Genomic DNA, 72,089 nt, shown 5'->3' on the forward strand with positions numbered 1-72,089 from the left:
ATTAGTGCATGTAATATCAATTTATATATTGCAAGCATGTTTTCAAATTTAATTTGTTTACGATGATTATTAATATTTTTTAGAATTTTATATAATACAAAATGAGTGTACTGGATATGACGGCCATTCGATACATATTAAAGAGGTCCTGATATCGCCAAAAAATATTTAGATTGTCTACTCATTTTTTTTTCATTCGTCAGTTTATATGAATAATAAATATTAAATTACTGCAACAAGTGCAAAACATTTAAATATATAAATTTTATGGCGATAGGATTTCCTATATTGACTAAGTCAAGAACATAGTTTTTTAAAACAGCTAGGTTGCATGTAATAAATTCGTGTACCTGTAATATACCAGGATGAAAAATTCCATTGACAAGAAAAAATAAATCTTGTTCCGTTCCGTTCCATAGAATATCATTATTCTATGGGATATTTATACTTTGCGGAACGAAACGGAACAACTGTTTGCAGTCCCGAAGATTTTAATATCCATTTAGAAGTGGGTTTTCAGATGGTTCAGTTCGAAAAAGCCCTTGATCGACTGTTCGCTAGGCAGTTTCAATATATCATTATTATTATTTAATATATTTACATATTAGTAAAAAAAAATGCTGTGCCCCGTGTGGTGCCTCAATGTTTGTTCCGTTCCGTTTCGTTCCGTTCCGCAAAGTATAAATAGCACCGAATTTCGGCTACTTCTCAATTGCGGAAAATGGCATATTTTCCCAATTTCCAGATTTTTTTTCACAAAAAGGAAGTTCTTACATGACTGCTTTACAATAAAAGATATCAATTTTTCGAGTTTTCATTTGTTCACGTTTTAGGATAATATAAGAGGCGTTCCACTTAGTTGTTCTGCCATTTCCGGCAGTTCTGTTCGAATGGCCCCCGAGCGGCATTCATTTATATTCGGCTTCGCACAGCCTAGTATCCAGACTGAAAAAAACCTCTTAAGTTTGTAAAACAATTCAGCAGTAGAGTGACTGATAAAGCTCTTGATTCTGATGAAATTTATATTGTTTCCCAGGATGCAAGAAAAAAAAAACAATGATTAAGATTGAACTCAAGTACCCATGGATGTATCACAGTGCCCAAAGAGGGGGCATAGTATGCACACATTGTGAAACATTTGGATTTGGTATGTCCACAGAAACAGCATTTGTGAAAACTGGAGCTGCTTTGGGTACCCATCCTTCAAGGCGGCTGAGAATACATGAGGAGAGTATCAGACACCAGGAAGCTACAAAGCGCTCAGTAGCCCTTAAAGAAAATAGCATTTGAGATCCAAGGAAAGTTAAATGATTAGTGGGCACAAATGTAGAAACGGAAAAGAACAGAAAACGGAAAAAAACTGATGAAAATGACACTTTTTCTTGTTAAGTAAAAGTGGGGCTACACGCAAAATTTGTCAGAACTGGCTAAATTAGTTGCTGAACTTGATGAGGACCTTAACATACAGTTACAAAATAAAACAACATACGGTATGCATCCTCTACATCAGCAACAGAATTTGTGCAATTTATCAGCACTTTCATTGAAAATAAAACATTGAATTCCCTCAGGGAAAAGAAACTAACTTTATTCTTGGATGAAAGTACTGATAATTCTAATCGAAGTCAGGCTTCACTGATGGCTAGATGGGTTGATGAAAGATGTGTTTTTGTTGAGTACATTGGCCTTATTGAACTGAAAGAGACCAAGGCGGTCGATTTCGAGGAAGCTGTCAGTATCTTTTTCAATGAAAAGGGCTGGAGATGACCAATATCCGCTTCATAGCTTTAGATGGCTGCAATACAATGAGTGGAGAGAAGTCAGGGGGGGGGGGTAAATATCTCCAAATAATCTACATTAAAAAAACACAAGCTTATGGTACTTTAACAAACAATAAAGTATTTTTATGATCTTATTCAATTTCACAAGACGAAGTCTGTTACCAATAAAATAGAGTACTTTTTGTTGTATAATAGCATAAATGGATACTCTATAAAATACTCTATAATACTCTATATCTTAATCTATTTGCTTTTCATGTCTTCAAAAGAGAATTCGTCATGTCAACCCACTTTCTCTGTATGTCGGTTGCAGAAACCACAAACTAGCCCTATGCTTTACACACCTTGTAAAAAACAACGAAACAATGGCAGCAGTTGAGGATCTCCTGATAAGCATATGGAAACTCTTTGCATTTTCTGCAAAATGGTCAGCTGTGTATAATAGCACACAACAACTGTATGACCAGGCACCTATGACGTTCATTAGAGCTGCTGTCACAAGGTAAATTATTAGGTCAATGGTGTTTGCCTGCTGAATTAAGTTAATGATTGAATCAATTCACAGACTGAGATATTAGATAGTATTTTATAAGTATTTCATATCTAGGATTTGTACTCAATTTATATTAATTTTTATAAGCATTAAATCCATTTTAATTTATGCGTCATTATGCTATTGCTTTCATCAGATGGGTGTCCCACTTCAAGGCGTGCAATAGGTTCATCTCCCGGTATGAAAGTATTCTCGACACGTTAGATGCCTTAGATAAGGAGCGTACTGACGCAGAAGAGAAGAAGAGGGATTCGTCATAGGGCAACATGTCAAAAGTTGGTTTACACCATTTTTCTGCTAAACAACCTGCTCAAACATGTAGAAGTTCTGAACTTGTATCTGCAATTAGATAAGGATTTTTTTACAAACTTGAACGAAAGGGTGTAGGCATGTACAGAGTCCTTGGGTATGCTCATCACATCATACAGGAGTGGAATGTATGATGGATTAGAATTCAGGTACTGAACCATCCAATTAAAATATAATTAGCTTTATTCAGTGTAATAGATATTTAAATAAGTTAAAAGCAGGAGTGAATAAAAAATATTAGACTGTAATAACTTTTTTGAAAACATGTATGTTATCAAACAATAGTTTTATGAACAAGTTTGCTATATTATATTCTCAAAAAAATCTTCAGCAAAGTTGAGGAGCTGACCAATACACTGAATGACAGAGCAGTCCTTGCAAGGAGACTTTGTGGGGAAGATGCATATGTTAGTCCAGAAGCTACTTACTTATTTGCAATCAAGTGTATTTTGCAAGTACACCATACAAATATTTAATTTAAAGTAGGGTTTATTAACAACATTACAAATAACATTAGCCTCATAAGCTTTTTCTGACAAACTTATTTGTCTTTTCCGACTGAACTTGAATACTTAATTTATATAGATTGGCAATGTTTTGGCAGATGACAGTCTAAATTATTTATAACAATGTATAAAATGTTTAATTAAAGCTTTAATCTACAGATTATCTTCGACTGATTGGGAATCAGACCACCAACATTTCGTTGGTGGTCACACCACCAACGTTTGATGGGTGGTCACACTACCAACATTTCCTGGGGAATCAAACCATCAACATTTCATTGGTGGTCAAACCACCAACGTTTAATGGGAGATCACACTACCATCATTTCCTGGGGAATCAAATCATCAACATTTCCTGAGGGAACGCCAACATTTCATTGGGGAAACTCTCCAAAAACTTCCTGAGTGATCACATTTACCAAGACATCTTGCTGGGGGAAGGCCCCAACATTTCCGTGGGGAGCATCCTAACATTTCCTGGGGGATCACACCATCAACATTTCCTGGGGATCACACCCCAAACATTCCCTGGGGGATCACACCACCATTTCCTGGAGGGGTCTCACCATCAATATTTCGTAGGGGGGCATTCCTAATAGTTCGTGGGGGAGGTGCCCCCAACATTTTCTTATGGATCACACCACCACCATTCCTGGGGATCACACCACCAACGTTTAATGTGGATCACACTTCCAACATTTTCTTAGAGCCACAACACCAAACATTCCTACAAGTTTCAGGAGTGTAGGTGAAATTCTTTTGGAGATACATGGGACACATGATTTTAAACCATTCCATTTTTTTACTTAGTCATGGGCCTTGACTTTTGTTAGACCAAGTGAAATGTCAGGCCAACCAGCATTCTTATGAAATTTCAGGAGTGTAGATGCAATACCTTTTGTAGCTACATGCTTCACAAGATTTAGTGATGTAACATGATAATACATGACACGCGCAACTACTGCTTCTCTAATTGGGGGTACAATTAGCACAACAACAAACAGTGTTTATATAATGTACAACGATTTATTCTATGATTTTCTATATTGAAAATAAATTGTTTATTACAGTAATATGCAGATACATGATTTCAAAGAATATTTGAACCAAAGTTTGAAACAAAAACATAATGAAACATACAACTTAAAGTAGTTAAATATCGAAATGGTTTTAAAGATGATCACCTGTGTCATAAAAGTTTACTTCAAATGTATTGAATCAAGTTTTAGCTCCTGTTACAATGCTAATCAAAGCTAAACAGCAAATAGTTTAATAGAGTCTTTTTAATACAAATCAATGAAACAATATAAAAACATGAACAATAATTACAATATCAAAAAAGTAAAATGAATAAAATGGTAAATTGATCATAATTATTAGCTTGCAGTCATTAGAACTATTATATAATCATGCATTAAAAACTATGAAACATGTGAATGCAGGAACGCTATTTATGATGGCACATGGATTGAATATATTTAATAATAATTAAAGATTAAGGTACAAAATTTTGGGAAAATGAGACAATATTACTTCTCAATTATGTTTTTTTAACTACATGTTACACAAATGGCAAAGGAATTGGTTGTGGACAGAAGCCTGATAATCAACACTTTATTTCAATGTTGAGAGGATTTGTGTCATGTGATTTTAAATCATTTATAGAGAAGGTATATTTCATATACAATAAGCCATATATGGCCCATGATGAAAAAAATATTTACAAATATTTACAATGGTACATACACATATAAATAAAAACATGAAAAAAACATGAACAAATATAACAATGAATGAATAAAAAGAAAAATCAACAAAACTTAAAGCATTACCTGCAATCATAACTACTTCATTCATATACAACTAACTTAACTATAATCCATACAAACACAGCAACATAAACTAGGTCATTGATGGCAAATATATCAATAGTCATTAAAAAATAAATAATAATAGGCTATCATTGTAAATGATGTATGCTCCCCAACAGCTATGGTACAAATTCAAAAAAGAAAGCGCAAATTAAAAAATATTACATTTTGATTTCATTATTTTTTAATCACCAGTAATGGCAAAGGAGTTGATTTTGACAGAAGCACGATCATCAACACTTGAGTTCAATGCTGATAAAGTGAATTTGAAATCATTAATAATATTCACTCAAAAGCAAACACATGTTTGCAGTGGGCAAGACGTTGATTTATTTTGGAAAATGTTGGAGCAGAGTGGCATATATAAACACATACAAGCAACAAACATACACTCAACATAAATACTTAAACACTGTAAAGTTCAAACAAACTGCTCTTTTCTTTTCTCTCTTCTATCCATTAAGTCTGAATTCTGCCGGCCCATCCGGCACATGCCCTAATCAAACATGTACACTACTAGGCGTCAATAGTTACAAATAGTTAAAATTAATTCTGTGTCAAAATTGCGCCTCTTTATAATTACAATGGTGATACAGGTTTCATCATATATCCTTCATAGGAATGACAGCCGCCCACGAAAAACACCCAGTTGAGTGGATAAAACGTGTTAACGTAGCGATGCACCTAGGGCTTAACTAAAACAGATAACCCCTAATTCATTCCTCAGAATACAGGAAGTACGGAATCCATCTAGACATGTATGCATGCATGTGAGAAACAAATTTCAATCATGTCTATAAATCTATAAATATTTTTCGAATTTGAATAAAATCAATGGTCACTGTTAGAAGTTAGACCTGAAACTGATTTGCCAATATAACCAACCACCCTTACTCAAATACCACATGTCCTTTACACTCAAATGACCAGCACAATTTCGCTCATAACACGTAAAGACATTTGTTCTGACCTATACTTCGTCAGAGCTATTGATTCTATTCGTTTTACTCACAAGCAGAGAATTATATTGCTTCATTATCAAAATAAATTATCTATATTTAAGTTTGGTTGTAAACCTCTTTGCACTCAGGGATTTTAAGCTTACATTAATCCAACATCGAAACAAAAACTAAATATAATGCCATGGGTCATTAATGACACGTACCTGGCACATCTTAAAGGATTTAACAGGCTACTGAAAGAATATTCTGATTTGTTTAGACAGCTCCTAGTCAATGGCAAAGTTGGTCACTTTCTTTTGTAGGTACATATAAATCCCAGACAAAACATGAAATGGCAGTTTCGGAATTTTGCTTTCTATGTAATCCATGAATTCTATATCATTATGTATACATAGCCTACATAATGTTTTATTGAACTCGCCATGTTGGTTTCTTCGCTCTACCAAATGGCTCAAGGTGTTTTTGCAGAATCTAAATAAATCTGTCACTTTCTTACCAGAATACCTGGCGTTCTCCCCCATTTCAAAATCTTTGACCAGATGCTCATCAACATGAAGTTTCCAGTCTGTTGTACCAAATACTGATTTCTTTTGTAAATATTCAATGTCATTTCGAGGTGCCTTTTGTATATCTTGGGAGATAATCCTCATTATGCAATGCATACAGGAATGCTCCGTTTCCTTGAACAGGTGCAGGCTTCTGCCCTCATACAAAAATGTAAAGTTTGGGTTCTTAATGTATTCTTTAAGCAGGGGATGCAACTCTTTCATGTAAGCACTTGTAAGAATAAAATATTCTAGGAATGCATTGCATTTAGAGTAAATACCATTTGTTTTAAATTTCTGAAACACACCAAAATAAATATCATGGTCCTTACCGGTTACTGCCTTGCTTCCTTTAAAGTTTGTAATGATGTCCGAACAAAATATAACAAGTTGAATCAAGTCTGATTGACACCTTTCTAACATAGGTTTTGACAGATCCATGGGCATAGATGTAGCTTGCATGTTTGGGTTGAGAATCTTCAGTACTGAACATCCATCAATCTTACACAGGCATATATTCTCAACACTAAAATTATTGATCAAAATTCCTTTGACATGAACTTTCTTTAACAACTTTAGCAAACTAGCTATCAAAAAGACAACAATACCGAATGGAAGAAGCTTTAATTTCATGAACTGTTTGATAGAAAACACATCTGGCACATTTTGGGGCAGCCAATCCTTCGGCAGTTCTTGGTAACAAGAATCAAGTGTTTGTGAAGGCCAAAATATGTCTTCAATAGCTGCTGGTGCAGGTATTGATGGCCTACTAGTTTCGTTTGTAGGTGCCTTAGCTTCTGGTGAGGTGCAAGGCTCATGGTAGGCACAGAGATGGGAAATGTCTGCATCATCAACTGAAAAGGATGTTGTATATAAAAAAGTAAGCATACATACATAGATTAATATCATAAATGACATTGTTATCATCAACATAAATAAGAATTCTGACACGTTTAAGGACCATTGAACGTGAATATTTGATAATGTGCTTTAAAATGGTTGAAAAAACCTAGGGCTATTTAAATTTTTAAAAAATAGTGTTTTGTAACTGAAGTTGATGTTTTTTAAGCTTGGTTTTCAGTTAGCAGTTCATCTTTCTCGTTAAATTATTATAGAGCCAGTGTAACTATGACCTTTAGTTCTTGAAAAACCGTGCCCAAAACACCAGAGTTAGTAATGCAATTTGGCTGTTATTATTCAAATGAGTCAAGATAGTATGCCAATTACCTTTGTTGCCAAATCTGGTAAAGATTGGATACAAAAACAGTTCACTTTTTATAATTCAAGGGCTATAGCTTTTGAGAAAAGTGTGGGATCAGGCTGGATATCGATTAAACTTTTACCAAGTTTGGTAAAGATCGAATAACAGAAAAATAAGACAGAGAGCAGAATGAAAGTGTTACAACGCTGGACAACATGGTCCCTATAATTAAGTGCAAATATTATCTACTATAATTACCATCTTGTGTGTTCAATGGCTCATCAGAAGGAGTATGTGCTGGGGTTTTAGAGCCACTGTCTGCACCTAAACATTGTCCACGAGGCTCTATGACATTTGCTGCATCACTCGCTGTAGCTTCATTCAAAAACACGTCTTCTGTACGTTGAGAACAACTGGCACCCTAAAAACAAGTGCATAAATAAATATGCTTTCTTGTGGTATATATAGAGATACCTAGAATAAAGAATAATTTTCAAAAGTTTACAAAATATCTTCACTGATCCTGGATATTTGAATGTCCACTATACTAGGCCATTACAGGAGTCATAAGGGCCTAAAATTATAGCACATTTGATAAGGGGTGCAAATTTAAGCCATTCTACGGTTATTAAGTATATAACCAAGACTCTATCTGTCAATCGTCGAAAAAATGACTCAATTAAAGGTATTCATGTTACTTAAATTCACGTTGAGATGACAGAACTTGAATGATATACAAGAGTGTATTATTACTGTGAGAAAGTAAAGTTGGAAAATAATAACTTGAATGTTTTTTAAGTTACTAACAAAACCATAAAAATGTCATATACAGACTGAGCCATCAATGTGACAATATTTAAGAGAATATTATTACTGTTAACAAGTCAAGAAAGTATGAATTTGAATCTCGAACGGATTTTCAAGTTTTCAACAAAACCGTAAAATTGTATTAATTTCTAAGTATGCAAAGGGCCATAAATCTACCAATATTTAAGCATAAGTTACCAAACTTGTCACAAAAGAGAATTTGATATCTTGAACCACTTATAAGTTATAAACAAAAGAAACATAAAAAATGTGGGTGGACAGACAGATGGACAGGATGATTACTATAGAACCGACAAAACTTTTTGAAAGGCCCTAATTAAATCTTCAAGAAATATTGAGCACACAATGCCAGCACTATATAAATCCAAAAACACTTTCAAAACGTTTTCCACAAAAGGTTTAAAGGTAATCCTCACAGAATAATTTAAGTAAATCCAAGAATTAGGAAATGTTCTAGCATTTGGACTCATATATGAAGGTTTTGGATTTTACCCGAAGTCCAATAACCATATATACCAACAGAGAATGTTTTACAACTTTAAAAATCCTCAAGAACTTTGTCTAAAAGTTAAAGAAATCTTGTTATTTCTAAAACTTTTAAAACTACATGGAATGAATATGATATTCTAGTGTTTTTTTTTGTTTTATTTTCAATGCAATGATTTTCGGGGAATTTCTTCCATCATCTGTATGTTCCAAACTGGGAAAACTTTAAGACTTTGAGGAAATGCAAAATCATGCCACATAAATGATATCTTTTTATGCTATAATATCAAATATACATGATTTCACTCAATTTATATATATTGTGTTAGAGCTGGTCTTGTGTATAATAGACCCTAATTTAAACACATTTAATGTTTATAAATACCTGGGAGAGAACATCTTCTCTGAGCAATTCAACCTGCTTCAGTAAGTTATTGGACTCTGAAACAGAAAAAAAACTTAGACTGTCTTAGATACAGAGTTTCTGAAAAAGAAGAAAAAACAAAAAATAACTTGCCCATATAAATATATTACACATATTTTTTAATTAAATCATCATTCATGGACTTCTGGTTATTTGTAGTTCATTTTTTGCAAGTATTCTGTTACTATTTTGAAAGAAAAAGTCCTGTGATATGTGCTAATGATGAGTATCATATTGTTCATTCAAGTGACACTCTTATACAAAATGCGTATTAAAACAAACATTAATTTAAGTGATAAAAATTTAACTACTTATTAATTGATTCATTTATCAAAAATATTAACTGCTCATAACAAGATTGTTACATGTGGATTTAATAGCTGAAAGTGCAAAAATATAAAATGACTGGTGAATGCTTAAAAATTTACTGCAATCTACTATCTCTGCACCTTTCTTTGAAATTAAACTCAGTATCCTTCATAACCCATTTTTCCATCCTTTTTGGTATACTAAAAGAATTCTATCAATTGTGGTTTATCTTATTTAGGAGTAAGAGTGCATGTTTAATGTAAATTTTATACTAACATTAGAAAAACATACATAGATAAGAATTATTACATGCGAAAAAATGTGGAATCATTTGTAAAATTATTCACCTCTTAAAATATCAATGTATATAGAAAACAAGCGATGTAATGTGTATTTATGGCTGTCGATTTAAGAAAAAAGAATAAAAATTATACATAGAATTATTTATATTGAAGGTATACTTTCCGCACGCTTTATTTGATATGTAATATGTTTTGAATTATTAACTTATAAGTGTTAAATTTGGTACTTGTAAAACTTAATATTTGGAGGATCATTTATGTTTAACTGCTGATACACATGGCAATATTACCTAATGTATTTGAAATAAACTCTAAAAAACTATATAACCAGTTTCAAATTATGGCCAACATTAACTAGCATTCCATGTAAATCAAATGCTTCAAAATGCTTCATTTAGGTGAAACTCTTTCACCCTTTGTTTGAAGATTTCTACACTTGTCTCAGATTAACACTTTTTTTCTAATCCTAATGCTCCAATATCACAAAAATACTTAAGTCAAATCTCAACCTCCATTTCAACGCATTTTGCAAATAAAAGCATAGTTTGATTAACAATATTTAATGTTTTAACTCTTTTAAAACTGCATTATATAATAGATTATGTGGAAAAAATATGTTGTCAATATTAAATAGAAAAATAATCCTAGGGCAAAACTTGAACTTGAGTCAAATCATGTTTTTGACATATTACTCAAGTACATTTTGTGTTTGGAAACATGTGCAATATTCTTTAAATCATTGAGAAAGGATGTATATAAACATAATGCATAAGAGAATGCTGTTTTCATAGGAGTAAACTCAGGCTATGTTTAATGCGGAAAAATGAGTTGAGATTGAATTTGTGAAATGACTTGAGTATTGTCTTGATATTGGGGCCAGGGGCTGTACTCTGTATCCACCTTAAATTGTACATAATTTTAAGATTAGAGTTTTATCCAAGTGTTTTGATTGGACAATCAAAATAACTGACAAATGGAGTAAATGGAATCAATGTGGTATGTCTAGGATAAGATTTATCTTGAATATGGCCCCATGTGTAGCACAAAAAAGTAAAATTGATTTCCTAAATAATCATTACTTAAGAAAAATTACACACCACACTGAGGGTCATATGACATTTTAAGGACCGGACAGTCAGCCACCGATAGTGTTTATGGACTGAAGCGTAAGCCGAGGTCCATTCCCCTTTTGGGGCTGAGCTGCTGGTCCTTATAATGCCATATAGCCCCAAGTGGTGTGTAAATATTTCTTATATTATACCGAACATTTTAAATATGTTTTATTGAAGAAAGCTTATAATGTTAACTTGTGACAAATTTTCGCTGTAGTGAAAATATCATGGCGCACTTGCCAGTTGTATGACGTCAGCGGTCCATATTATATTTTTGGCGAGGTCCCGACCGGCCAAAAATATGATATGGAACGCTGACGTCATAAAACAGGATGTTTATCAAAATATAGTGATATACTGACTGATCGTCTTTATATATACAAAGAAGGGACACATTTATGTAAGGTATTACATATTTATTTATTTAATAATAACCAGTGTAAAACTTGAAATAATGAATGAATATCATTAATTGCATTAATATGTTTAATTTTGTATTATAATTAAAAAGAGCATTTCTTTCCTCCCTTTAAAGGGACTTGTTTATGTTTCATAGGGTCAGACATTGAAAAAATTATTTTCACATGAAATATATATGTTTACACAAAATTAATGATAACACATCTGCAAAAGTTTAAAGAAGAGCTCTGTCGGTACATTTTTTTTTAAATTATTTTGAAATCTAGCAAAGTTTTCCATACAGTTATATATAAACTAATTGGTGAAAACTAGCTCAGCCCCTGTCTGCCAATTCTCTACGTGGCTTGAAGGCATTTGATAAAGGGCCATATCAGGAACATTTTTGTGAAAATGTTTAGAAAATTGGCCAACGTTTATTTAGAGCATTTTCAAAGTCATTCAATAGTGATATAGTTAAGACTAGCTTTGCGTCCCTGTCAACCAAGTGTTTATGTACCAACATGGCTTGAAGGAATTTAATAAAGGGTCACTGTGGAACATTTCTGTGATTTTTTTTACAAAATTGAGCAGCGATTATTTAGAAAACAATTTCCAGACACGGCAAACCAGACGTATTGAGGGATGGTGATATTATGATATGCCCATCTTCGAGGGCAAAATAACAAATGCTTTTAGTTTACCTGGCTCTTCCCATCGCTCTTCCCAGTCATTAGGTACAGTATCAGATTCGCAATCACTTGTGTAAAAACTCTTTGGTTCTGAATAAGATTTTTTTTTCAAGTAATGCATTTAATATTGTATGTAAGTGTTTAATCAATAAAATAAATGTAATGATATTCTATGTAAATCTTGAGTTGATTTTTTATCTTTGAAAGTATTGTATTTTCTTAATCTTCAGTTAGTTGTAACAAAGAAGTAACTATATTGATATATCTCTGCACTAAAACTATTAGCCACAAATTCTTTGTTAACATGCATGCTGTTGCATATCCTACTAGAAATACATGAGGGAACTTACAACTATAAATAACATTAGCAAATTGCTGCCCATAAGATGAGATTAAGTGACATGATCTGCTTTTCAAAATCAATCATACTCCAGTGGAACAGGGGCTATATCTCCCTCAAACATTAGCAGTTTGTACAAAAAGTCAAACTAGATCTCTTTTTTGTGGTGTTGAACATGTGTACCAAACTTTTTTAACACCATTGTTTTTTTACAAATTTTAAGTTGAAAAGCGGCTAGAATTCCATAAAAAATAAAGCCATCATATCTCACGGCGGGTAATCATTGGAGCCATAACAATTTGTTATGTGTTGAAAATGCTCCAACGCGTCTTCCGTTATAGTGCCAATGAGTGGAATATGAATGTAAACAGTGAGTATGGTTTCTTATTTTTCATTTTTAGAGGTTTATACGAGTAAATTTAAAAAAATTGGATAATGTATTTCCACATAGGAATGGCAATGAGTTGTTCTAAATGTAAAAGTTTTGAATAAAATTTAATATCTCATTGTCTAGAACTTGCATAACTTGCTAGTCGTTAGTGTTGACAACGTAAAAATCTGGATTTTAGTGAGAATTGTTCTCGTAGCTTAGGTTTAAGCATTTTCTTTACATGTGTGTGGTTTTTTTATTGACTTCATAACATGAAAAATATCATGATCGATCTTTTTAAAGTATGACCTACTACCACACAGCTTCGCGGACTTTAAGGTTCATTTGGTGTCTAATAAATTAATACTTGATAGCAAATGGTCGTCGTAATTCTAATTCTGTATTTCCAGGTATTATAAGGCAAAAATTTAACGGTTGTGTTTACATATTTTCAGATGGGTGTCTTTAAAGGAAAAAGGAGGCGGGGCTATTCATGTCCAGAAAAAATCACTCCATAGCTCAAAATTTGCAAGAAAAAGTATTTTACAGTCATTCACCTAAATAAACCAGCACTCCTTTGCCGTCTCAGAAAAAAAGATTCCTTCGTTTGCATTGGATGATTTCACTTTTGTGGGTAAATAATTCAGCATGTATTATTGGCGAAAGAAACTGTGCTCGTTTAGTACCTATCTTTTTTCCAATGCTGCACGGGAGGAATCTTTTTTTAGATGATTTTGAAATTTGGCTGTTTATCAAACGCAGTCAAAAAAGTATGAAAATTAACATTGTAATTACTAGTGTTTGAAAATCGGACTCCATTTGCGATCGATAATCGAATCGAATCGGACCAAGTATTTCGATTTACTATCGGACAATAATCGAAAGTTCATAATATCAGTAAGAAATACATTAATTATACATAATATTACGAGCATTTAAATGGTTAAACCTGGATTCAGTACGTGTGATGCTATAGACATGCTTTTTGCAACAAAAAGTAAATTTCCATATCCCCTTTCTGTTTATCAGTCAAAATAAATACTTGCTATACATGTGGAATATTGATTTTGAATAAGAGTTTCACTTTAAAACTTTAGTGTGTTTTAAATAAACGCCAATGTAACATTCAATTTTGACCCCGTTATATATTGACCACATGAGTCATTTTCTTTCTGTTCAAAGAATGATATTTTTTAACGTCAAGAACTGACCATCCCCCACCCCTCCTCAAACCACTGCATAACAAATGACCCTCGTTGAAAATGTTCAAGAGTTATTAGTGTTTGAAAATCAGACTCCGTTTGCTATCGATTAGCTTATCGAATCGGACCAAGCATTTCGATTTACTATCGGACAATAATCGAAAGTTCATAATATCAGTAAGGAATACATTATTTATACGTAGTATTACGAGCATTTAAATGGTTAAACCTGGCATCAGTACGTGTGATGCTATAGACTTTTTTTGCAACAGAAAGTAAATTTCCATATCCCCTTTCTGTCCTAACAACTAAACGAGAAAAAAATATTACAACACAACACATACTTAATAATTGCACATTATACTGCAAAATGATGCACACTGGAACATTTAAGTTATCTTAATATTTTATCCATGTAAATGCATATTAAATTTTTGTGAACCTGTTAAATTTTACATTTCATTAGAACAACTTAATTTCATAAAACTTTCAACAGAAAAGTAATTTAGTTAATAACAAACCCAACCAAAAACGGTTTCAAAAACAGAATGCATCGAGCCGTGATCCCGGGTATTTACAGGAATGACCGGACCCACTACTTCATAGAGACAGATTATTGAAGAATGTTTTATGAAATATAAAAAAATTAAGATTAATTTGTAATTTTTGGAAAGGTTTTAAGTTTTTAAGCAACAGTTTTTACATTCACTGCATTTTGGTAAGAGAGTGACATCTCTTGTTTAAATGAACTCAACAAGAATTTACCTGAGAGAAAAATTTACATTAACTCGACTTTTACCACAAAAAAAAAATACGTAGTTACCTGAAGTAACATTAGCAACATCGATTTTGGACATCCACTATCGATTGTCGCCGACATAGCATTGTCAGCGACGATTTATCGATTGTACTCGATAATCGTTTCATCACTAGTAATTACATAAATCTGGTAAAGATTGGATAGGAAATGCAGTTTTGAGATCGGACAAAGTGAATCTAGTCATTTTTTATAATTCAAGGGCTATAACTCTATTGAGTAAATTGAGGGATCTGGGTTAACATTTTAACCAAGTTTGGTTAACTTATGACTGGATAACTAACAAATAACTTAGAAAGTAGAATGAATTTGTGTAGTCGCTGGACAGCATGATAACTATAATTATATCTGTAAAATTACGCAGGTGTAATAAAAATCATAAATAAATTGAAGCTACCATAAATATCATATTCTGTGGTCAATGGCTCATCAGAAGAAGATTGTGCTGGGGTATAAGAGCCACCTTGTGCACCTAAACATTGTCCATGAGTGTCTATAACATTTGGTGCATCACTCGCTACAACATCATTCAGCATCAGGTCAACTGTGGGTTGAAAATCACTGGCACCCTAAAAACAGGTAACAATTAGTCAATATAATTAGACTTACTTTTAATATATGCTTTCATGTGGTATAACCTGGGAAATAAACTTCAAACAGTAACTGGTTGTTGGGTTTGTCCAGTGGCTAGCGCACTCGCTACCCACCAAGGCGACCCGGGTTCGATTCCCGGCCTGGGCGCATGTGAGTTTGGTTAGTGGTCACCAAGCCGGACAAGTGGGTTTACTCCGGGTACTCCGGTTTCCCCCACAACACAACATCGTGCCAACGAGAGTGACTTAGTATACGCTATTATAGCTTCCTTTACAATCGTGGTAAAATATATTATGGTTTAAGTGAACTGAAATAGTAAATCTATCCTTTCGATATTTTCGCTTTGAAAGGTTAAGCACATTTTGTTGTCCAAGGCAAAGTCAGCTAGGAAAAAATAATCTGTTATGACCACCAAACGCAAAAAAAGAAAGAAATTTATTTACTATAAACTTTTTTGACAAAAGCATTTTCAAGTTAGTAATGTGATAATTAAATACCTAAAACAAGAGATGTTTGTCAAACATAATGCCCCCCTGAGCGCCATGTTTTCAGGATTATTTGGATGAAATATGCATGGAATGCTGAGTTACAAATAAGGTGCATATTTGCGTAAATACACATTTAAAATCATAGGAAACGCAATTGTTTTAAAAATCGATGAGTAACAAAAGCATAAGAAAAGGCAGAATACGCAATTAATTTAAAAGGGACTCGTAATGAAGAAAAACGAGAATTGAAAACTCATTCCGTCTAATTCAGTGAACTCGATTCGGTCAATTTATTAAACTCTTAAAAATGAATAATAGTTTCCGTAATTGGCCAATCATTTTCTGGAAGAATACTGGAAATAATCTAAAACCTTAAAGTTTAACTAAATACACTTTGCCTTTATAACAAGTAAATACAATGGTATACAATTATAGAAGGTACACTGCACTTACTATCATTGTGCTTTAACCTTGTACAAAGTTTGATTAAAGTCCATCCAAGAAAAAGTGACAAATAAAATACTGTTAGGGTTCTTATACACTGCAATTCCTCTTATTGTGCTCGGAAAAAATTAAATTTTAATAAAATTCCATCCAGTAGTTTTCAAGATATGCTCCAGACAAGAAAAAGTAACAAAGGGCAATTACTCTGTAAATAGCTGAAATAGAGTTATGGTTCTTGTACACTGCACTTGCTATTATTGTACTTAACCATCTTATGAAGTTTTAGTAAAATCCATCCAATTGCAATAGACCGACAAACAAGCCGACTGACTGACCACAGGCTAACTCCAATATTGTATCTTCAAAAATCCACCAGAGTTGAATATGACATTCTGAATCAAAACTTAGTACTATTTTCTGGTGTTGTTTGCTCTTTCAAAAAAAAACGTTGTTTTTGTTTTCCTTCACAGAAATGGTGTAAAACACATACCAGTAAGAAATCATTTGGGCAAAAAGGGACACTTTCTTGAATGGGAAAACAGCTTTCAAAGGCAGTACCGTAAATTGCATGGAAAACAAGAGCCGTCCTAAGACAGCCTGCTCAACTGCGCCGCTTTGACTTAGAAGTGAATACAATAACGATGTAATATAACAAAGTTTGGTCTCTTAAGTCAAACCTAACTAAAATTATTCGATACATAAGGTGACTTTGATGCTGCCCTCCCACCAGCCCGCCTGAACAATGACGCAAAACATTCAAAAAACTTGTTTTCCCTTTATGAAAATGTGGTTAAGAATATAAAAATGTGCCTTTCAAATGAAATTAAAAAAAAAAAAAATCAAGGGCCATAATTTGTATTTAGGCTTAAAATGGAGTTATGTTTCTTGTTGTAAGATGGTTATAAATAAATTTGAATTTTATTAAGTGCATTGAATGAAAGGTATATAAGTTTTTTTATTAAAATCCCAAATTGCCCTGAACTTTAACTTGCCTAGAACTTTAACCTAAGTCAATCAGGGGCCATAACTTATATTAAGGATAATATGAAGTTATGTAACCTCATTGGGTGATGGTCTTGAACAATTATGATAAGTATTTAGTCAATTGAATGAAGGGTACAGAAGTTATTAATAAATATCCCAACCTGCCCTAAAACTTTAACCTAAGTTCCATAAATAGTCAATCAGAGGCCATAATCTGTGTAAAGAATAATATGGAGTTATCTAACCTCATCATGTGATGGCCCTGAACAACTGTGTGAATTATTAAGTCAATTGAATGAAGGGCATTGGACTTTTAAGTGAAAATCCCAACTTTCCCAAAAACTTTAATCAGACGCCGACGCTGGGGCGAGTAGTATAAACCCTCCTTATTCTTCGAATAGTCTAGCTAAAAATCACTGCAATCCTTACTTAAACACATTTAATGTTTACAAATACCTTCGTAATTATTTTTTTTCTGAGCAATTCATTCTGCTCACATAACTTCTTGTTCTCTGAAACAGAAAAAAGCAACTTAATCTAAGATACAGAGTTTCTGAGAAAGAAAATCACACACAATTACAACAATTAACATTCATGGACTTCTGTTAATTTCAGATAAGCCAGTTTTCAACATGTATACAGAAAAAATGTCATTTGTGCAATGTACTTGAAGATGAGAATCATTTTGTTCTCGAATGTAGTCTTTATACTGATATTAGAAAAACTAGATTCACCGCAATGAGATGAAACCAGGTTTTAAATATCATGAGCAAATAAATTCTTTGTATTGAGTTAGCAAAAAGTAGCAGCTGAAAGTAATTTGGCGAAATCCATTTTTCTATTTTCAGTAACAGTGACCTTGATCTTGACCCCACCCCATTAAAAGCAATCTCAGGCTAGCTCTTTACATAAGTTACCTAAACACCAACTGTAATCAATATCCATCAATTCTTCTTCAGTTATTGGGCGGAAGCCATTTTCCTATATTAGTAATAGTGACCTTGACCTGGGCCCCCTACAATGGCAATCCAAAGCTAGCTCTCCACATAAGCTACCTACACTTCACCTTTCATTACTATCCATCAATTCTAATTAAAGTTATTGGGCGGAAGCCTTGACCCCCACCCCCACCAAAGCAAATCTTAGCTAGTGCTTCACACGAATTTGCATTACCATCAATCAATTATTAAATTAAGTTATTGGATGGGAACCATTGCTGTACTTTAAGACACAGTGGCCTTGACCTTGACCCCACCCTCCTCAAAAGCATTCTCAAGCTAGCTCTTCACATAAACTACATGTCATCACTATCCATCATTTTTTACTTCATTTGGCAGAAAACATTTTTCTATTTTTAGTAACAGCGACCATGACATTGACCCTGTCCACATCAAAAGCAACCTACACACCAACTTATCATTGTCCATTAATTCTTACTGAAGTTATTGGGCAGAAACCATTTCTATCTTCAGTAATATTGACCTTGACCTTGACTCCCACCCCCTCAAAAGCAATCCCAAACTAGTTTTTCACATAGGCCACCTACACACCATCTTTCATTACTATCCATCAATTCTAACTTAAGTTATTGGGCCGAAACCTTGTTCCATTTTTTTAGTAAATTGAGCATGACCCATCCACCTTAAAAGCAATTCCAAGCTAGCTCTTCACATAAGCTACCTACACACCAACTTTCATCACTCTCCATCAATTCTTACTTAATTCATTTGGCTGAAACCATTTTTCTATTTTTAGCAACAGTGAACCTGACCTGACTTTTACCCACCTCCCTCAAAAGCAATCTTAAGCCGCCTACACACCAACTTTCATCACTATTCATCAATTTTACATTCATTTATTGGGGGAAACCATTTTCCTTTATTTAGGCATATGCAATGACAAATAAAATGTCAACCTTTTCTTGTGAATCAGAAAATAAAATAAAAAAATTTAAAAAAAAGTAAAAATTGATCATAGGTTAAGTTTACTTCTTTCACTCTTGGCCAGCTCCTCATCCTTCTTGGCAATCTCCTCATCCTTCTTGGCAATCTCCTCATCCTTCTTGGCAAGCTCCTCATCCTTTTTGGTAATCTCCTCATCCTTCTTGGCAAGCTCCTCATCCTTTTTGGTAATCTCCTTTTCTCTCTTTTCAAGCTTTTTCCTGTATCAAGTGAAATTCTACATTGCAGTTACATTCCATAAGGCTAAAACACTGATATCATAAACACTGATATTATAATGGGTGAGAAGAGTTTCTTTTTTACTAAAAATGGGGACGAAATTTGGCCCTATTTTCAATTTAAAAAAGTATACTATTTCTTACAAAAATTGAACTCAAAATTCACAATCCAGCTTATAATAGTACCGGTAGTACTATTCAGCTTATATTAGTACTATTATGTTTAAAAATTGCAATCCAAATCTCTTAGAGTTCTTCAAATCCTGTATCTTAAAATGTCTTTCCTTTGTTTCCTTGTTTGAAATATAGTATCGTAAATTAACAATTTCAGGCATTTTGTCGCTACATGTATTTTCACAAATCTTAAGGACCTGGCCCGATGCACAAAAGGGTGCCAAAAAACACTGGCAAGATTCTATAATCCTCCTTTGTGGTTTATATCTCATATTCGATCCCCAAAATTATAAACATGTATGTATGATGTAATATCACATTTTAGACACAATTCTTTTCAATATATTAATAGAACATCCATTTGTCTCAATAGTTATCATAATCAGCATCAAACTCCTTTTATTATTGAAAATCCCGATCAAAAGTTAAAAAAATAAAAATCTTTTCATAAGACTTTTTTAGGGATGGCAACGAGTAGTAAAATTGGTACTCGAGTACTCGGACAATCTTCTGATCGAGTACTCGGATAACTTGAATTGGTTTTCGGGAAAGATAAGTTCATGTATACATGTATCGGTCATGTACATTGTGCGTTGGTCATAATATTGGCCATTTTATCTCTTAATTAAAGACTGTCATTATGTAACTTAACAGAGAAATCAATAAAAAGAAAACAAATATTGTTTCATGATTTTAAATAATATGTCGTTTTCATTTCATATTATACGTATATATGTGCTACCATATGAATGGAAAGTAAACCTCGAATCATATTCGAGCGTCGAGATGATCAAAACTACACTCAATAATGAACAACATTCAGAATTACATTAAACGAAAATTAATTGTAAATTGTTTAATTGTTTACTCTACGAAATACTATTTAAAATGACAGTTTTTCATACTAAAATATTGTTGTTTTCCTCATTAATATTCATTTTTCCATGTTTAAGATATCCACCAATCAATTGTGATAATCATTGCAAAAAAAAATGCGCATTCTGGAATCATTGCACGTAACGCTCGTCAACGTCCATTGTTTAGTGAAAACACACTAATTGGTAATCAAAACAGTTCTGTAGGAGCTGTACTGCTATCAAAACTTCCCTAATTGACACTAGTGCTATTTGCCAATAAGGGCCCTTTGTTGACAGTTTGTAACTATCACAACAACTGTCAAATAATTTATTAGGGTCAATTGAGTACACAGTGGGGATTAGAGGGGCCGTAAATTGTCGGCTTGGAAACATGAAAGATCTGATACTTATGTCTGTTAATTGTGAATTTGGTGACTTTTATAATGAAATAATATTTTTTTCGAGTACTCGAGTAGTGATTTGATACTCGGGTACTCGGATGATTGATCAAGTACTCAAGTACCTGGGTACTCGTTGCCATCCCTAGTTTTTTTTACCTGTAATGGTTCATTCAACATCCTAAAAATTGTGTGATGTAAAGCTTTAGGGATTATTGAATTCAGAGATCAGTATGCAATACTAACTTTCATGAGTCATTGCAATAGATTTGCATTCAGACATCACGAAAGTTCAGAAAATTAGTCTCGGTCATTCAGACCGACAGCCTCTGATATTTTGTTGGTCCGAAAGAAAATTTGCTGGTCCGACAATTTTTGTTTGAAAACTTGCTTTATCAAAGCCTTTGTTGCTAGTTTTACATTTACAAGAAATAAAAATGTATTAAGATAATATTAACCAGTTAATCTTGAACACAAATAACAGTTCACAGAGCTTTATTTGACAAAATATTATTAAACTAGCTTTATTTCAGGTTGCCATATTTTGACAGACACTCGCACTTAATCGTAACGAAAATTCCCATTGGGCGATTTTCTGGCAATTTGTATTCTTTGGACCGTACCGGTACCGTTTTCCTAATCAAATAGCGTGTTCCAAAGGATAAGATTATTGTTTGGAACATTTGGAACTATCATTTAAAACATTCCAATGTTTATGACAAAAGTTTATCATTTTAGCGTTTCAAAACATTGCGCGATATATACACAGTAGTAAACATTATTTGGTAATGTATTGCAAAGGGAGGCAAATGCTGCATGGTGTTTGATTTAATGTGGTATGCATTCCGACATTTACACTATCGGAAAACGACATCGGATTCAAAAACAAATAGTTATTTGATAATTTCATTGAAAAAAACACAATTTTCTGTTAAACAAAATAAATTATTCTTACTTTTAAGCGATGTTTGATTATTGATAAAGATTAAAGCTTCATTATTTTGTTTACACCTGGCCGTGAATACTGTCAGTCAGTCGGACCGACCCCATCACAAATTTAGTCAGACCGAGTCGAAATTTACCAGTCAGGACCGTCGGACCAACGGTTTTCGCGATGTCTGTGTATTTATACTCACACAGATTGATATTTCAGACAGTTCAGATATTTTGAGAGGGAAAAGAAACAAATATATATAAATAATTCCCTCATTGGCAGGAGACAGAATGCTTGTTCTTTAAACTGTAAAATTTCCTTTTTTTATGTAAAACAATTATTTTTTCTCAAAATGGCATATTTCACAACACCATGGACCTATAAACCATGGATTGGCAACTCTCGTCTGTGTTAATGCGAATAGCTCAAACTCACGCGTGCAGCGCAATTTCATTCCGAGATCTTACTGTGTGGTCATTTTCGAGACGTCCGACATCGGCCGAATATATACATGTAGGAAAACATGAATTGAAATTTACTCAAATGCGTAGTACATTTGAGTTCATAATTGTCCAATGGACTTAATCTGATTAAAATCAGTTATTAATTAAAACTAAATCTATTACGAACAAGGCATGACTGTGAGGTTGATTATAGGAATCTCCGTTTGAAGACAAACTGGTTTTAAAAGGATTACTATTTGATCTCTATATAATGATCGATACATCAATTATCCTAATTTAATATTAATTTAATCAGATACATATTAGGTCCTGATTAATACTTCTATAATAAGAGAAAATACAATAACGACAAACTTCAAACATATTACATGTGACATGTTGGTGTTACAAAATAATTATCAGCAGAGCTGGTGGAAATAACCGAAGATCGCGGTTAATCTCCGATCGGAGTTTCGGCGGAATTTTCCGATATTTGCCTAGCCCGCGCTAAGGATTGTGGGTAAATTATTATTTCTTATTGTTTCACCGATATCGGGCAATTGCCAATCCATGGTTTATAGGTCTGTGACAACACAAGTTTTCTCAAAATGTCTAGTCTTTAAAACTAACAGAAATTCACAATAATTTCTGTCTTAACGATAACAGTATGTGTGTCCTCAGTACCTTAGTAGGTGCCGAATCATCAGATGTAGATGCAAATGTATCCATAAATCAGAAGTTTGCACACATAAAATATATACTCAAAGTTTAGCAGGTTAAAGTTTCTAATATATTAAACTCTGGATTAGCAGCCTACTGTGAACCCATCCTATTGCTTTTTTGTTATTTCCTGAATAACCCATTTAAATCATCTACATGTATCTAAAGGCTTCCAAATCTAATGTTCTGGTATCAAATTACTCTGCTTATGCAAAATTTATAGGTTGGAGGGACACTCAGGTCAACATATTTCAAGTCAAATATCTGTAGAAATAAATGAAACTTGTACATAATAATTATGTTTCTTAAGTGTAGCAAAAAAAAAAACAGCTGTTCAAGTATCTATGAAGTAACTGAATATAATGAAAACATGAAACACACTTTATTAAACAATATTCTCAGCTAAAATAAAAATAAATAAAAATTAATGCCCTTTGGGTACTTTTATTTTATTTTTCTGGTCGAGTTATGGTTTCAGTGCACTGCACTTCTCCTCAATGAGATATCGGAATATATTGTTTGAAGTCAATATCTCAAAAATTCTTTAAGTCATACTCCAAACAAAAACAAGTATAAAAATTAACAAAGGGCAATAACTCAAAAAAGTAATTCACCTAGTGTTGTGGTTCTAAATGTGTACTGCACTTCTCCTAAATAAGATATTTCTGTATATGAAGTTTGAAGTCAATGCCTCAAAGACTTGTGCTCCAAACAAACAATAAATGAAAATTAATAAAGGGCAATAACTTAAACAATACTGCACCAATAGTTCCTGTGCCTCAATGAACTTCTCCTCAATGAGATATGTCTGTATATGAAGTTAGAAGTCAATACATTACAGAAGTTATGCTCTGGACAAAAAATAAGTATGAAAATAAACAAAGGGCAATAACTCAGCAAGAGGGCCAAGATGGCCCTATATCACTCACCTGAGTAAAACTTTGTGCTATAGACTAGTTGATAAATTAAAGGGCAATAACAGGGATTTTGCTTCACTGATATATAATGCCCATTCACAGTCTCACCAAATTCTGTGATGATTGGACAAATGGTTAAATTGTTATTGATAGGACAAGAGCAATTTTAGGTAATTTCTATAATTAAAGCACAAAAACTTTTGGGTTAAACTACAGCAAATTTGCTATATTTGAACTTGAGCTAGAAATCACTGAAACAACCTTTCCGCCAAATTTCCAGGATATTTGGGCTGAAAATGTTACCTCTAGAGTATTAACAAGGTTTTTCCATGTTTGGGCTCTGTGACCTAGTTTTTGACCCCAGATGACCCATATTCTAACTTGAGCTAGAAATCATCGAATTAATCTTTCCGACATATTTCCAGGATATTTGGACTGAAAAAGTTGCCTCCAGAGTGTTATCAAGATTTTTCTTTTTTTGGGTCAGTTTTCCACCCCAAATGACACATATTCAAACTCGTCCGAATAACTACTGGGACAAACATCCTGACCAAGTTTCGTGACAATTGAGGCATAAATGTGACCACTAGAGTGTGGACAGACGACAGACAACAGACAACAGACATTCCTCAATCCTAATAGATCACCCACAGCCTACGGCTAAGGTAAGCTAAAAAATACTGCACTCAAGGTCATGGTTTCAGTGCACAGCACTTTTTCTCAATGAGATATATCTGTATATTAAGATTAAAGTCAATTCCTCAAAGACTTTACAAGTTATACTCCGGAAAAGATCCAACACCACCCCCCTACCCTAGTCCAATTAATTTTTTACGGATTTTGACAGATTTTTTACGGTTTGTGATATGGCAAACCCTTCACGTACAAATTGTTTGTACCAAAAGTGGGTGGTTATTCCAATCGGGGATTTGGGGTTAAAGCATATTGCGTCTATAAAATATCATAAAAACAAGAAATATTACCGATAATTTTTTTTTAATCTACTGTTAAGAAGCAGTTTCTGACGGAAAGTAGTTTCTGACAAATCGCCTTTTTGCATACTTTCTTTAGATCTTCATAAAGAAGGTACTGCAGTTCAACTTTATGGTAACTAGGCAATCAAAAGTTCTTACGGAGACACGTAAATAACGTAATTATTATTATTTAATGTTTATTTTTCATTTTGTACAAAAACTTGCACATGGGGGATCAGCACGTGCAGCGTATTACGCATGCGTGTGAACCTTATTTCCATATCTATGAATAGCTACAAGGTTTTCCTAAATTGACTTATAAAACCACTGATCATTGTGTACATATTTGTGAACACTGGTGTCATGCTTGTTTCGCAACCACATTCACATGTATACAAACACAAGTTTCTATCAAAAATGAATCAAAATATCATTGGTATTCAGTGTCTGCCTGATTTCGAGTATGAATTGACTGTCGTAAATTTTAAGATTTAAATTTTTCGTAAATGCTCAAAAATTAAATAAAATTTCTCTTATTAAAGGGGCTGTCTCACTTATGATAAAATAGCGAAAAAAAAAGAAAATTGGAAAACTGACAAACTTGGCATCAATGTGTACAATGCATTGAAACTTACTGTTTACAATTTATTAAAGTTTAGCAGTTATTTCCTATTTTTCCATTAAACAAGAGGGCCATGATGGCCCTAAATCGCTCACCTGACTAAAAGAGTTTAACCTTTGTTATTAATATAGCTTGTTTCTCAAAGAATATTGAACAAGAGCTGTCAAAGTATGTGACAAATGCCCCCCAATGTGACATTGATCTATGAACAAGTACATAAAAAGTTGATCTTGCCTTTATGTGTCAAATACATACTGCAAGTTATATCAAATTGCCTCTGAGCATAGAAAAAACCCCAATCATACTAAATGAGAGCCAACACTCTTTATGTCCTCATATTCAGCATTCCATTGTGAATAAACACTTAGTGTATCTTTCACCTTAGAGGTAGGGACATGGGTCTTGCACACGACACGTTGTCTTGGTATGTCGAAAACATATGGCAAGTCATTTTAAAATCTGTCCATATAAGAGTAAGTCACAGCGCGGACACGACAGCCTATATTTTCCTTCAGGTTGCCATGGCAACCAGAGTTCTGCATGGAATTATTTTTTTTGAACAATTTTGAAAAAGCACCAACCAATGATCATTCCTATGAAGTTTCATCAAAATTGTCCAAGCGGTTTAGGAGAAGAAGATGATTGTAACCAATTGTTGACACTTTTCCTTTAGGTTGCCATGTCAACCAGAGTTCTACATGGAATTAATTTCTTTGAACAATTTTGAAAAAGCACCAACCAAGGATCATTCCTATGAAGTTTCATCAAAATTGTCAAAGCGGTTTAGGAGAAGAAGATGATTATAACCAATTGTTGACATTTTCCTTTAGGTTGCCATGGCAACTGGGCCAAACAAAATTATGTGAACAAATTTAAGAGAGGTCCATGCAAGGACACTTCAAACCAAATTTGCTGAAGATCTATCAAGGGGTTCATGCGAAGAAAATGTTAAGTTTTTTTTTACTAATTTTAGCTCTGGTGGCCCTTAAAAGGGGCCAAACAAAATTATTTGAAAAGACCTGACAGAGGCCCATGCTAGGATGCTTCAGACTTGAAGATCCATCAAGCAGTTAATAAGATCAAGTTGTTCAAAGGTTTTCTATTTTTTGCTCTGGTGACCCCTAAAAGGGGCCAAACAAAACCATTTGAACAAAGTTGAGAGAGGACCATGTAAGGATGCTACATATCAAGTATGGAGTCATTCTGACCTTTACTTTCAGAGGATAAGATGTTTAAGTGACAAGACAATGTAAAAACAAATGACCCCTGAGCAAGGCCAATTTGACCCCGGGACAATAATTTGAATACCTTTGGTGTCGGTCCTCTAGGTAACACTATATACCAAATATGAAAGCTCTAGGTCTTATATTTTGGAGAAGAGGATTTTTAAAGTTTTATTATATAAGACTATATAAAAATATTGAAAACCTAAGCCTATGAACACGGGCCGTGGCCAATTTTGACCCTAGGGCTAAAGTTTGAACAATCTTAATAGTGGTCCGATAAACAATGCTTCATACCAAATATCTAAGGCCTTCGCCTTTTGGTTTCGGAGAAGAAGATTTTATAAGTTTTCATCATATACATATATAAGGAAACCCATGACCGCCCGGGTGGGGTCATTTTTTGACCCCAGGGCCAAAGATTGAACAATATTGGTACAAGTCAACTAGATGATATATCATGCCAAATATCTAAGCTCTTGTCACTACTTGATTTTACGTTTGTATCTATATATGTATATTTGTTATTAATTGTTGTATGTGGCCCATATTGAAAATTGGTATGTGTACTAAATATGTTATCCAGTTTAAATTAAGACGTTACTTGTCTTTTTGAGTTCGGAGAAGATTTTTTAAGTTTTCACTATAACGCATATAGAGAAAACCCATCAGCCCCGGGGTGTGGCCAATTTTGACCCCAGGGCCATAATTTGAACAAACTTTGTAGAGGTCCACTAGACGATGAATCATGCCAAATATCTAAGCTCTAGTCCAGGTAAGTTCAGAGGAGAAGATTTTTGAAGTTTTAACTATAAACATATAGAGAATACCCTAACCCCCCTGGGCGAGGCCAATTTTGACCCCAAGGCCATAATTTGAACAATCTTTGTAGAGGTCCACTAGACGATGAATCAAGCCAAATATCTAAGCTCTAAGCAACGTAAGTTCAGAGGAGATTTTTTTAATATAAACATATAGAGAAAACCCATGACCACCCAGGGGCGGGGCCAATTTTGACCCCAAGGCCATAATTTGAACAATCTTTGTAGAGGTCCACTAGACGATGAATCATGCCAAATATCTAAGCTCTAGTCCAAGTAAGTTAAGAGGAGAAGATTTTTGAAGTTTTAACTATAAACATATCAAGTATACCCATGACCCCCCGGGGCGGGGCCAATTTTGACCCCAAGGCCATAATTTGAACAATCTTTATAGAGGTCCACTAGACGATGAATCATGCCAAATATCTAAGCTCTAGTCCAAGTAAGTTCAAAGGAGAAGATTTTTGAAGTTTTCACTACAAACATATAGAGAAAACCCATGACCCCCCGGGGCGGAGCCAATTTTGACCCCAAGGCCATAATTTGAACAATCTTTGTAAAGGTCCACTAGACGATGAATCATGCCAAATATCTAAGCTCTAGTCCAAGTAAGTTCAGAGAAGAAGATTTTTGAAGTTTTAACTACAAACATATAGAGCATACCCATGACCCCCCGGGGCGGGGCCAATTTTGACCCCAGGGCCATAATTTGAACAAACTTTGTAGGGGTCCACTAGACGATGAATCATGACAAATATCTAAGCTCTAGGCCAAGTAGGTTCAGAGGAGAAGATTTTTTAAGTTTTCACTATAAACATATAGAGAAAACCCATGACCCCCAGGGGCGGGGCCAATTTTGACCCAAGGGCCATAATTTGAACAATCTTGGTAGAGGACCATTTGGTGATCCTACCTACCATATATCAACAGCCTAAGCCTTGTGGTTTGGGAGAAGAAGATTTTTAAAGTTTTTCCTTTCCATTGCCATGGCAACCAGAGTTCTGCATGGAATTCAATTCTTTGAACAATTTTCAAAGGGGACCACCCAAGGAACATTCCTGTGAAGTTTGGATGAAATTGGCTAAGCGGTTTATGAGGAGATGTCGTTTAAAGTAAAAGTTTACGGACGGACGACGGACGCCAGACAAATTGTGATCACAAAAGCTCACCTTGTCACTATGTGACAGGTGAGCTAAAAAGATTACTGGATATGTCTACCAGGTAGAATTCAGTCTTTATGCATGATTTGCTAGTCGGTGGTATCACGTGATATTACCGAGGTAGGTGTATAGCTTAATTATGTCACCCGATTTGTGTTAGCCTTTGTAGCTCAGTTAGTAAGACGCTGGTCTTCAATTTTGGCGATGCGGGTTCGAACCCGGTCTCCGACACAATTTTATTTTTTAGATAATTGTCCTGAGATTCGTTACAGAAAAAAACTTTTTTGGTGCCAATCTGTGACACAGTCCCTTTAAAGTCTTATATTTAGTATATTAAATAAACAGATACCGTAAATGACTGGGTATCAGACCAGGGCTTTTTCACTAAAAATTGTGAAGAGGCCTAGCCTTTTCATTTTGTGAAATTTAAACGCATGAAATTCTGCAAATTAGGAAAATGAAATGCGTTAACATCTTAAAATGGGAAATTCTACATACAAGATTGAAGACACCTTTTAAACGCTGGTCAAGGTATCCATATGAAACATGGAACTCATATAACAAAAAACAGGCTCATATCTTACATGTGAGTCTACTTCTAGCTGATTTTTTTTCTCAATTATGACCTTTTTAATATGAAATGTGTACAAACACTCCACAGGGTCAAGCTTGAAAGGTCTAAAATGTATGGACTTCCAATTGATACCATGTAGATCTTATTGGGGGAGAAATCATGTCTTTGACTTCGCTTTTTTATCATGACGCAATGACAAGAGAGGGAGAGAGATCAGTTTTAATCTACATGGAATTGATTCTAAATCGAGGGAAAAAATTGATAACAATATATGGACTAATTTGTGCTCAAATAACATTTAAATTATACAGCATTTTTCTGGTGTTAACTTAAAAGATAAAAAGAATAATTTGCCCAATTAGAATAAATTTTTATTGTAAATTTGAAGTAAGATCTTCCTTTTTGGGAAAAAAATCTGGGAATTGTGAAAAAAATATCTGGAAATTGGGAATATATGCCATTTTTCCCAATTGTGAAGTAGCCTTATTTCGGCCCCTAGCAAAGAAGGTGAAAAAGCCCTGTAGACACATTTTTTTCCCCTCAGATTTCGATGTAAAAAAAATGCCTGCGTATAATACCCAGTAACAAGCTTTTGAACTTTTTTCTGAGGTTGATTTCAGGCTGAGAGTTTGTTTAGATTTATGTAGAAAGGGAAGTTACTCGCATCATATCGATTGAGTATATACGGGTTAAAACGGCAGTTGAAGATCAGGATATGGTATATTCCAAGATGTTTATAATTTAAAAAAAAATATTGTACGATTTAAATTATTAAAATTATTCAATATTAATTTAAATAAAACAATAATTAAACATGCATATAAAAAAGCAAAGTTGGGCACTGTCAAAATATTTTTGTCAGTTGTACAATAAGGTGTGAAAAATTCGCACTGCCTTTAGACCTGTTTAACATACCAATACTACAAACTGATGCAATAATGGTCATGATTTTTTGCACTTTTCCATGTTCTTTATTCTTTTCTGTAGGTGTTGACACTTTGAGAACAAGCCCGTACAATATAAAGTTTTTGCATAGTTACTGTAACTTCCCTATTCATTCTCGACAGGTTATCGTTTACTATATGACTTATTCCATTTAATAACATAAAAGTTCCGTCAAATTTTGAAAAGTGGGACTAGATCTAACTATGACAACAAGTGAATGTAAATGTTATTTATACAATTAAAGAATCATTAATAAAATTTATAGAAATTTAATTTCCATGAGATTATTTTACCTATAATCGAAAAAACGGATGTTTTAAAGAAGGCAAGAAGATATTTTTGACAGACACATGTACCCGTTTTCCCATATAGGTAAGTATAGATAGGCCTGAACCTAACTTACAACTACTTTTTTCCTTGAACATCGAGACTTTTAAAGTCTATGGATATATTGGCAAACTATAAAACATCTTGATTTCATATGTGCCGTCTAAAGGATTAAAAATAAAAGGATTTAAAAAATACTCTACGTGGATTGTGCGTCTGTCAAAAAAAAGACGTTCGCGAAAGTATGGTAAACATTTTAAATGTGTACAGCATAATGCTAAAAAGAGAGTAATTCAGTGGTTAATAACATTATTACCCTGTGAGAATGATCAGTTTTACGCTTAATTGGGTATTTAGTTGTTAAACTGTTTTAACAATGTTGCGAAAGTCTTTTCCGTCAATTTTAGAAATTGACGTTCGCATCCTTTGCTCCTTTTACGCGATTGCTTCCCCTTACACACTCTCTTAAAAGATACAACGGTCTGAACCAATTGTTTCCGAATGACACAATATGGCGGAAGCTGTGGCAGTTGATGTTTAGGTCAGGCTTTTTTTTGCGTTTTTTTCGTGTCTGTCAACAAAATATGATGATTGCAACTATTGGCGTTAGCAACCAAGGGCTAGATTTATAGCGTTTCAAATCGTATACAGGTTAATATCACTTATTAAAGGTCATTTGTCGACATTAAATCGACGACCTTGTTGTCCGCGATGTTGATGGTGGTAACATTTTCGAGTTTCGTTCTCCGGCTGTTTCGTATGTCATATATTGACGGAAAATGTTGTTGCTAACATTCAATATTGACGGATTCAATTGTTGCGAACGTCATTCTTTGACACCGATTATTGTTGCGATCGTCATTATTTGACAACTGCAGTGTTGCTAACGTAATGCATAGACAGAATTTCCTGATGCGTTCGTCATGTTTTGACAACTGTTGTGGTGCTATCGTCATGTATTGACAGAAGTCATGATGTCAACGCCATGCTACTTTAGACTCTCATTTATTGAATAAAGAAACTTGGTTAAAAGAATTTAAAAAATAAACAAAAAATGTATTTATTATTGTGCAGTGAAGAACCTGTTTACACAGCTTATTTAAATGTGCTGTAAGAATTATAATTAAATACTTTTAGCAAAATCGTGTTGACCATGTGTACATTTAATCAGGAGAAGAGTTATAATATATTTTATTATAACAGAACATTAATTAATTTTGTGTAAAGAATTTGAATTAAGATGTTGTTACTTGACTCCTTTGAAAAATGATTAGAGTAAATAGAGAATTCTAACATGACACGCGACTTTGTCACAATAAACAAAGAACAAATCTAGCATTGTTGATTGTGCAGATGAGAAATGTTCAAGTTAGAGAGCGGACAAAGCTAAAATGGACAATTTTGACAAATTCAGGGGGCCATAACTCTGGAGTGCCTAAAGCGATTTGGCTGGTTATTGAACTTGACCGAGATATTTCACCAACAAACACTTTCATGACGTTTGGTGGAAATTGGATGAGAAATGATCAAGTTAGAGAGCGGACAAAGCTAAAATGGCCAATTTTGACAAATTCAGGGGGCCATAACTCTGGAGTGCCTAAAGCGATTTGGCTGGTTATCGAACTTGACCTAGATATTTCACCAACAAACACTTTTATGAAGTTTGGTGGAAATTGGATGAGAAATGTTCAAGTTAGAGAGCGGACAACATTGTGAAGCCGCTCGCCCGCCCGCCCGCCATGGGTGTTCCCATAATACGGCCATTGTAAGATGGGCGTATAAAAACCGTTCAACATTTTCAAATGAAACTTGGTGTACACTATATTCCTAGGAGCAAAACACGTATATCTATACAAAGTCACATAACTCTGGCTTTAATAATTACTAAGTTATTCCCTTGTCGAACTTAAAAAACCCGACGAGCATTGGCACTACCTCTGAAATGCTTTTGTAAAGTTAATTGTGTGATTTCAAAGCTGTGACACCCTGAACTGACAGACAACTGGTGCAACAAGCTGTACGCTCGTGCAGTTTCCAAGCAAATTCACATATAGAGGATATTAAATGAATGTATGTTGAGGATTTAATTTATTGATCGAGTTGGATAAAATATATTTCTATCCATCGAGTCATTGTGATAGCCTTGGCGTTGTCGGCCAAAAAAACTTTAACCTTACCTCATAACTCAAATGGAACTTGATAGATATATTCCTAGGAAATGGAACACATATCTATACAAAGTCACATAACTCTGGCTTTATTATTACGGAGTTAAATGCCCCTTTTAAAAAAAGACGAGCGTTGGCACTCGCTCTGTGTTGCTCTTGTTATCACATAGTATTTGTTGTTTCCGGGTTAATTAAACCTTCAAGAATTTTCTTATCTTACACACATGTTTACAAGACAAGAAATGACGCCAATTAGCTTAATCATGCTATATTGTACCAAATGACGTCACAATACACGACGTTACTTTCAGCTTATTCTGCTAACAGTTAACTAGTTTAAGTATCATTCATACTCTTCAATATGTGATAAAAATAATCTTACACTCGTTGTCTTATAAGATAAGCTGTTCTTAAACGCGTCTAGACTAAAATGTTACTTAGCTCCCAAAGGCTTATCTCAAACGACAACTCGTGTAAGATCCAATTTGTATCACCGCAAGGCATTGTTATGGAAGAAATTTGTATTTCTGCTGTCCTTCTGCCCTATATGTATTTGGCGCTAAAATGTTTACATCATTTATGGTAACGTCATCAGGTTTTCATAAATCTCACAGAAATTATCAGTGCTTGTGTAGTTCAGTGGCTATAGAAACACTATTTTGCCATTGGGAATGGTGCCCTATACCAGGAGTAGATACACATGTATAAGATAAAACAGCCCATGGTTCCCAAGGGTTGACTAAAATTACCCAAGCTTTGTTCTTAATTTCAGATCCACCTGCTAGAAAATGAATAGATCAACGACTTTTCGAAATAAACTTAAGGAAGATGATCCTGACAGATACAAAGCGTATTTGGACAAGCAGAAATTGCGAATGAAGGAGAGGAGAGAAAAACAGAAGAAAGAATTGCAAAAGAAAAATCCATCTGAAGCTGCAAAGCTACAAAAACAGCATGAACTGCTACTTCAGCGTGAAAGACAACAAAAGTGGTTAGATAAAAAGAAAATGGAGGCCAATGGCTCTATCAAAACTCCGCCAAGGTCAGTAAAAAAATCAGTTGTTGCAACAAGACACAGTATTGAGTCAAAAAGGTCTTACAATCGAGAAATGAAAAGGAAAGAAAGACTCATGCAGTCGTACCAAAAGAAAATGTGGATAAGAAAAAGGGACAGAGAGAGGAAAGGTTTGAAGAGAGAGGCTTTGAAGAGAGAGAGAGCTTCTCACATACAGCCTGCAAGTTCAGTCACTAGCCCAGTCAACCCTTTTACTTCAAAGAGAACGGAATGGAATATAACAAGTAAAGTACGAAGAAAGTTGCCAAACTCACCTGGAAAATTTGCAAAAGTCATTTCAAACCTAAAACAAAGAGCAAGTCCAAGGAAAAAGAAGGCGTTAGATGACCTTAAAGAAGCCCTTTCTGTGAAAAAGAGAAAGGTAGATAAGAATCGGCGAAACAATAGCTCATGTAAGGCAGCAACACGGCTTGTTAAGAGAAGTTTGTTTTTGAAACGCAAAAGTAGAGTAGATGTTTTGGGGATCCGGAAGTTTTACATGAGAGAAGATATATCACGCATACTGCCGCATAAACGATATGCAACCAAAGATGGTAATGGGTACACTATGCAAGTGTCGCTAAAGGCAGCTCACTCGAAATACAATTTTGAAAATCCTACCAAAGCAGTGAGTCTGGGAAAGTTTGCTGCCCTGCGAAAAAGAAATGTCCGTCTTTTAAAGATTTCATTCCAGGAGTATTGCTGCTGTGTCTACTGTATTAATGTAAGATACAAGATGCTTTCCCTTACTAAGGCCATGGCAGATCCAGAAAAGATGAAGAGTACCAATGAAATGGATATTCCAAATATTGTCTTGTGTCCAAAACGTGATGGTCAACAATTTCATGATCCTGCATGTATCAATGGTATTTGCAAGGACTGCAATAGTCATATGAGCAAACTGTCTGAGTACTACAAAAGCGTCCCTGAGGAAAAAACATTAACATGGTGCAGATGGGTGTATGAGAAAAATGACATGGGAAAAAGTAAGCGTGTGGTTGTTACAAAAAAAGGAACAAAACAAGAATGTCTGAAGGAGTTTCTGGAACATGACATACTGAAGCCAGCTCAAGGTACAAACATCTTTCAACATCTGCACACAGCAATTTGGCAATCAAATCAATTTAATAAGATTAAACAGGAACTTCCAAACAGGGATATATTGCAAGTGATGGATTTTGCTAAAAACAGGGAGGTGAAGTACCAAGATGAGGTAAAGTCTGCCTTTTATACCGCCAGTCAATTAACATTACATCCCATAGTGACATATTACAAATCAGACATTGGTCTCGTCAGACATTCGAGTATAGTCATATCTGAGGACAACGGGCATGATTATCATGCGGTTAACCATTTCGCACAGGTTGTTGACCATGAACTAGAAAATACTCTAGGCTACAAGCCCAACAGAAAAGTGATATTCAGTGATGGGTGCAGTGCACAATACAAATCCAAAGGACCACTAGCTGACATTGCCCACTCAAATGATACAAAAATCAACAGAAACTTTTTTGGATCAGAACATGGTAAAGGTGATTGTGATGCAGAAATTGGCGTTTTAAATAAAGCTGTAGACAGGGCTATTGTAGAAAGACATGCACAAATAAATAACGCCAATGAACTTTACAAGTACTGTAAACAAAACTTAGAATTAGACGACATTCTTTCGAAAAGAACTTTTCATTTTGTTGGTTTGGGAGAAATCAACAGAGATAGACCAGATGTTACAAATGTTAAAACAGTTCCAAATACAAGAAAGCTACACCAAGTGCTGAATATTAGGTTGTCAAAGACAAACTGAAAGTTAGAAATCTATCATGTTTTTGTAACAATTGTGAGGTGGATGACCGGGGCTGCTTAAATGCTAAGTATGTGAATACTTTTGAAATAAAGACCCTTGTGCCTGAGAGACTGAAATGCCAGGAAAGCCAGCCCACTCCAGATACAGTGTCGTCTCGTCGAAATGGTCCAACAAGAAAAACCAAGCCAAAAACCAGGCAGTGCGATGTCCAGAAAAGACAATCCACTGAATCAGATACAGATTCAGATTCATCTCATCGCAATGGTCAAACAAGAAAAACCAAGCCAAAAACCAAGAAGTGCGATGTCAAGAAAAGACAATCCACTGAATCAGATACAGATTCAGATTCATCTCATCAAAATGGTCCAACAAGAAAAACCAAGCGAAAAACCAAGAAGTGCGTTGTCCAGAAAAGACAATCCACTGATCCAGATACAAAGTCATGTCATCGAAATGGTCCAACAAGAAAAACCAAGCCAAAAACGAGGCAGTGCGATGTCCAGAAAAGACAATCCACTGAATCAGATACAGATTCAGATTCATCTCATCGAAATGGTCCAACAAGAAAAACCAAGCCAAAAACCAAGAAGTGCGTTGTCCAGAAAAGACAATCCACAGATCCAGATACAGAGTCACCTCGAGGAAATGGTCAAACCGGAAAAAGCAGTTCCATCTGTTTCAAAACTGTGCTTGAGACATTGGAACAAGCAACCACATTTCAGGAGTTAAAGCAAATGGTGATGTACTTCAGACAAGAAAATGTTATGAAGGATATAGAATTACAAGGACAATCATACAATGTTGTTCAGCTACCACATGCTTACACAATACACACAACATCCGTCTACCATGCTGATATGTTACAAAGCACCATAGCATACAACAGAGGCTAGTTAATGGGTTAAGGGCACATACATAATGTTGTCAATTTATCCTATTCACAATAAAATATCAACATGATAAGGATTAGATGACTAGCTGATCCTGATCAAAACTGTCCATAAGTAACATTCGCAGAATGGACAACTGTCCATTTGTAACATTAGCAAAAAACATAATGTAGCGATATAGGTACTTTTTTGTTTAATAAAAAAATATCATCTATAGATATAACTAACAAGGAACTGCTATATTATATTTGTTTAATAAATGATCAGTACAAGTTATGTAGTATTGCTTCAAATGAATGTTTTTGATTTTGTGCTAATGTTACTACAAACGGGCAGTGTTTTTTTGCTAATGTTACATCATGCTAATGTTACTATTTTCCGTCCTCTCTTCAATGCAAAAACGAAATTTTCAATAACTTTATTTATTCTAGAACTAATCTTTATAAATCTAAATAGTAACGGTAATATGTTATAACATTTTGACAAATATTTTAATCTTTTTAAAGTTTTATTACATAAAAAAACAAAAATTGAATAATTTTGTATCTGAAATGTTTTCTGCTAATATAGTGTTTGATTTAGCACAAAGTTTTCATGTTTTATCAACCTGATGAAATGTTTATTACAATAATGTAAGAAACTCTTGAATATTTCAACAAATTTGAAGTTGCGAACATAAAAATGTCTGTCAAATATTCCGTCAAAAAATGATGTTAGCAATCTTGAATTTAAATATTTAATTAAAAGCAAACTAAATTAGCTATAACTTTTATTTTTACATGCTTTCTTTTACATTATCATTATCTTGCATAACAAGTTAAAAAATAAACAGGTTTTGAATTCAGATAAAATTTTTTATCTGGGAGCGATTTCCACACTGTTAAATGGAATAATGTCATATACTGTGAGAAAGAAATCTTTACAAATAGACATAAAAGGTACATTTCAGTGCCATCCAGAAACAAATTGTCACACTAAGTAATTTTCAGTACCTATCCTAACATGAAACGAATAAAAATGAAACATATTTTGCATTATCATTGTATGGTTTTAAAGAAAACCATCGCCATTTTCACGAAAAAAAATAATTTCGTCACTGTCAACAAACATGGTGGCCAAGATTTGCAGAAGATTTTGACATATTTTCTATGCGTCCTTTAACCCAAAACTTAGATTAAAAGTTTTTTCTCAGACTTTTCATAGATTTTTTTGCCTGCGTCTAATACCCCCTATCGTCTTATACCCAGTCATTTACGGTAATGAAAACACACAATAGGCAGTAGTGTTTGAAAATCAGACTTCATTTACTATCGATAATCGAATCAAATCCGACCAAGCATTTCGATTTACTATCAGACAATAATCGAAAGTACATCAGTAAGGAATAATACATTCTTTATACATATTATCATCATGATCATTTTAATAGTTAAACCTGGATTCAGTATGTGTGATGCTAAAGTAAATTCCCACAACCTTTAAGTGTTCTTAATAACTTAACGAAAAAACATAACAACACAACACAAACTTAATAATTGCACATTAATTGCAAAATCATGCACACTGCATCAAGTAAGCTATCTTAGCATTTATCCATGTAAAACCATACAAAATATTTATGAACCAACATTACATTCAATTACCTGTATATTGAACATTTCATAAGGATATCTTAATCAGGGCTCGAATTTAGCACTCGCACACTCGCAAAATGCGAGCCAAAATTGGAAAATTTAAAGACACTCGCAAAAATTTGCAGTAACATAATTATGCAATCCTTGAAATAGATATGAACATAATCGGTGATCAATTCCTGCACACTAGATATAAAACTAATTTTAGAAATGCCTACTTTCGTTTTCCAATACACACAGAAATTGATGACGTAGATTAACGTTATGCACACAGGCAGGTACTTGTTACTATGTGGCAGGTACTCGTTACTATGTAGTTTTTTAGACTTGTCTTTCGAATTCGTTTCCATTTTTGGCGGCGGTATTTAGGGATAATCAGGGTTCCCACATTTTTCTTTAAGTAAAATTCCAGACTTTTTCAAGGTTTTTTTTGCAAATTCCAGACTTCCTCTCAACCTTTTTCACAGTTATTACAACGAAACATTTCAGTGAAATAACTTATTTGCCATTTTTGACATTTAGTAAACAACATGTTAAATAACATCAAATGTCATTTTCAAAGGGTTTTATTCTCAAAAACAAAACCTTTCCCTTTCTGAACTTCTTAGACATTTATTGAACAACATGATTAACCTTAGCATGCTGAATACTTTTGGCCTCTGTGAACAGTGTAGACACGGATTAGCTGGCATGATCAGGGTCTAGGCTATTTGTATTTGCTTAGTACTTGGAAACTTAAAGGCTTACCTACTATATGTGCATAGAACAGTGTGGACCCTGATCAGCCAGCACGGTTTGGTGCCGGTTGATCTCCTAACAATACCAATTTTCGTAATTGGTGGATAAATGCATGCTGAAGGTAAATATAATCAAATATCACATTAAAAAAGTTTTACTCTCTGAACAAAAACTTACTTTCTGAACATTTTTTAAAGCTGCACTCTCATAGATACTTTTTTAACAACTTATTTAATTTTTGTTTGAGATAGATCAACTTTTGACGTAAATATCTGCAAACCAACGATAAAAGATTGCCAACAAAAGATCAGATCGCTAATTTTCATATTTATGTTCGAAAATTTATGTTTTATGGTTTATTAATGGTTAAATAAATATGCATAAAACACCAATTTTTGATCTTAAATATAAATATCTGTGATCTATCTTTTTGCCTGCAGTCTTAAATAATTGGTTTTCATGGATTTTTGCCAAAATTGGCTCGTTCCAAGACAAAAGTAAGAAAGTTGTCAAATTGTTCAATCCGTGAGAGGGAAGCTTTAAACATTTATTGAACAACTTGAACTCATTTTAAAAAAAAATCTACTTGCATTGATCAATTCAGCTATATGAGTGATTTCAAAAATAATGAGGCTGCAATGTGTCAGATATGTCAAATTTCAAATGCAGTCAAGCAGCCATCTATTTTTACTGTTATAACATGTTATGACTTCAAAGTTCATGAAAATAAAAGGGGCGAATACACAGGTCATCATAAATATAATGATATCAACATGTTTTATTAATAGTATTCTTCATTTTTTACAATAAAGTCATATTTTTCAGAAACATGAAACAAGTCTAAAACATCAATATCTCACCTATTTTTGATATTGTTAAAAAGTAGCAAGTTTATATGTATCAGTATTTACAGAAAATAGCTAGATATTTCCAACATTTTTCAAATTTTGCCATTTTTCTGAGTAATTAGGAATTATTTTTTCAATAAACACCTTGAAAAGTTTGTTTATTTTTTATTTAAGACTTTAAAGCCTAAAAACAGCTCTTGCAATATAATATTGAGACCTTAATGGTAAAGACAAACTTTGGTTTTAACATCACAATGACATTATAAATTAAAAAATTTCTATCCAAAAAATGAAGTATTTTTTTGTAAATATGTTACACTTGCTACACAATGGGCAAGGTGTAGGTTTTCTTTCCTTAATGGAAGCTTATACTTTATTTAATGGTGATAGCTTATTTTAACAAGGAATTCTCTTGAGACTCAAGATTTAAACATTCTACAAAGAATATAAAGTTAAAAAACAACAAATTTCAATTTTCAGCAATAATTTTCCTAGATGCATATATGTATATCAATTTGAAAGGACTTAGCTTGAACATGGTATTGTTTTAAGTTTAAACCACTTTCTGGTGATACAACTTTGCTTTTAATCCATTATTATTAATGTTTATATACATTATGTATGATAATTCCATGATAACATTTTAATTATGCGAAATGTTACACTTGCAACAATTTAGCACATCTTGATTAACTTTATTACAAATCTGTTGTTGTTTAGATGATCAATTCATTTGCTTCAACTATTTGATATTATACCACAACAAGTGATAGATAAACAGTAAATTAACTTTTAAACTGTACCTCAGTTAACAATTAACAAATAGACTAAAGTACTGATTCAAACACAAAACAGTCTCTTAGTTTATGTTTCACTGACAACTTTTTCAATGTTAAAGTCATAACAGACATGTGTACAATTCATGTTAACATATTTTTTACCCATTATTTAACAAGGAAACAGTTCTTTGACAGTTTGTTAATCAATTTTTAATTCATATTAAATCTCATTTTGAGGCCCCTGCCAGGCAACAGCTCTGGATGACTAAGTTTCTGGACTGAACATCTCCTTCTGATTGCAAAGCGATGTCATCTCGGTCTGGCCACTTGTACACTCCCAGTTTGACTAAACCTAAGAACTTCATGTATAATTTTCTCTTGATCTATGCTGTGTGTTTTCTGGACCTCCAAACTTCCCCTACCCCTACCATCTTTCCAACTGTACTTTTATGAGTTTCAATTGACTACATTGACTTTCTCATTGGTGTTACCTTTTTAAAGATTTTAGTTACAGCCTGAGTCCATTTTTCTGATTCCCGTGGTTATCATGTTGATGCTCGAGTAACTCGTTTACGAGTCCTATCCAATTTATGTGCCCTTTAACATGATAAAAATTTAAATAATTCTTTGATGTTTTGGTCTGTTCAATCTTCGATGAATTTTGTCTCCTTTTTTTGGTCAGCTTTCCTTTTTCTCAGTTTTTTCATTCTTAATCTGTTTTTCTTTTTTATTGAAATGCAACATTAATGGATTCATTCTGTCTCTCATAACAATTTCAGCTTTGTTTTCTCTTGTTTTATTTTTTTGATTTGTTCAAGCTTTTCCATCTTACTTGGACCATTTTTAAGCTTTTCCCTATATTTCCTTACTCTGTCCTTTGATGAAGTAACTTTGCTTTGTGTTTTCAGTTTGTTCATCAGCTTTCTTTGTGAGTGATCTTAATGATTTTCCGTTCAAAGGGAGTTTTACAATCAGTTTTGCCATTATTTTATGCGTGTTATATCATAATCTGTGGGTAGAAATGAAAATGCATTTTAATTGTTCACAATTCTTAAAGTTGTTGCAAGTGTAACACTTTACCTTGTACTTAAAATTATCTCTATAACTGAACTATTTGATGTTAATATGTTTACATGTGTTACTGTTATTCACAATTGCTCATTATTGTTGATGGCTATAAATTTACTAGGTAGACCTATAAAGATTTAAATGTAAAAAATGCATTTATTTGCCTTATTCTTTTCACATTTAAAAAAAATGCTCAAAATTTGCATATATTAAGAAAGAACCACTTTCCTTTGACAGAAATGTAGCACATATTCAAACCAGTTTAGGCAATGGATTACCAAAAACAACTCATTACCGTTGTATTTTCATTTTTCCACTTCTATACGTTGCTGAAAACATTGAAATTCATGCCTTAACTTATTTTTTCTATAGTGTGTATGTTTGGGAATTAAAATAAGTAGCCAAAATACAGGATGGATTATGTTGTTTTAGCCAGACATAAAGAGGCCTATTAGAAATTTATTTATGGTTAAAAAAATGAAGTACAGTAAAGCTGGTAAATGTCTACGGATGGGACATTTAAATCACGCTATGTACGAAATGTCCATTTATCAATTCAGGTGTGACTAGAATTAACATTAATACAAAAATGGACAAGCAGAGAAATAAAAACCATTCAAATATACCTGAAATTGACATTAATGTAAGTGCAAAAGCCTTTAGAATGAAAATATACAGAGGAAAACTGAAAAATGAAAGAAATGAAAAATATGATGAAATGAAGAGGAAAGATGCTGAAAGGAAAAACACATGATAGGCAAATTGACAAAGGGAGAAAAAGAAAGTGATCCAAGAGAAACCAAAAAACAATAATAAATATGGAGAGAAAAGAAAATGAAATTAAGCTTGCCAAAAAGAAAGAAGGTGCAGACAATATCACAAACAAAACTAATGGAGAAAACCGGACTCCTAGACAGACACCGTGTAACAATAAGAATAGAGAAATGAAAGAAAATGAAAGCCTGAAAAAGAAGAAGAATGTGCTTAAAGATGCTTAAAGTACAGAATTGGACGATGGGGATAAAACTTAAATAAATACAGTGAACATAGTCTTTCAACAGACCAAGATACTACAAACATTGATCAAACAAAAACAGATGGTACAATAGACAACGATGATATTAACAGATCCAGAACAGCCACAAATTCAGCTGAAATATAAGTAATGAGATGTGTGAGCCTCCATTTAATTCAAGAAGCAAGAAGAACAAAATATAGAGCAATATCAAAAGTAAAAGAAAGTATGCCTACAACACCAAAGCGTAAAACAAGAGTGTAAGAAAAACTGATAGAGTATGTCACCAACGATAAGAAGAAATTTGGAAGAAAAGGGTGTTATTTTACCAAAGAGTGCTAGAAGAAATTTAAAGCTGAGCGAAACAGTCAATATGAACAACATTTAAGAAGAATACAGGATGTGAAATTGAGTCATGGAGGGACTTCACAAGAAAAGAAGACAGAATACAACAATGTGTTGCAATGTGTGCTTGATAGGAATATAACCAAATACCATACTAGCTTTGGTAGTGGGATTGCTTCCTTCCTACAAGGCGACCAACAGGGAAAATAGACAACACCAATGAAAAGAAGTGGAAACTAAAACCAAGAAAGACAAGGAAAGATAGGCTGACTGCAGGAACTGTTATTTGTCAGTAGATGTGTCCGGAAAAGTACTGAATAAAAAAGATGTAAAGTTACTCGATGGAGAGAACATCCAATCTCAAGTAATGACAATGACCTTGGCCGAGGCATATGAATTATTTATTTTCTGGAGTTCTTAAGTAGTTAAGAAAAGGTCATTGACAAAATGTCATTTTTACATATGATTCAGAACAGTTTCTCAGTTTTGGAGTATATATATCAGTCATCAGGGCTTTTTCTGCCCATTTTTGGAAAAAGGTTCCTAGACATTTTGGGAAAATTTGCGTCACAATTATGCCTAAATTGGGAAAATTTACAGTTAAAATAACAAGCTTTTCAGTCTCCTGCAAATGAGGAAATTATTAAATATAAGTTTATTTTCCCTTTCAAAAGCCCTAAAACAGCTGAAATCTTAATGCTTGGGTGTAAATATTTATTGCAATGAATCATGACAGATACTAATTTTTCATTTCAAATGATCTCTGAATGTGATGCAAATCAATGATTTCTGAATTCAGTTATCCCCAAAACATCACCTAATTCTAGGATGTTGAATGAACCGGTACAGGTAAAAACACTGTTTTACTTTTGATTGGGATTTTTTTCTGAAGATTGGAAAAATATATCAATATTTTGCTTTAGGAATGGGTCTGATAGTCGGACCTGTGGGTACAATATAAAATGCCCTGGTTATTGTTAATTAAACATGTTTCTAAGTTAAAATTTCCTTGAAACATTGAAGTAGTTAGTAACTGGATACAGTATAAGTATTGTGGATACCATCAGGGAATACCTTATGCCTGCAGCTTGGTATTACATTAAATAGTTTTATGTCCCATCCGTAGACACTTACAACACATGGTACATTTACATCGTGTCTATTTCTAACAACTGAACTAGTGAAAAATCTTACATTTGGTGTTCAATGAGGAATTTAAAACATATACTGATTGACACCATTATAATTCAATGAATTTTCACCTTTGAAAGTTGCAACTTAAAACTGAACTTAAAAGGTCCGATTATCAAATTACAATTACATTGTAAAAGGTTGTCTTACTGAATTTTAGAAATATTAAATATCTTGTACTTCATTTTTGTGTTCTGTTAGCATTTTTGCAACAAGAGATGTTTATACTAGGTTTGTAATTGAACTTAAAGTTCATATGTAAATATATAGTGTGCCTTTTGTCCCATCTGTAGACACTTCAGACCGGATACAGAAAGTGATCTAAAAAAATTATGCATCAAGATAATGCTGAAAAATTGGTATGGCCTTGTTTGTTTTTGATTCTGGTGTTAGAAAAAATCACTTTTATTTGCTTCCTTGGGCTTCTAAAAATGGTAGATCATTTACAAGCAGTCAAATTCAAAATAATATCATGACATTTATGGTTAAATCTCATTTATTTCTACTAAGAAGGAATAAAGTCAATTATTTTGCCCATAACTGTTTATTTGGCACCTATGCAACAAGTCTGGCTAAAAAAAGCATTATAAAAGAGTTCTGTCACATTATCAAAAGCATTTAAATATACATCACAAAATTATTTTTTTTCCAGTATTCCTTGATACATAAACCTCCCTGAAAAAAAAAACTGGAGCTCGAACCTAATGATTTTATTCCAATTATTATAACACCATGACCCTACTGTTATGGAACATATGTAATATGGCTATTTGAATACTTTGATTTTTTACCCTTTGTGAAACACTTTTTGTCATTATATCGTGACCAAGGCGGGCAGTGACAAATAAACGCTTGCATGTGGTACCGGAAACCTTCTTAGTCTCGATCATTCAGCCGCTCTAATCAGAGTCAATTCAACAGAACAGTGGCAGATGCAAGCGTCTAGATGATCGAGAGTACTTACTTTTACTAGTTTCGTACCCAAAACAGTTCGAACTTTAAATATTACTTTTCCCGGCTTTTTCCCGATTTTAACATATAATCTCAAAATTCAAGGCATTTTCACGACCGGGAACCGACTTTTCGATATTCCCGACTTTTTCCCGTTTTCCCGGTAGCGTGGGAACCCTGGATAATGGTCTGTATAATGATGACAAGCAAAAATATTTTTTATGCTTATTGATTTAATATCGCTGATGGCTGATGACGATGATCAATCAGTTCCCAAAAAGAAGCCAAAATGAGACAATCCGGTCGTTAAAACTGTTTCGAGTGGTTGAGGGAGTTGAACATTAAATTGACCATCAACACAAATGACAAATTAGGAACATTTTCAAAATATTTTGCACAGATCAATATTGGCCTGATCGGACCTACTCAGTACGTAGTGTCAGTGTTACATATATGATTATATCGTTTAATGTACAATTACATGATAATTGAAATTCATTAAAACAATTAAACTATACCTTAAATCATTGTTTTTCATACAAAATTTATTTTTCCTAGCAAAAACAAAGATTTGCCTTAAAAAATGCCAGTGAGTGTCTGGTTTTGCGAGTTGAAAATTTAAGCACTCGCAAAAATTTGCGAGTATCAAAATAAGCTAAATTCAAGCCCTGATCTTAATTTCATAAAACGTTCAACAAAAAAGTAAATTAGTTAATTACAAACCATACCAAAAAAGGTTTCAAAAACAGAATGCATCGAGCCGAGATCCCCAGTTATTAAAGGTAAGACCAGACCAACTACACAATAGAGACACTGGTTATTGAAGAAGGTTTTATGAAATATATTCACAATTAAAAACAATTTGTAATTTTAGGAGAATTTGTAAGCTTTTAAGCAAACTTGTTTACATTTACCAAAATTGTGTAAGAGAGTGACCTCCCTTGATAAAAAGGAGTTCAAAGAGAATATACCGGAAAAAAATATTGACATTTACTCGACTTTTACAGCAAAACAAAACAAACACCTAGTTACCGGAAGTAACATTAGCGACATCAATTTTGGACAACCACTATCGATTGTTGTAGACATAGCACTGTCAGCGATGATTTATCGATTATACTCGATAATTGTTTCATCAATAATAGGCAGTGACCTTTATTCTGCCCTGCCACTGCTTCCCGTCACAAGCTAATCAGAACAGTGTAAGTACCCTCATTGCACCCCTATTAGATACACTATATGTGATGTCACACATGTGAAAAATATATTGACAATAGCTGCTTGAGCTGTAGTTATCAAAAATGTGAACAATTTTAGTAGGTATTTAAACACATATATATATTATTATTTTTAAAACGTTTAAAAACTGTCAGAAACTGCTTCCTAACCAGTTTATATAAGTTCCATTCACAAAAAATAAATATCCAATGTTTAATTATGAGTTTGATGTGTTTTTCTTCATTTCATAATGTCAAAACAAAACGATATATATATATGAAGGGCACCTGCAAGGCTGTGGCTCACAGTTTTAAAACAATCGGAACACTTCGGCCATGGCCGAGTTGTTACGATTGTATTTACGAGGACTATCTCGAAGCTTGTCGAAGATTGCTGAGTTATTACGATAGGGTCGAGTTGTTTCGCTTGACATAATTGTTGTCTGTGTCAGTCAAGTTTCCTTTTATTGGAAAGGTAAATCCTGTGTTTAAAAACATTTAATTCTTGTTTTGAGCAAAATATCTTTGCACTTACACATAAAATATGAATATATAAACCTTTATTATCTATTTCAAACATAAAATATTTCTCTAAATACAATTTCAATATTTTCAAAACCCCCGTTTTTGCACAAACCCATTAAGACTTTCGGGATTGGAAGAATCCCATATAACATGTCTCTTATTTTAGACTACCCTCTACCCCTACACACACACGCACACACAAAAATCCCTACAATTACTAATTCCCCATTGACTTTCGGCAGGGGATTTTGAGCGGAGGATAATAAATGTATCATTTAATTAAAGTTTTTACCTGAGAGATGATATCTCTGATGTCCCTTGGGTCATCTTCTTGTTGCGACCCATGCTGAAAAAATATCACCATAAAAAGTTTAAGAAAGTAAAAGATGTTGATACAAATTATAAATATGTGTTATCTATTTTATGATTTTGTTAAGTCGGGCCTGTAGCTGACTGTACCCAAATACGCAGTTGGCTAATGAAATTTTAATAGGTCAAAGTTTTTGTCATACCAAAACCCTCAAATTTGAAAGAAAAAACGAAGGGGGTAGGGGGTGAAGGGGTTACTATGCTGCCCATTAATGAACTAATTTCGATTTGCCTTATCCCAAAATCGCCCTAGCTATGTGCCTGTAAGTTTTGTCCATTTTAGTGTAATTAAACTGAAATTTCATCAAATTTCAACATGTTTGTTTACAAATATTATGCAGAAATAAATAATATCAGATATAGAGGATCTGTAACGAGTAGTCATATATTACATAGAGGATAATTTTTTTATTCATTGTACCAGTATGATTGAAATCTATTTCACAAAGTGAACACAATACTGAATTATAGTGTCTAAGGCCTATGCCACAGTGTCTTGAGGGCTCATTAAAATCATAATAAATCGGTTCAAACAAAGGTGCTTGTATACTGATAAAGTAATAGATTTTTTTTTAATACTTTTTTTTATTTTTTATTATTATTTATTTTGGTCAAAATAGTGAAAATATGTCAATTAAAAATATTCCACAACAATTTCTCATGAAAGAAAATTAGTATTATCCCGGAACAATGGGTTTTCGACCGCCTAAGGATTATTTACATTTTAATCATAAATAAGTGATATAGAGGATATTTGTTTATTTCAGTGTAAGATCGTATTTTATTTCACGAGTGTCATAGAAAAACATATTTTCACGATGGGCGAAGCCACGAGTGAAAATGTAGTTTTTTTATGATCACGAGTGAAATTAAATACGATCTTACACTGAAATAAACAAATTTTCTGTTTCTTTTATGCTTATTTTCGGAGTTTTATATGTTTTTTTTTTATTTATTTCTGAATTACCCCCTTTTTTTGAAAAGAGTGGGCTTTACGCCGCTACCCGTGGGGCGCCCCTCATGCATAATTATAGCTGTCAACTTTTCTACTTTCGGTTTGCTGAGAACAGCAAACAATGAAGTATTATTAGTGCACATATGTTCCAAAAAATAATGAAAACACTTTTTATTTTAAGATGGGCATGAATACATAACCAATTTACTACGCCGCTATTTAAAGAATGAAAATTTGGAAGGTCAAATGTGTTAGCAAAACAAATGTGGATACTCATTGGATTTTAACCATTCTTCTTAGTTTAAAACAGCTTGTACGCGTGTTTTTATAGTAAGTTAATATTCAGTCATCTTACTGTCAGAGACCAGTCTGTTTCGCTTTAAAATGTTTGTTTTAAATGCCATGCTAGTTTGTTGACACATTTTGAGGTGTGGGTGGGGTAAAAAATATCGGATCTATCTGTAAATTGTTGTGTGAATTCTCCAGGAAGCTCATTTACGTACTACAACGGTTAACAGTTCAAAATACATTTGAACGATGATATAAAATTTTATTTATGTTCGAACAGTTGTTTTTGACTGTAATTTATTAGGTATGAAAGCAAATGTTCGAACATTCAGCTTCAAAGATCAGTAAAATGTTTGATAAACGGGATAACTGGTAATAAACAGTTAAGTTGTTAATTTCCAATTATATATTTATTTAAATTTATAAAACATATCTTTATTTTTTTTTAACATTTTTTGACATAATTTACTGAAGTCCAGTGTTCTGTTTTGATCAAGGCAAGTACATGTAACAACAAAGGAATTTAAAAGTAGTTCTGAAAGTTGATATTTTCACTCCTTATTTTGCAGTGAAAATATCAAATTGATATTTTCACTGTTGTTATTTCACTGTTAAAACCCCATATTTCATCGTAAAGCATAAATGAAGATAAAATATAAATGTTTGTGTGTACCATTTAAAGCAATCATTCATCTTTCAAAAAAAATAAATCTGTTTCAATCGTCTGTTGTTTACATTTTGAATCCAAAATGGCGGCTGTCACATGTTGTATTTGAACTAGATACAACATGCTTTCGACCATGACCTTTAACTATACTTCGCAACAAAAGTTTGTGCACTATATTTTTTATTTTAATTTGTATAACTTGTTTGAACTGTTTAATGTATTTTATTTAAAAAAAAAAAGTAATTAAATATAAACATATTTGCCATACAGTCACTTTTTAGTTACTTATCACCACAAGAGAGGCAAAGGAATGCATCATCCCTTCTAATGGCTTTCACATGGGTACAAAATGATAAATTCACCCATCATGAACCCTGTTATCACTGGTCCAACTCTGAATGAGCTTCATATGACCTGCCTAGGCTGCAATATATATAATTTTATGGTAACTGAGCGCCCAAATGCAATTCAATATAGTTACCAGTAGATAAATTTCATTAATTTTAGAATAAGCAACATACCATATTTTGATGCCCTTTTAATGTTGTACACTATACTTAGAAAACGATAGGGCATAGGTTTTAGGCTTTGGTAGATATGTAAGATCTTACAAACAAAAACAACACGATTTTAAAGAAGTATTTTACATGTGAAATCATTTTAAACGAAGGGTCTAATTTGGCAAAAATGACAAATTGGTGTTGTTTCAAGTATAACTATAGTTTTTTTAACACTACCATTCCCATTCTTTTTCAAATGAAGTTTTCTGACAGTTCTACTGTTATGGTTAACAATTGGAGCTTATTTTTACCGGAAGTGACGCAAAATAGAAGTGTTTAACCCATTTTCAGGAGGCGGTCGAAAATAGGTTGTGGTCAAAAATAGGTTGTTCCGGGATATATATAAATTAATATAAGGTGAATATGTGCAAAAATTCCTCATTCCAAACAGACCTTATCAATAGAGCATAGTTCCATAAATAGTTGAGATAATCTAATATTTTTTACTGTTCTGATAAGGCAAGATTCCCATCTAAAAGATTCTATGCTAGTAAGATTGACCTTTACGGCATATTCAAACAAAATGCACCGAAGAAAAAAAGTAGAAATACTGCAACAATAAACGTTATATTTGGATAAATACGTGGGTTGTCACGTTTGGGTATAAAAGACTGGCCGGTAAGTTAATTTAATCTTAGAAAATGATTCCGTGTGAACATATACTCACATACATACATACAAACGCACATACAGCCGCACAGACAGACATACATACATACAGACAGACATTCATACAGACACACAGACAGCCGCACAGACAGACAGACATACATACGGACGCACAGACATACATAAATTTTTGAAATTTGTCAAATCTCATTTAATGAGCCCTTGTCATGAAGCCACTGTGGCCTGTGCGCACTGACCCGTACGAAATTTTCAGCAGGAATCCGGCCAGAATTTGGCAGGAAAATCATATTTACACTTGTAATCTGGCAGTAATTTATTTGTGGGCAGGAAAGTTATGTACTTACACTAGAACTTCATTCATTTACGTATGGAAAATATAAAAAATATTACAAAATTACGGTTGGAAACTGACTCTGGCTGTAATTTCAGACTTAGAAAATTTCTGAAATACTTTTACTGCTAAAACAGACTTAGTTTTACATTACACACGTAAAGGTCATTTTCTGGCCGTAAATAGGGACTTCCATTTTTTTCTTCATGACTTTTATGTTTAATGGTGCATCATCAGAAATGTCTTTTATTTTATTCTTATTATTATTAATATTATCGATTTATTATCATTATTTATTATTATTATTTTTGGTATTATTATTATTATCATTATTATTACTATATTTTTATTATTATTATTATTAAATTTTCATTTCATAAGTTTAAGAAAGCACAAAATGATAAACATACATTGTAATGTTATTGGTTTATAACCTTTTATCAGTGTGCTCTGTAGTGTTAGTTTATTGACCAAGCTATTTCTCACAGTACAGCCTGGGCTTATGAGATTATCTAAGGTCAGGCAGAAAATTTCAGTGAGTATGCAGAGAATCAGGGCTCAGTAGCCAATAAGATCAGTGGATTTCAGATGTTCAGGCGGGTTTTCTTGATGTAAACATGCAGCCATGGGGATTTAACATCTGAAGATTCCTATTATTCCTATAATCTCTGAAGATTGCTGGATATAATCAGGAACTCTCATGGTTTGAAGGTAAAAACTTATTTCAAAATGTATCTTAAATTATATGTCATTCTTTTATCTTATTTGTTACATAATTATGAGTCTTTTAAAAAGTCATGCTATAGATAAGTAAAATAATGCTATTCCCCTCACTGTGAGTTCATAACACATGGTATTTCAGATTGTATTTGTATAGAAAACATGGTCATAACTTTACTTTTGTATGTGGAAAAGGGAAATGTTTAAATTGAGTGTTACATAATCATAAAGCCATATCATAGAATGTACATGCATGATACAATGAATAATAAAATATAAAAATTAAAGTATATAAATAACTTAAATAGCTGTCAACTTAAGAAACTGTAAGTCACTAAGTGACAAATCTTACAGTAAAATTGTGTCTTTAATTATGTTTTTCTGTATATGTATGTTTAAATTCCTTGTTAAAATGCTTGTAGATGTCTGGAGGGATAAAACAAGATCTGAAAGTAACAGTTGGCGCATATAAAGCAGGTCTTACCCTCATAGAAGGTTTGTGAAGGATTGTATTTTATTCAGAAAGAAGTACTATATATCATTTGGTTTCTATTAAATATTACGTCCACTTTTACGGTCAGATTCCGTCTGTTTAGCACACGTAAATTGTTCTTTATTTTCCTTAATTCTGGGCATAATTTCCATGAATTCGTACGTAAAGTTTAACGGTTGGAAAATTTCGTACAGCGACGTTCGTCACTGAGATGTTTAAATGAAACGAGAAAATATCCAAGCCACGCAGTAATAAAGTCCTGTTAGATCTAATATTATTTAAAAAAATACTAACATGGACACGAAATCACCTGATTATTCTTGATATTGTATAAAAACTCGACAGCTTCAAAAGGTATGACCTAGTTTCCATAAATAGGCACGTTGAATGTTATTGTTTTGAATCCGTCTGCTCGCGCATGCGCAGACCACTGGTTGGGGGGCGGTGCGAGGTGATACAGGAATCCAGTGGATTTCACGTGAAATCCACTCAAAACGTGAAATCCACTCAGAACTCAGTTATTTCAATTAATAATTTATTTTTTTTGTAAACATATTAGAAAGTGCCTCATGAAGGGTTTATATTTCAAATTTTATTGAAATTGGTCAAAAAATAAAGAAGTTAGAGCAATTTTTCATTTTTTTCCAAAAATAGATCGGAAATCGAGGTGAAATCCAAATTCCGATAGGTGAAATCCACTCATAACTCATTAATTTTAATAAATAATTTTCTGTTTTTGTATAATTATTAGAAAGTGCCTCATAAAGGGTTTATATTTCAAATTTTATTGAAATTGGTCAAAAAATGAAGAAGTTAGAGCAATTTTTCGAAAATAGATCGGAAATCGAGGTGAAATCCAGTTTTCGAGAAGTGAAATCCACTCATAACTCATTAATTTTAATAAATAATTTTCTGTTTTTGTATAATTATTAGAAAGTGCCTCATAAAGGGTTTATATTTCAAATTTTATTGAAATTGGTCAAAAAATGAAGAAGTTAGAGCAATTTTTCGAAAATAGATCGGAAATCGAGGTGAAATCCAGTTTTCGAGAAGTGAAATCCACTCATAACTCATTAATTTTAATAAATAATTTTCTGTTTTTGTATAATTATTAGAAAGTGCCTCATAAAGGGTTTATATTTCATATTTTATTGAAATTGGTCAAAAAATGAAGAAGTTAGAGCAATTTTTCGAAAATAGATCGGAAATCGAGGTGAAATCAAGTTTTCGAGAAGTGAAATCCACTCATAACTCATTAATTTTAATAAATAATTTTCTGTTTTTGTATAATTATTAGAAAGTGCCTCATGAAGGGTTTATATTTCAAATTTTATTGAAATTGGTCAAAAAATGAAGAAGTTAGAGCAATTTTTCGAAAATAGATCGGAAATCGAGGTGAAATCCAGTTTTCGAGAAGTGAAATCCACTCCTAACTCAGTTTTATTAATTAGTAATTTTTATTTTTTGTATACATTTTGGAAAGTGCCTAATAAAGAGCTTACATTTCAAATTTTATTGAAATATATCAATAAATGAAGAAGTTAGAGCAATTTTTCGGAAATCGAAATGAAATCCACATTTTGACAAGTGAAATCCACTTTTTCAGACGTGAAATCTACTCATAACTCATTTCTTTTTATCAATTTTTTTTTTTTGTTAAACAAATAATTGAAAGGGCTTCATAATGGGTTTATATATCAAATTTTATCCAAATTGATCCAAAAATAAGAAAGTTGTAGACCTATTTTGAAAAAAGATCGGAAATCGATGTGAAATCCACATTTTGACAAGTGAAATCCACTTTTTCAGACGTGAAATCCACTCATTACTCATTTATTTTTAACAAATTATTTTTTTTGTTGAACAAATAATTGAAAAGGCATTATCATCGGTTTATATTTAAAATTTAAATGGAATTGGCCCAAAAATGAAAAAGTTAGATAAATATGTTGAAAATAGATCTGAAAGCTAAGTGAAATCCACATTTTGACAAGTGAAATCCAAAATTTGGTAAAGAAATCTACTAAGTGTAATGAAATAAATTCAATCAAGTATCTTAATATTAATACAGTAGTAGTTTGTGTCCGATGATTATATTTTAATGTTGTTTTTTTGTTTTATTTACTTACATTAGTATCATTTAATCCGTTTTAGTCGTGATATCTTATATAACATTAGATCTAATATCTGAATCAGTTGAGATGCAATATTTTGGTTTGTTTTTTTCTGTAAGTAACCACTACCCAATATATTAGTTCTATAATATCGTTTAATAATTACTCTTGTCTTTGATCTATATCTATCAAAGACGAGGATCACGACTCTCACGTGCCGTTACTTTCGCGCCTTTCGCACTTAGCGGTTAAGGTGATACATCAAATATCCGAGAAAGTTGACATAACATACTCGGCGGTAATATTAAAGAAGTTTAGTACAATGGCAGTAATTATTTTATGCCGAAAAAGAATTTGAGAAGATATGGTAAGTATAAAATGTATCAGAAATGGCAATTGTCATTGCTATGTTTTTATTTTTTATGCTATGAACATGTAGTGTTGGATATACGTATTATTTGATATTTAAACGGATAATTAATTGTTTCTGTGTATTTTGTGTTATTATATTTGGATATTTAAAAGGATAATTAATTGTTTCTGTATATTTCTGCTGTATTTGTTCATAAAATGGGAACCTTTCCGTGTAGTGTCTGCCTTGAGGCATGTGCACATGACTCAATTTATTGTGATAATTGTAAGTTGTGGTGCCATCGTACATGTTGTCAAATGGGCAAGCTTGAGCTTAAGTCTTGGGACCAACGTCATCTCAAGTTTGCGTGTATAAAGTGTGCTTGTGTCGGGGATGAGTACAACTACACAGCAGCACTGAATCGGTAAGTGTAATATATACTTAGCATATCTTATAATATGCTTATTATTGAAAACGGAGACGTTTTATATGAATATTCGGATTATTTATTAAATTTTTAAGATTTTCAAAATTCGAAAGTAAAAAGGGCCATGATTGAGGGCGCCTCCACGTGGTATGGCCTGGATGTGTATGGATATTATGTTTATCATGAAAAAAATAAACAATTATGCATACACAACAAAACGCCCTCACAATATTACTTCAACTTTCTTGTTTTTGGATCAATTTGAATAAAATTTGAAATATAAACCCATTATGAAGCCCTTTCAATTATTTGCTCAACAGAAAAATTAATTTGTTAAAAATAAATGAGTTATGAGTGGATTTCACGTCTGAAAAAGTGGATTTCACTTGTCAAAATGTGGGTTTCACTTCGATTTCCGAAAAATTGCTCTAACTTCTTCATTTATTGATATATTTCAATAAAATTTGAAATGTAAGCTCTTTATTAGGCACTTTCCAAAACGTATTCAAAAAATAAAAATTACTAATTGATAAAACTGAGTTAGGAGTGGATTTCACTTCTCGAAAACTGGATTTCACCTCGATTTCCGATCTATTTTCGAAAAATTGCTCTAACTTCTTCATTTTTTGACCAATTTCAATAAAATTTGAAATATAAACCCTTTATGAGGCACTTTCTAATAATTATACAAAAACAGAAAATTATTTATTATAATTAATGAGTTATGAGTGGATTTCACTTATCGGAATCTGGATTTCACCTCGATTTCCGATCTATTTTTGGAAAAAAAATGAAAAATTGCTCTAACTTCTTCATTTTTTGACCAATTTCAATAAAATTTGAAATATAAACCCTTTATGAGGCACCTTCTAATAATTATACAAAAACAGAAAATTATTTATAAAAATTAATGAGTTATGAGTGGATTTCACCTATCGGAATCTGGATTTCACCACGATTTCCGATCTATTTTTGGAAAAAAATGAAAAATTGCTCTAACTTCTTTATTTTTTGACCAATTTCAATAAAATTTGAAATATAAACCCTTCATGAGGCACTTTCTAATATGTATACAAAAAAAATAAATTATTAATTAAAATAACTGAGTTCTGAGTGGATTTCACGTTTTGAGTGGATTTCACGTGAAATCCACTGGATTCCTGTATCACCCCGCACCCGTTGGGGGGTGCTAAAAGCCGATTACCGGTATCACCAGGTACCCGGTACAACTTTTCGATACCGGATTAAGTGCTACCGTGATGTTATCATATGACTAATCTCATTATGACATGGCCCTTTTTTTATTGCCTTTTGATGGTATCATTATCGAATAAAGATCTCTGATGTTGGCGGTATGCTTTATTGTTCTATTTTACTTGGTTTGTGAAATTGTTTGAGTTATTAAGCAATAACTGTTTTTGCGGAGTGCAAAATAATACCAAAACACAATTTTACTTATATAAAATGTATATATATATTTGAAGATAGAAATAACATAGACTAATGCATATTTATATATATCAATGTATGCAAAATGCATTTTCATTCGTTTTTATATTTTAACATACAAGTTCAAAGTAATTCAAACAACCAGTTAAATGTTTTCTATCTTTTACTTTTGAATTACAAGAAAGGCAAACTAGCAAAAATTACAAATACTAGCGAACACATCACATAAAATGCATAGGTAATTGCACATACCAAGATATGCATTACGCATTTCCAATTATTGATATATTTTAAACACGCATCAGATTATGGGCAGACGGCACACCGGCGCCTTATTAACCTCTAAATAAACATATGATAATAATATAACCGTGTCATCAGCATAAAATAACAGGGATTTATGTTGAAAACATGTCTTGGGAATTAAATAAATAAAACAAACAGGTCTAATAGAATATATATATAATATATACAAAATATAAAAAATCCATTCTTGTAATACTAAACTTTATTACATATTTGCACTTAATATCTTAAAACTCCTGTTCTTTTTTGGTCACAGACTATCCATTAATCTCCCCAATCTCCCTGAGGAAGTTCTCGCACAAGATGTCATGGGCATCATACTTCTCCCAAAGCTCATCTATGCGCATATCCATATCGGAGTACACCTCCCGCCTATTTCTCCCTATACCCTCTCCCACCAGCTGGGCCTGTAGCGGTACCAGCTTTGCCTCCTTAAGTAGTAGTCCCAGCAAGACGTAGAACTGCAGTTGTCCCCTCCCCGCTCGTGCATTCATGCGTCGGTGCCAACCTAAATAAAAAATATAAAAGAAATGTTTTAATGAAATATGCATTGGGTCTTTTAATAAATAGTGTTAATGATACAAATAAGAGTTGAACAGGTTAAGTTATGTTTATATTCAGAGCTCACCTTCAGTATCGTTGTTTGTCCTAACGTTTTTTTCGGTAAACAGACCACTCGTCAGGTGACCATATTGAATTTTCTAACCACTGGTCGGTCACATAATGGAACAGCTCCCGGAGCTGCTCAGAACTGCCATCCGAGCGGTCCTTTAGCTTCTGAAAAGCCCGTGGGATATCACCAGGAGGCAGGAAAGGAAGGGCCAGGAGCTCCCTTACATGCTGATGCACACCTTCCCGTCGCTCATAGGTTGCCTGCAAGCCGACTGCCTGGACTCGGCGCTGGATGCCCAATGAAACCCACAGCCATGAAGTTTGGACCGGGGAAACACCTCTCGCAAAGCTTGCCACAACCCTGATAAGAAATATATCATGCATGTATGAAATATTATTTATTTATTGTACTTATTCTATGGTTATATATCATAAAGTACTGTGTTGACATGATGAATTATATTCTCGGTTTTTATTTAGTAATTTACCTGCTTCGAAGTCCATAGTGAATGCTTCTACAACTGGGGCGACATCCATGAGTTCAACGATTTTCCTCAGCACCTGTAAAATAGAAGAGAATGTTATAAGGCAACGTACAATCAGTGACATACAAATGACATTGTAATACACTACGTTTGTCTCTACTTACAGCTTCATAATCGTTTTTTCTCCTACGTGACATTAACGCGCATAAAAGGGCAATCTGATTAAAATCAGATCCCCAATACACGCTTCACGACGTTACGCTATGTACATAACGTAATGAAATGAAGTGAACGTCACGATATGATTTTAATGAGATTGATAAAAGGGGGACCTGCTTTGTGGTGGCACCTTGTCGAAGAAAAACATGGACGGACCACAACTGTGTAAATGGTTTGTTGACCACACGAAATGTTCCGTCCAGGTACCATGTACGGGCCCTCTGAAGTAAACATATCTGGTCGGCCGTTGCTAACATCATGTGGCGCTCGTCCCCAACACGAACATCTCCCACAAGGAACTTCTCACCAAGGTAGTCGGCGTCAAACTGAAAGAGGGTGAATATAAAGTTTGCAACAAAGTATATTACTTTTACCTAAGCTTTAATAAATCATGTCATATTTTATGTAACATGTATGTAATAATATCATGTAAGGGCACATTTGTAATACCTCAAAATCAAGTGAAGTGGGTTCTTGTGGTCGGAGTTTCTCTCGGGCACGGTTCAACTGTCTGACCAACGTCCGAGGGTGTGGCAGATTAAAGTCATCTCGGCCGAACGTCTCAACCATCTTGTCGTCGAAGACTCGTCCGGCAGGTGCATGAATGTCTCTGACGGCTTCCTGTCTAATCTGAAAACAATACATGCTTAAGAATATAAGTATAAGAACATATAAATGTTATGCAATTATCTTAAATCATTATTTAAAAATGTCTTACAATTGATATCAATAGTTATATCTTACGTCTCGCTTCAGTATGACGCGCGTTTCATCAGTGAATCCGCCGGATGGTTGTGTTGTGCAGTCCCTCATGAAAAAGTATGGTCTGAATATCATCTGAATTTAGCTGAATTTTGCTGAAAATGTGTATGAATAACATCTGAATCATTGCTGAATGTGTGCTGATAACCTGAAACTGCAAACGCTGAATCAAGTCTGTTACACTAATTCCGAAAAAATCAGCCTTGTTAGATGTTTCTGAATTATGTCTGAAAACACTGCTCAGTTAATTTTCAGACTTTTTATTCAGACTTTTATTTCTGAATATTGGCTGAGCTGCTGAAAAATGGCTGAAAATAGAACAATCCAGACATAATTCAGATTGGTCAGACAATATTCAGAGGGTTGTTCAGACAAGTTCTCAGACAGTTTTCAGAGAAATATTCAGACATTGTTCAGATGAGCTGCCCATGCAGAAAAATTACTCAGACAATATTCAGAGGGTTGTTCAGACAAATTACTCTGACACTATTCAGACAAGTTATTAAGACTACATTCAGAACATTGCGTATGGAATTGCGAGACAATATTCAGTTGCATTTCAGATTTTTCGTGAAACCTTTTTCCAATCATTCCGGAGTAATGTCTGAATTTTACATTCCTAGTTCAACAGCCTGTCTGACCATAACACTGGACACTGAAAACAACAATAGCAGTTTGATCACATTATATGATCTGGTTTTATCATATTATGTGTATCAAACTACAACATAGGCAAATGGCTGCCTATGTGCTGGAATGGTCCACTAGCCGATAATCTCTCACTAAGTGGTTCTGACCATGCTATTGACAATTTTAGCATTCATCATATTGAGTATACAGAATAAGTACTGTAAATACTGGAGAAGTGATTACGAACAGTCTCAAGTCGGAGTTCAGACTCAAGACTCAAAATTGCAAATCTCCATTTCAATGCAACTTTCCTTCTAGAAAAGCATTTATGGTGATCTATGCTGAAATATGTTACTATTTGATTGTAAGACTATTATTGACATATATGTTTTTGTAAAAGAAATGGAATATTTTAATACGATTTTTTTATCCTTCATAAAAATAGTCTAGACTTGGACTTGAGACTGTTTGTAAACATGGCCCTGGTCTTTCTCAGCAAGATAGTTAGTTAAATTTCAACTTTTATTTCCAGTGTATCCTAAACATATCGAAATGAATTTTTTTTTGGCAAATGTCACTGTGCGGAATGGAAGTGCGCCTTACTGCGGTTGCTATTTATTCTGGTCTGTGTTTTGCCTTGCCATCCTCAGCGCCCTCTTCCTTTTCATTTCTTCCTTGTCCCTGTCAGAAAAACAACAATGCTTTTATTGACTACCAGTGTCAGTGGTTGGCAAGGGAATCACTGGTCATTGCAGGAAGTGAGCGATTGCCAAAGATAAATGTTGCTAGTTGCTAAGGATGTCAAATGTTGGTAATTAAGTCACTGGTGACATAATGATGCTAAAGGTTGCTAATGAAGTAACTGCTTGCTATATGAACTCCCTGGAAGCTAGTATTTTCCTATAACTATTTTATACAGACAAGTAACCACCACCCTGAACATACTGAACATCTATGCTCTAGACCTTGCAATTTTAAAGTGATCCTTAGTCAGTTTTGACCTTGGGTCATGAGTTGAACAAACTTGGTAGAGGTCCTACAGGCAATGCCACACACAAAATATCTAAGCCCTAGACCTTGCTGTTTACTAAAATATTTTTAAATATTTTTAAATGTTTTCTTATGCCAATAGTTTAATATTTTCCTATTTGTTGCTGTAGAAACTATAGTTCTGCATTGAAGGAATATAATTCTTTGAACAAATTTGATAGAGCTTCATGCAAGGAAAATCCTTGCCAAGTTTCATCAACATTGGCCTAGTGGTTTCAGAGGAAATGTTGTTTGAAGCAAATTGTTGACGACACATGACAATAGACACAGATTGATCCTACAAGCTCACCTTGAACACTTTGTGCTCAGGTGAACTAAAAATATGGTCCCAATCATAGTGATGAAAATAAATATCCAAAACCATACTATTCACTGCATCAACATTAGGAACTAATTGGTTTAACTGATATCCATGCAGTTTTGGACGAGATGACCTCCGCCAAAAATATCCCCTCCGTCTTTTTCAACGGGGAGATAAATAAGAGCTGTCCCTTGACAGTGTGCTCCACTATTCTCAGTGTTTGTACATGAAACAAAAGCTTTGATAGTATAACATATAAGACTCTATGTATAGGTTCACTGAAGTACTTTAATGCAACAGTTTAACCCCAAGTCAAAAGGGATAATCTATTTTTGTATCACAGACCTGTTTTCATACGTCATCACGTTGATTAACGCTTTCTTTATTCTCGGATAGTCCACCTGCGGCATTGGTGTTTTTACCCGCATGGCACAAGCTGCAAAAAAGGAGAAAATGTACTTAAACACGACTTGAAATGTGTTCTTAAGCCATTTTTCACTTTTTTATGAACAGTAATGTTATAGTGACAGGATAAATAGATGACAGAATAAATAGAATAACAGGTTAGTGCTGTGGATGGAAAAAGTTCATCTGGTTCCGCAACGGAATTTATGGCTCACCCGATAAATTATTCCGCCTTGCCAGATATACTTTTCCATCTACGGCGCTTACCGGTAATTCTCTTTAAAGGGGAAACCATATTTCTATTTTAAGTAACAGAAACTGTGACCAAACATACCTAAAAAGCAATTCCAAGGCACAATCTTCATATGAGGTTGTTACATACCAAATTGTATCGCTCAATGTCAATTTTTACTAAAGTTATTGAACGGAAACCACCAGTTTGAATCCTAAATTATGTCCACTTGTTAATTTGTGCTTACCAATGATAGATTCAACGATTTTCGTTCCATTTTGAAGATATTTTATCTTTCTGGCCTCCCCCAATTCATTAGAGGTGAAGAAGGTTCTAAGGAGCTTGGTTGCCAATTCTGTACGGGTCCTGCTCAAAGTGAACACAATTCCGTATGTTTTTATGGGCACACATACTCCTGTCCCTGGGACTAGTTCAAGCATCTGAAAAAAGAAAATAACAAATCCCATACTCACCAGCTGAACTTTACTTAACACTGTATCTCAATAAGTAAGTCCATCAACTGTCCAAGCGATAATAATAGACGACATTGCGTGTAAATAATTTTGTTGTGTGTTAATTTTGATTGTTTATATCTGTAATGTATAGAAACAAACTATTCACTTATACTCAATACGAACTCAGCAAAAAAAATGTTTACAAACTATGAAAATTTAAATTTCCGTTACTGTCGCTATTGATATAATGTAAGTTTGCAGAGTCGATTTTAAGGTTCAGAGTAGCTAAAAAAACAAAATTTTGAGTTTGTTAACCAAACCATATATATCTGCTTACTATTAACATGTTTTTTTAATCATGTATATGTTTATACAGTTTGAAATCCTTACTGACACTTCTGTCGCTGATTTTTTTGAATCCAATAAAATTGCCGTTACTGCAATTTAGTATCTTGTTCAATATCAGATAAACCACGACAATACCTTTGAGAATGTACAATTGAGTAATTCAATCTATAGGCATATAAAACAACATCAACCCAAATGGATGCCAGCATCGTCTGCTTCATATTTCATTAGTCTTCTTTTAAATGGAAAACTCGAAAGTAAATTGACAAAATATCCGTTACCTAAATTTGACCAATAACTCTATTAAGAGACAATACAATTATTATTGTATTCAGTAGTTGCCACATTGACAACATATGTTTACTGTTTAAAATGTTATTTAAATTGTTTTTAAACGTATCAGACATGTATTTAGAATAATAAAAAATTTCCGTGACCAAAATTTCCGATACCAAAAACATTTAATTGACAATAAATTAAGTTTACCTGAAATGATGACGTATTTAAGTGACGTCATGTCTTTTGTTGTTCGGCCATTTTGTTTCAATGTCATTGGGAGTACGCACGGAACATGTATTGAGTATATACAGATTTTGAAGATTTGGTTGGTAAGTACATGTTTCTATTTCTATTGAGTTAAACATTTAACACCATTTTACAATATTGTGTTTGCATGAAGCTCAATAAATGATATCAATTGACCACTTGACACAAAATAAAGTACCTCATATTTGTGTAGGGTTTACTGAGAGCCGTCTGAAATACATAAAATTTCCGTTACATGACAGTAACGGAAATTTGGTTTCACATGTGCACTTCGGTCTCTTAGTCAATTGGAGAATATTGTCTTTACAGCTGTATAAATTAATTTGAAATTAATTCATGCAACAACAAAGCTAATATGTATGCAAGTTTGCAACATCACTTGCCCAAAATAGTCATGTTTAACTACGATAACTAGAGCTTAATGATTATTATTATTTTTGTAAGTATATGGGTACACTAAAGAGCATCTTACTGTTACTACGGACATGTGATAAATGAAATATTTGTATATCTAAATGCCCACATGATAGATGTTTGTAAACTATCTTGTTTTTGTAGCATATGCCATATACTGTAGGGCATTTGTGAACGTATTCCTGGTAACGGAAATTTCATGTTTTGGTAACGGAAATTTTATATTTTACAGATTGTTTAATTGCAAGGATGGTGAAGAGTAGGGCTGAAATTCAGAGAGAATATCGCCAGAGGTTGAAAGAAAAGAATAATTCTGACTATCTGAGAAGGGAGAGGGACAGGAAAAACAGGAGTTATGTTCCTTCGTCGTCACTATCTGAAAATGACAGGGAGGAACGGAATCGCAGAAATAGACAAAATCTACGGCGATATTATCAGAAGAAAAGAGCTGAGCGTGCCAGAAATTCAACACAAGAGACAAGTGGATATGAGAGTGACGAACATGATACAACAAATGAGCGAGGGAGAATGTTAGTCAGAATGGATTTTTCAAACAGAGATAGTGGGAAAAGAAAGGGTGCGTTGAAGCGTTGGAAAAGAGACAAGTCATTAGCCACTTCCCGCGTGAGAATGCTTGAACAAGAAAGGGACAAGCTTTTCCGAAAATATCGATCCACCCAACGTTCATTACAATGGCTTAAAGTGCGTCTTAACACAGGTCAAGCAAATGCAGAGATGACACCAAACAAGGAAACAGAAAAAGAAATGAAAGATGCAAAACTTGATAAATTCCAGAGGGAAAAGCTAAAAAAATCCCTATTATTTGGACATGTCCTGGCTAAAGAAATCAAGGAAACTAAGAAAGCTACACCTATGAGTAAATTGAAAGCACTGCACAGAGTAGTATCTGGAAAAATAGTGAAAAAATATAAATTCATCAAGCATTTGTCAGATAAAACAGGATTGTGCAGGCATCAGTTAAGCCGGAGTATCACTAAAAACCACCAAATTAGAACCAGTAGAAGGTCAAGTCGACTACAGAAATACAAGAGTGACGTAGTTGAGTTCCTCAAGCGTGAAGATAACAGTAGGACACAACCAGGCAAGAATGATGCCAAAAGGGTCAAAAAGGGAGAAAAAGTTCAAGTACATATTCTCACTGATTACCTGCACAATTTGTTTAACAAGTTCAGATCGGAAAACCCTGACACAAAAATGTCACTCTCGTCATTCTGCAGGTGTCGCCCAAAATTCATATACAAGACAGCATTTACTAGTAGATTGTCCTGTTTGTGCACAAAGCATACTAATGCTGCCCTAGCTGTGAAAGCGCTGCGTAGAGCAGGAATGGATTTACCATTAAATCCAGAAAGAGTTGCCAAAGACATGCCAACACATGAAAGCATGGAAACGAAACTATGTGAAACAATTCCCATAAGCCAATGGACAAGAGTTGAGGTAGAAGAAAGGGGAAAGAAGAAATCAGTTACCCGAATTGTTGAAACTATTATGAACAAAGATAAGTTCATCTCCCATTTTGACACCCAGATGGTAGACTTTGATGAACACGTGAAAAGAATGAACACTCAATATGAGCAGATAAGACACTTGAAACAAAATCTACCACCACACGAAATGATAGTTCAAGTCGATTTTGCTGAGAATTATTCGTGCCGTTCTCTGGAAGAGGTGCAAAGTGCATATTTCAATCAGACGGCTGTAACACTACATCCAATGGTGGCGTATTGGAGACTGGAAACCGGCGAACTGACTCATAAAAGTTACATAACAGTTTCGGATGAAATGGCTCACAAAGCGTCAACAGTCGTCACTTTCATTGATGACATAATACCTGAACTGAAAAAGATTGATGACAAGCTTATCACCATCCACTATTGGAGCGATTCCCCTTCGAGTCAATATCGCAATAAATACATATTTGATTTTATATCAAACCATGAATGTGTTTATGGATGTAGTGCCCGATGGAATTATTTTGAAAGTGGGCATGGCAAAGGGCCTTGTGACGGGCTAGGGGGAACATGCAAGAGAATGGCAGACGAAGCAATACGATGCGGAAAAACAATAATACAGGATGCTCAGAGTTTTTACGATTGGGCACAACAATCAAACATGAAAAATGTTGCATTCCGATTTGTTTCCAAAACACTCTGCAAAACAAAAGACACAATCATCTCTAGGAAGGTCCTGAAGCCGGTAAAGGGAACTATGAAAATACATGCCGTGATAGGTCAAGGTAGTTCGAAGATACTGACCAGAGATGTAAGTTGTTATTGTGAAGAGTGTCTTAGGGGCAACATGTGTGACACTTGGAGAGCTGCGAAAACTCAAGACACTGTGGGCATTGAGGGAGAAGTTAATCATTCAAACGAACATGTTCAAGTTACTGCTGAAATAACCAGCGAGACAGAGAAGGTTGCAGAAGAAAGCTATGAGATTGGTGAATTTGTTGCAGCTGTATATGATGGAACCTGGTTCGTTGGCAAAGTTAATGACAAAGATGAAAATGAAATCGAAATTGACTTTATGGAAAAGAAGAAACAGCTGTTTCAGTGGCCAAGACAGAAAGATATCATTTGGCTCAAACACATTGACATTTTATGTAAACTTGAGCCACCAGTTGCTACCGGAAAGTCTAGAAGAATGTTTAAATTAGGAGATGGGGTTGTTGATTTGATTCTCCAACAGTTTCAGAAATGAAATCAGTACATAATTTTACAAGACATTGTTGAAGAAAAACAAGTTGTGTTACATGTTAACAGTTACGTTGATTGCAAATATACTATATTATGTGTTATACTCAAAGTAACAGTTTTATGTGTGGCAAAAATAAGAGTAGATTCAAATGGATGTTAAAGATAAACTCTTTAGTTCATTCATTTATCTTAGAATGAACTAATCAAACATATCAAAATGTCCGTTACTTTTTCATAAATTTCCGTTACTAATGAATATTTAAGCACAAATATTGTAAGGTATGGTTTACATTTATAGTTTTTATATGACATAAAAAAAAAAGCCTTTTGTAAATAAAACTAAGTATTAAACTGGACAAATGATAGAACATATCCATGATTTATGTACATTGATCCAGTTAAAACTGCATTTAACATCCTGATTATTGCTAAATAGTTTGAAATCTGATTTTTTTCCCTAAAACAGACAATAAACAATTGGTTTTTAATTATTTTCAATTGATATGTATACAATAAAATTGAAATAACCTGAAATTAAGTATATTTTTGGTACATGTTTTTGAAATGTTTGCTAATAAATTTCCGTTACCGAATCACTGCTTTTTCTTTACTACCATTTGTGATGACATGCATCATAATTGAATATTAAACAACCTTGTATGTATTACTAAACAGATTCGCAAATAAGCAAAATAATGTTGTTTAATTTTGGAATAGTATAAAAATTAGTTTTCACGAATGAACGCCTGAAGATATTTCTGGTGTTATTAAAACAAAGGTTTTTTAGAAATAGAGCCATCTAAAAAAGATATATACAACAACCAACTTATACACAAATATTATCAATTTCAATCCTTCGGACAGAACATGACACTGTTTGCAAAATAAAGGGTATCTATATAACATATGTGATTATATTGCATTCTAAATTCACTACTTGAATGTTAGATGTCAATATAACGGAAATTTAAAGTTAGCTCATTTGCTTTAGTGTAGTGGTGTTGGCAAATCCAAAATATCTACCAAACCTTACACGCAATGCATCCGAAATTTTCGTTTCAGCATTAGGAAACATTTCAGAATAAACATAATATAAAATATATGGTTTGTCTCAAAGTAAGAAAATTGATTGTTTTATTCTCCTAATGGATTTACTTATTGAGAAACAGTGTTAAGCCAGATTTTTTATATCTTTAAATTAACGGGAGCTCGGCTGCGCTGTACCTTAATATTGCAAAACCCAAATAAAAATAAAATCCATCCTTTAATTTGCCATACCTCTTATTTCTCGCAATTACTGCAACTATATAGAAATGTTTTACCACAAATATGTTCCGATTTGTATGATGTATGATGACAGAAATTTGTGGGTTGTATTTCTCAATAAAAGGTCGCTGGCGCACGTCGTATATTGACAAGGATGAATTGGATAACAGCGCAAATAAAATGGCCAATAATTTATATTTAATAGATTTCAAGAAATGAAGGAAATAAAATGTGGTGTTGGTATAATAATAAAGCTTGAAAAATGCATACCTTGTTTTTCTTGACCTCTTCTTCCCCATTGTAAAGTCCAGCCTTCCGTCCCTGGTCCCCATCAAATCCTGGGAAGCGATCTATGGTAAATAACTTTTTTAATAACTCACGTGAACTTATTTTCTGTTTCATGAAATTCTATCTAGTGGTTCTTGAGTTATGACTCCGGATAGACAGATTGACAAATATTATAAACACAAAGCTTTTCTATGAATTGACCTACAATAAAGTTTTTGACCCATATACATGAACAAACTCATCCTAGAATTCATAAAGACAATAATACTGACTAAGTTACACAAAGATCCAATGAAAAATACAGGCTCAGTATTGGCATACAAAAGTTGTTATCTTCTTTTATTTGACCTAGTGCCCTAGTTTTTTACCCCAGACAAGCGAGTTTCCAACTGGACTTCCTTATTGCTTTAACTTGTAAATATAAGGCGAAAGAGAATTTTGCACCAGATATAGAACATAAAATTAAATACCCGATTCCTGATGCATTCGTTTTCACGGGCACCGTTCACAAAGACACTCCTCCTTGGCCGAGTCGTCTCCAGATTTTCTTAAATTTACCATTTCAATGACTGAACAAAAATGTTCATAGAACCGGTAGGTTACAGAGCAAAAACTGTGTCCTTCTGATGTGTTGTGTAATAAAATATTGGGCGAAGTTTGGATGTACAGGAATTAATCAAGAGTGTGTAGCATAATCACAAGTTATCTAATCCATGCATCCAAATGACATCAATGTTTTACATTACACCACACGTCATCGAGGTCCACTGTAAGTACTTTGATTCTAAAAATGCCGAAAAAGAAGATATTAAAAGAAACAAAGACTTGACAAGAGTGTGACGGAAGGACAAAGCGATGACTATATGCTTTCCCTTTGAGGAGCATAAAATCTGAAAAACTCGGATCTATTTAGTCCCTGAGTGTTATGCGAAATTCCACAATGATCAGCAGGAAAAGGCAATCCCAGTGTGGTTCCCAATCATTATTTTTATCTTTACACATTGAATAACTTAATATAGCTGTCGGGAACCACAGTTAGTTATGTGATGAATTACACGAGGCATGACAGAATTACCTTTCAGCTAAGATCACCACATCAGGATCATCCGGATGTTCTGAATCCTCATCCACATCTGTGCTCCATGTCTGAAATACAATCAACATTTAAAATAAGCTTAATAGTCGAAATCCTTCTTTAGTTTGGTATCTTGTGAAATAAAAATAATAAGCAAAACTTCAAAGACCCTAGTTTGTGTTGCCATCATACTTTGAGCCACTTTTCTAATTGGTCGCCTAACACTTTTGAATTTCTGAAATAAAAATAGCAAACCATTTCAGAATTCAGCCAATCAGTCCTGTTTGCAATTAATAATTCCTGTAAAACATTTTTTTGTTGACGTGTCATGGCGATTTATTTACAATCAAGGAGAAACCCAGAAATCGAAAGACACAATGAATTTTATTTATCAGAGGATTTTTTTCATGCAATGATCGAATAACCTGTTTTGTACAGAAGGGGTTATAACTTATGTTTGGCAGAAATACGCCTAAAATCATAATGTATGCTATAAAGACGGTATGCTATTTTTATCATGGGTTTCAAGTTGGTTTTCTAAACATCTTCAAATATATTCGAATTTAAATAGTTGTATACATGTATATTGACATATCTGCATGCTACAGAGATATGAATTAAAATGCAATTACCTTTAATTGTGTTACTTATTTCTTGTAGATCGATTGAGAAACAAAATCTTTCAACATATTTTAATTCCTGTTATCACCGTATTCTCATGAGAGGAGAGAAGCTTGTCTCTCTTTTTAACGCCGAGTGGCAAACAAGGGAAATACTGGTATCATTTATTTTTACATCTTTGGCATGACGTCTGGGGATCCAACCACCAATCTCCCGCACATGCTCACCACTAGGCTTTCAAGACAGGACTAAGTAAACAAAGTCACCTTTGATGACGGATCTCATGTTCCCAAACAGGGACGAACAAGTAGTACTCATGGAATGGATAGATAAACAAATATAAGCAGACATTACCTCTGAGGAGGAACTGTCTTCATTTGGAGTCTTCTCTTGGCTATGTTTACCGATTTTTTTGGAACAATAAATCAACATCAGGCAGGGATAATAAGGTTTTCTTATATTTTTTAACCTGTTTTCATACCATGGTTTTTCTTACAAACTTTCTGTGGCTTCTAGTGAATGATATCACAAGCAGTTATTTAACATGTTTTTGCTCTTACTATATTGCTCAATGAAGAAGAAATTTACAGAAAATATAACCAATCACTTTAACAAGTTGCGCTTCTAGAGTTTTTATAATCTATATAAACAAGTTGCTCTTCTTGAGTTTTTATAATCTATATTCTGTATGTTACATAATGCAGTATTAAACTACCATGCATATAAACATTTTCCATAATAATATGTTACTTTGTGTTTTAAAGATTGAATTAACATCGAGGTTAATTTTAGGGGTTTTATGGGTATTTTTTTAGGGTTTTTATTGTTTTGAGAATATGACCTACAAATTTGAAAAATGTTCACACATTTATTTAACGAAGTGCTGTTGTCTATACACCGCTTTGTCTTAGAAATGAATTCCTTAACGATGCAATATGTGTGCCTGTAAAAAAAAACAATAAAAAAGGCGCATAATTTGCATGAAATGAAAAATATAGTTATCTGACTTGATTAGTTCAGTGGGTGTAATGGTTGAGCGTGTATGAAGTTTCAATGTAATAAATCAAATGGTTACTGAGATGTTGACTGAAATGTAGTTGCACATAAAACTTAATCAGAATTTCTAAGTAAAAAATAAAGGGCCATAATTTGTATTAAATGCATGATGGAGTTGTCTAACTTGCATATTTCAATTGGTGTGATGGTTAGGAAGCTTTGTATAAAGTTTCAGTGCAATACATTAAGTAGTTGCTAAGATATAATACTAAAGTCATTGGTGCTTGCACGCAAAACCTTAATCAAGGTGTGACACTGACGCCGACGCCAGGGTGAGTATTATAGCTCTCCTTTTTTTTTTGAATAGTCGAGCTAAAAATGGGAAAAGTAAATAATTTTACTGTAAACAAAAACCTTTTAAGCATGATTAAAGTCTTTGCCTAACCAAATAATAGTATAATTTTGAGTGCCTTTGACAGGATAACTCTCAAACCTTTTTTTAAAAGATTCATTGGGAATTTGTTCCTTCATAATGGGAAAAAAATTCTACTTTTGGGCATTGGTAATAATATTAACCTGATTACAGCTTTAAAAAAAGTAGGAAAAAACCCTGACATTGTTTAATTATCCTATTTTACTTTTTAGAAAACTTGTGAACCTCAAGCCTTGAAGAAGTGTAAAGGTGTTGTACATCATTTAATTTTGTGCAAAGTAATTTCTAAATCCCACAATGCATGCAATTACATGTCAGTTTATGACCGGACAAAACAAAATTTAACACACAAATTACCTTTTTTTATGTTTACAACCCTGTGATCCTCTTCAAGATCTAACAAATTCTCCCTGTCTTTGTTCAAGTTCTGAAACAAATTATGTATTTACCAAGATGTTTAGTTATATCAGACCTTACAATTTATTTCAACAGACAGAGCTTGAAACAACATCTAAAACTTAAAATTTTACAGGAGACTGCTCAAATCATGTATAATATCAGTGAGCTCAATGGGTCAGATTGTCTTTCAAATCTCTGCTTTAATTGCTGTGTAATTCCTCCATTATATTTTTTTTAATTCACTTTAATTGCAAGTCAGAGGACTTTGATCCCAACTTAAGCATTTTATGGGTGCTAAGTATACTACATTCAGTACAGTAGCGTGACTTAAAACATGAATATCAAAATTGGTACTTAGTGTCATCCCAAATTTTACCGATTTTAATGCACCAGTCAATTGTAACCACGGCCCCCTCAGGTCCGGGGAATAGGCGGGACTTTGACTTTCGGTCCAGCCAAGCCCGGGTAAAATCCCCGCCCTGCGGGGACGAACTGCTTGTGAAATCCCCGCCAAATGCCCCCGCACCCCGCGAGAAAAATGTCACCAATTCTTTAATACATCTTAACTAGGTAATGTTGCATGACGTAAATGCACAAACTAATCGATATAGAGATTTGAAGGACATTTAAGAAAATAAAAAGAAGTTGGGTACCTAGAGCATCCGAAAAAAGCTGACCAAAAGATCTTATAATTAAAAGAACATCTGCCATTTTCCTTGCATAACTGTGCTGCAACATGACCGTATGTCACACAATTTTGTTTGATGTCACTTATGTAAGCATGAAAGTTACACAATTGGTACACAATCTAACTCAAAAATTGACGTTTTGTTGTCTCTGTCTTTCTTCATTCCTGGTCGACTATGTCATAGTTATGGGTGAGGATGTTGGAAAGCAGAAGAGCACACTTTTGCGAGGAGATTGAAGACATATTCCAGGTAGATTCTGAAAGAAAACAGTGGTTTAGAATTGATGCTGTTCTTTCCCCAGAAAATATAGTTTTAATATAAATGATAAAAGCAATTGCCTTTTTCCTACATTTTGTCACCTTATTTTACTAGAGGTCCAATAAATATGTTATAGGTTAGGCATAAACCATAACCATGCAAAACTAATTCAAAACCTGAAAAAAAATGAAATTGTATTTTCGTAGAACCTGACTTACA

The 72,089-nt window shown here is 33.6% G+C and overlaps 1 protein-coding gene across 4 annotated transcripts; it reads right to left on the reverse strand.

Moving 5' to 3' along the window:
* Positions 1 to 4,167: 4,167 nt before the first annotated feature.
* On the reverse strand, positions 4,168 to 52,410 carry LOC128234100 (uncharacterized). 4 transcript variants are annotated; one of them, XM_052948102.1, is made up of 9 exons: positions 52,316 to 52,410; positions 47,301 to 47,354; positions 19,505 to 19,677; positions 17,973 to 18,028; positions 15,404 to 15,575; positions 12,290 to 12,367; positions 9,428 to 9,483; positions 7,987 to 8,149; positions 4,168 to 7,381 (listed from the first exon to the last, which is right to left on the reverse strand). In XM_052948102.1, the coding sequence occupies exons 2-9, from the start codon at positions 47,351 to 47,353 to the stop codon at positions 6,249 to 6,251; spliced, it is 1,884 nt and encodes a 627-aa protein (XP_052804062.1). In that variant the 5' UTR covers position 47,354; positions 52,316 to 52,410; the 3' UTR covers positions 4,168 to 6,248. The 4 variants fall into 4 exon arrangements, with proteins under 4 accessions (XP_052804062.1, XP_052804063.1, XP_052804061.1 ...); XM_052948103.1 differs by lacking the exon at positions 52,316 to 52,410 and adding an exon at positions 52,013 to 52,309; XM_052948101.1 differs by lacking the exon at positions 52,316 to 52,410 and adding an exon at positions 49,294 to 49,371.
* Positions 52,411 to 72,089: the final 19,679 nt, after the last annotated feature.

The sequence above is a fragment of the Mya arenaria genome, chromosome 5 (genome assembly GCF_026914265.1).
Source record: "Mya arenaria isolate MELC-2E11 chromosome 5, ASM2691426v1".
Classification (NCBI taxonomy): domain Eukaryota; kingdom Metazoa; phylum Mollusca; class Bivalvia; order Myida; family Myidae; genus Mya; species Mya arenaria.

Excerpts from the sequence above, each read along its gene's own strand:
- LOC128234100 (XM_052948101.1), bottom strand. The coding sequence starts at position 49,313 with ATGAATGATTGCTTTAAATG. Across the intron at positions 15,576-17,972 it reads GAAAAAAAATAATTACGAAG|GGTGCCAGTGATTTTCAACC; the intron begins GTATTTGTAAAC and ends ACCTGTTTTTAG. Across the intron at positions 9,484-12,289 it reads AGAGCGATGGGAAGAGCCAG|AGTCCAATAACTTACTGAAG; the intron begins GTAAACTAAAAG and ends TTTCTGTTTCAG.